The 72,089-nt window shown below is 32.4% G+C and overlaps 5 protein-coding genes and 2 pseudogenes across 6 annotated transcripts; 3 read left to right on the top strand and 4 right to left on the bottom strand.

The window, feature by feature from the left end:
• Positions 1 to 26,179: 26,179 nt before the first annotated feature.
• On the bottom strand, positions 26,180 to 29,857 carry LOC129903762 (uncharacterized; annotated as a pseudogene).
• A 1,779-nt stretch (positions 29,858 to 31,636) lies between these two features.
• On the bottom strand, positions 31,637 to 32,836 carry LOC129904022 (dirigent protein 25-like). Its single transcript, XM_055979552.1, has one exon. It carries the CDS (start codon positions 32,770 to 32,772, stop codon positions 31,726 to 31,728), a length of 1,047 nt encoding a protein of 348 aa, XP_055835527.1. The 5' UTR covers positions 32,773 to 32,836; the 3' UTR covers positions 31,637 to 31,725.
• Positions 32,837 to 36,302: 3,466 nt separating this feature from the next.
• Positions 36,303 to 41,422, top strand: LOC129904429 (NADH dehydrogenase [ubiquinone] 1 alpha subcomplex subunit 2-like). The gene is made up of 3 exons (XM_055979996.1): positions 36,303 to 36,438; positions 36,538 to 36,644; positions 41,072 to 41,422. Exons 1-3 carry the CDS (start codon positions 36,353 to 36,355, stop codon positions 41,173 to 41,175), a joined length of 297 nt encoding a protein of 98 aa, XP_055835971.1. The 5' UTR covers positions 36,303 to 36,352; the 3' UTR covers positions 41,176 to 41,422.
• Positions 41,423 to 53,562: 12,140 nt separating this feature from the next.
• Positions 53,563 to 58,054, top strand: LOC129903128 (ras-related protein RABE1c). Of its 2 annotated transcripts, none has more exons than XM_055978623.1 (9): positions 53,563 to 53,660; positions 53,827 to 53,935; positions 56,025 to 56,097; positions 56,220 to 56,320; positions 56,787 to 56,852; positions 57,057 to 57,154; positions 57,294 to 57,356; positions 57,436 to 57,528; positions 57,666 to 58,054. In XM_055978623.1, exons 2-9 carry the CDS (start codon positions 53,863 to 53,865, stop codon positions 57,747 to 57,749), a joined length of 651 nt encoding a protein of 216 aa, XP_055834598.1. In that variant the 5' UTR covers positions 53,563 to 53,660; positions 53,827 to 53,862; the 3' UTR covers positions 57,750 to 58,054. The 2 variants fall into 2 exon arrangements, with proteins under 2 accessions (XP_055834598.1, XP_055834599.1); XM_055978624.1 differs by having other exon boundaries at positions 53,571 to 53,660; positions 53,833 to 53,935.
• A 3,493-nt stretch (positions 58,055 to 61,547) lies between these two features.
• On the bottom strand, positions 61,548 to 62,336 carry LOC129903086 (zinc finger protein ZAT11-like). Its single transcript, XM_055978570.1, has one exon. It carries the CDS (start codon positions 62,219 to 62,221, stop codon positions 61,724 to 61,726), a length of 498 nt encoding a protein of 165 aa, XP_055834545.1. The 5' UTR covers positions 62,222 to 62,336; the 3' UTR covers positions 61,548 to 61,723.
• A 2,522-nt stretch (positions 62,337 to 64,858) lies between these two features.
• Positions 64,859 to 65,566, bottom strand: LOC129903282 (zinc finger protein ZAT11-like). The gene has a single exon (XM_055978793.1). It carries the CDS (start codon positions 65,473 to 65,475, stop codon positions 64,987 to 64,989), a length of 489 nt encoding a protein of 162 aa, XP_055834768.1. The 5' UTR covers positions 65,476 to 65,566; the 3' UTR covers positions 64,859 to 64,986.
• Positions 65,567 to 68,709: 3,143 nt separating this feature from the next.
• On the top strand, positions 68,710 to 69,537 carry LOC129904612 (zinc finger protein ZAT11-like; annotated as a pseudogene).
• Positions 69,538 to 72,089: the final 2,552 nt, after the last annotated feature.

Here is a 72,089-nt window from a genome sequence, read left to right as displayed (position 1 = left end):
GTTAAGGCCCGCGGATGACCCACATGAATTTATCTGACAGATGCAGCGTACTTTGAGGATAATTAGGTCTTTTAAGACTGAGTCTATTGAGTTGTCTTTATATCGGTTGTGTGATGTAGCCGTTAATTGGTATGAATATTGGGAGTTATTTAGGGGCGAGGGTGCTCCTCCAGGGGTATGGGATGAATTTTTGGAGGCCTTCTTTGGCCACTTTCTACCTCCAGAGATAAGACGAGCCAGAGTTGATAGATTTTTACATTTGAGGCAGAATAGTAGGAGTGTTCGAGATTATAGCCTTGAGTTTGATTCATTGGCGAGATATGCACCTACTATTATAGCTGATATGGCTGATAGAGTGCATCATTATGTGATGGGGTTGGATCATTATTTGATTAACAGCTATATGGCTATGGCTTCTCAGCCAGGTATGGATATTGCTCGGGTATAGGTATATACACAGGGGGTAGAGGATCAGTACAGGGGGTGTCGACCCGATAGAGATTATAACAGAGACCAGTGTAAGAGAGCTAGATCGGCTGGTTATTCTGGTGGATTTTGATGTGGGCGACCTCAGTAGTATATTAGATATCCTTCTCAGCCATTTTGGGGAATGTCGTTTTGCCATAGGTGCTTGCTTTACATATGGCCGTCAACTCCATATGATAAGGGAGTGTTCATTCGGGGGTAGTTTAGGTGATGCCGCTCAACCTACTGGGTCAGTTGCTAGTTCTTCTTCTTCGGTGGCTATGCGCCCTATGGGGCAAGGTATTCATACATCAGCAGGCCATGGTAGAGGTCGTGGTGGAGCTTTTAGTTCTAGCGGTCCCTCGAACCGCATATATGCTTTAACCAGTAGACAGGATCAGGAGGCTTCACTAAATGTGGCTACAGGTATATTATCAATTTTCTCTCAGGACGTATATGCATTGATAAATCCAGGCTCCACCTTATTATATATCTCTCCTTTTATTGCTAATAGAATTGGAATAAAATATGAATTGATAGAACTATTTATGGTAGCTATTTTGGTAGGAGATTCTGCTATAGACAAGCTAGTATATAGAGATTTTTCGGTAATTATATATAGTTGTCACACCAAGGTAGATTTGATAAAGTTAGATATGACCGAGTTTGATGTTATTATGGGTATAGATTATTAGATTCTTGTTATGCTAACGTTGATTGTAGAGAAAAAATAGTTCGGTTTCAATTCCCAGGGGAATTAACTATAGAATGGTTGGGGAATACAACATTGCCAAAAGGTAAGTTTATTTTATACCTCAAGGCAAGGAAGATGGTTAGAAAAGGGTATATTTTCATCTGGTTCGTGTGCATAACTTGGAAGCAGAAGTACCGACTCTTCAGTCAGTTCCGGTAGTTAATAAATTTCGAGATGAACTTCTAGGTCTTCCTCCTGAGCGGGAAATAGAGTTCACCATATATATATTGACAAATACTCAGCCTATATCTATTCCTCCCTACAGAATGGCACCCACAAAACGGAAAGAATTGAAAGAGAAACTGAGAGACTTGTTAGAAAAGGGCTTTATTAGGTCCAACACATCACCTTGGGGAGCACTGGTACTATTCGTGAGAAAGAAAGATGGGTCGCTGTGAATGTGTATTGATTATAGACAGCTGAACAAGGTAACAATAAAGAATAGATATCCCCTCCATAGGATTGATGATTTATTTGACCAGTTACAAGGTGCTAAATATTTCTCAAAGATAGACCTGCGGTCAGGCTATCATCAGGTATGGGTGAAGGAAGAAGATATCCTAATGACGACATTCAAGACCTAATACGGGCATTATGAGTTTAGGGTGATGTCTTTTGGGCTGACCAATACTCCGGCAGTATTTATGGATCTAATGAACCGAGTATTTAGTCTATTCCTAGACCTGTTCGTAATTGTATTTATTGATGATATTTTGGTCTACTCATGATCGAAAGAAGAGCATACAGATCATTTGAGGGCGGTACTTGGTGTGCTCCAGCACCAGAAGTTGTATGCTAAGTTCTCTAAATATGAATTCTAGTTGACTTCAGTAGCATTCTCGGGGCATATTATTGGAGCGGATGGTATTCAAGTAGATACACAAAATATTGAAGCCGTAAAGACTTAGCCTAGACCTACGACACCTACTGAGGTACATAGTTTTTGGGGCTATCAGGATACTACAGGAGATTCGTAGAGAAGTTTGCTTTAATTTTAGTGCCTTTAACAAGGCTAACTTAGAAAGTAGTTAAGTTCCAGTGGACCAATGCTTGTGAATGAAGATTTCAGTTGCTCAAATATAAGTTGAGTACAGGCCCAATTCTTACTCTTTCTGAGGGACTAGAGGGCTATGTCATTTATTGTGATGCTTTCGGTGTTGGGCTAGGTTGTGTATTAATGCAACATGGCAGATTTATAGCCTATGCCTCCCAGAAACTCAAAAAGCACGAAAGAAATTATCCTACTCATGATTTAGAGTTAGCAGCAGTAATTCATGCTTTGAAAATATGGAGGCATTATCTATATGGCATGCATGTTGATATATACACGGATCACAAAAGTCTCCAATACATCTTTAAGCAGAAGGAGTTGAATTTACAGCAGATAAGGTGGCTAGAGTTACTAAAAGATTATGATGTTTACATTGTATACCACCCAAGAAAAGTAAATGTTATAGCAGATGCACTCAGCCGTAAATATATGGGTAGCTTGGCAGATGTACAACCAGAATGGAAGAAGATAGTCCGTGAGATTTGCCAGTTAGCTAACCTTAGAGTCCGTTTGGCTGATTCTAATGATGATAGAGTTTCTATTTGAGGAGTAATCCTCTATCATGGAAGAGGTCAAGCAACTCCAGTATGAGGACCCTATTCTGGCATAGAATAGGGATGCATTCCTTCAAAAGGAAAAGACCTCATTCGAGATTACACATGACAGAATGCTAAGATATAAGGGCAGACTATGTGTACCTGAGATTGCTGGGCTATGGCAACAGGTTATGGGAGAGGCACACTATACCTATATTCTGTTCATCCAGGGTCAACAAAGATGTACCATGACCTTAGATGTTTATACTGGTGGAATGGCATGAAGAAGGACATAGCAGAGTTCATAGCTCAGTGCCCAAATTGCCAACAGGTTAAGATTGAGCATTGGAAGCCTGACGGACTATTACAGGAGATGGCAATCCCAACTTGAAAATGAAAAGCAATTAATATAGACTTTATTACAGGCTTACCACGCACTCCATGGAAGTATGATTCCATATGGGTTATTGTAGATAGACAGACAAAATCAGCCCATTTTCTTTTAGTTAGGACTACATATTCAGCTGAGGACTATGCGAGGTTATATATCAAGGAGATAGTAAGACTCCACAGGGTTCCTACATCTATTATCTTAGACAGAGGAGCTCAATTTACAGCTAACTTTTGGAGATCATTCCAGAAGGGATTGGGAACACAGTTGAATCTTAGTACAATATTTCACCCTCAGACTGATAGACAGGCTGAACGTACTATCCAGACGCTAGAAGATATATTGCAGGCCTGTATTATTGACTTCAGAGGTAGTTGGGATAATCATTTTCCACTTATTGAGTTGGCTTATAATAATAGCTATCATTTTAGTATCTAGATGGCACCGTACAAGGCTTTGTATGGCAGAAAATATAGGTCACCTATTGGTTGGTTTGATATTGGCAAGACTAAGCTAATAGGCCCAGACATGATTCAGCAAGCTGTGGATAAACTGAAACTCATTCAGGATAGATTATTAGTAGCCCAAAGTCGACAGAAATCATATGTAGATAATCGGCGTCGACCTTTAGAGTTTCAGGTTGATTATTGGGTGTTCTTAAATGTGTCACCCTTGAAGGAGGCAATGAGATTCAGCAAGAAAAGGGAAGCTTAGCCCTAGATACATTGACCCTTATCAAATCATTCGTAGGGTAGGTAAGGTTGCCTATGAGTTGGACCTACCATCTGATTTAGAAGCAGTACATCTAGTTTTTTACGTGTCAATGCTTCGCAAATGTATAGGCTACCCTTCTGGAATATTTTCCATAAATGATGTCCAGATAACAGAGGAATTTTCCTATGAGGAGCAACCTCTCGCCATCCTAGATCGATAGATTAGAAGGTTGCGAACTAAAGATGTGGCTTCCATCAAAGTATTGTGGCGAAACAAGAATAGATAGGAGATGACCTTTGAAGCCGAAGAGGAGATGAAGAATAAGTATCCTCACTTGTTCCCTATGCCTACAGGTAATCTAAACCTCTCAATTGATTATATTGATTGATAGATGAAACTATATGTTGTAAAAATAAAAGAGATTCTCTCAAATTCCTTATAAACTTTATGAGGCTAGTTTAACATTCGAGGGCGAATATTCTAAAAGGGGAAAGAATGTTATATTCCATATTTTTGCACATTAAACTATTCGTGAGCTAATGGACATAAATTCAAGGATTTTTAATTCCAAATTTTAAAATAGCATGATTCATTTGTAAATGACAAGTTATATGGATAATATATGTGAAGTTAAATACAACTCAAGAAGGACCCTTGAGTCAAATAAAAGTGGAAGCATCAAAAATAATTTTTTGTAAGATACATTTTCGGGTGAGCTAACTTCGGAAGGCCATAACCCTTTTATAACTTGGGAATTTGGAAAAAATCTAAGAATCAAAGTTATATACAATTGAAATAGCGTTCTAAACATAGGTAGTAGGTATGGATATGACATCAGGATAGAAAGATATGGATATTTTAAGGAAGAAAGGTCAAGCTAAACAGTTGATTCGGCCCAACTCGATTTCAACTCAGATCATCCCAATACTCACACCATTTAAGGGATATTTTCAGCCTTATTCTTTGTTTTCTAGACCAAGAAATATCCAGAATATTTTAGAAAGAGAAGAAGAGAACTCCTAGACGAAGAAAATTCATTTTGACCAAAATCTGAGTCCTAAATCCTGAAGCTCATTAAGAGAAAAGTGTTGTACATCGCGTTTCCTTCAATTTGAGCTAAAAATAAGCCAAGAAACAAAGTTTTGATGTGTTTTCTTCATACTTAAGGTAATATTAAAGTCATTTTTTCATAACAAGTTTATTTAGAGTTTTAACGGATTAGAATGGAGAAAATAATGTTATAAATTCGTTTGTTGTTTTGTGGAGATTTATGGATTAAGAGGCTATTTTAGATAGGTTAAATGGATGAAATTAGCTGAATTATGATGTATAAAAACTGTTGATATTGTTTTGATGTTGTTGATGAGTTGTTGTTCTTGAATTTGGAAGAATAAAGCGTAGAAAGATATTATATATATTTTGGAGCTATTTGATATGATATTTGTGGCTATTTTGCAATGATATTTTGGAGACTGTTTCGTGGTTGTTATGAACGGTTTTGTGGGTTGGAATGTCGGGGGATTGGCTGTAGTTGTTGTGGTTGTTATACTATGTGTATACGAGAATAAAGAGGTGAATACAAATATTGACATACGAATGTTTATTGGGCTGTTTTGGAAGTAACTTAAGATTGGATTTAATTTTATATTGATATGGAATTATTGTTGTTGATATTTTAATTGGTGTTTGGAAAAATTAGAATTTCGAGGATTATTACGTTTGCAGGGGAAATGCTATCCGAATTTTGTTAAGATTCATTTGTACCTGGCTTAGTTAGTAAGTGTTGTGGATATCTAAATGTATGTTATCTTAATTTTAGACCCACAAGCTCGAGAAGTAGACGTTGGACATTTAGATAGAGTTCAAGGTATGCAAAGTTGTCCCTTCTTTCTTTTGGCATATCTTAGATTTAAGTAATGGATGATATGAGCTTGGGATAATTCTATTCATAGATTCCGAGTGTAATTCACGATTCTTATTTATTTCCTGATATGATTGAGCTATTGCCCCTCGAATCCTCTATACATTGGATAGTTGCTAGTGTATAAGAGTCTCTATTCTTACAGGCTTTATCATGATTAGTGTCCTTAACTTACAAAGTGCCTCGCAGATTAAATTCAAGCTTCAATTTTGGTCACTACATGTCACAGGTTCGCGACACAGACTTGTCTCAGAGCATACTGCCTCGCACTTGAATTCTTAATTTCGCTTGGTTTATTCTTAATGGCTATGTCCACGACACGGACCTATCGCGGACTATACTGTCTTGGCCAATAGATTCCATACTTTAAGCATTCGATTGTTAGTTATTCCACTCATTATATTGAGTCTCAGATAATGATCTAGTTGTACATGGTTGCTCATGATATTCCACTCGTGCATACTATTATTATATTCTTTACCGAGTCCTGAGCCAGATATGTTTTCATGCATAATTTTACCATATTATTTACCGAGTCCCTTACTAGAGGGCTGAGTATGGTATATATATATATGATGATATGATAATGACACCGAGTCCCATAATGGATCAAGTATGGTATACATGTACACAACTTTATTCACCAAGTTCCTTACTAGAGGGTTGGATATGGTGTGTGTATATATATATATATATATATATATAACAATATAATGATATAATTATGACACTTATTCCCATAATAGGTCGGATATGGTATATGATGATGATATGCATGACTTCATTTCATAAGACAAAGGTACAGTGATTTATGGATTATTATACTTGTCTACTGAATCTTTATTTCAGATGTGATTTCCTTTATGATATTTTATGCTTTGTATACTTAGTACGTATCCTATGTTGACCCCCTCTATTCGGGGGCTGTGTTTCATGCCCGCAGGTATAAATACTCATTTCAAGAATCCGTCAGCTTAGGGTTTCCACTCAGCTATTTTGGAAGTGCTCCATTATCGCCTAGATTTTTTGTACTGATCTTTTTGATGTATATATTTATTTATCTAGGAGTACGACGGGACCCGGTCCCATCATATGATATTATTGATACTCTTATAGGTCTGTAGACATATGTGTGTATTGTGTATAAGTTGTTCAGCTGTGTCTATACAATGTGCTGCAGATATTGATATATAATAACAGCCTTATCAGCTTGCATGTCCTTTCATGATATGATTAGTGATGGCTCCTTGGGAGACAAATGATAGGAATATATTCACACGAAGATGTTTTGAACCATTGGAGTTCTTATGTAAATTATCATATTATTCGTAGTTCAGCTTGACTACACCTGATGGGTATGTATATGAGGGTCCAGGTCGGACCCTAGTCATGGCCTATGGGGATAGGTTATGACAAATTAAGACTTAAAAGAGTGGTAAATGGATGTGGAGGAGCCAGAAATTCTATGAAAAGGATTCAAAGTATAAAAAAGTAAATACATGAAAATCACAAGATAAAAAAATTATCACGATCCAACCTATCGAGCCGTGCGGGCATCTACTCTAACAGAAAGATAGGAGAACCCTTATAGAAATAACATGCAAAAATTTAATAATTATCAAATACCAGCCTAAAAAATCAGGAATATACTATAACTGAATTTTTAAAACTTTAAGATTTATTATCATAAACATACTAACACCCCAAGGATAATAGTCTAAATAGGTACAAGAGCTTTTGAAGATACAGAGTATAAATAAAGTAATGACACAACTTCCACCATAAGGAAGAAAAAGTAGAAGCTGTTGGAGAATCATCTTCGTTTTCACATAAGAAACATCACTGACCTTATAAGCAGACTATGTCAAGTGGCATAGCAAGAGTATTATCAGTACAAACAACACGTACTGCTAAGCATTATCGGTCAACTCGATACCCACCGCATAATATAAAGAAATCAACAAGAAGAAAACATGCTCTTAAGGAAATACCACCAAACCTTTATGTACAACTCTTACCATTTCCAATAACCTCATTAAATTTGTTCAAGCCTAACTCTCATTTCTTCTAGTTGGTTCGCTTCCAACTCTTATACAAATCAAGACCTAGCCATTCTATCACATAGAGGAGTTTCAAAACTATGAGCCACTATTAACGTTGTCTAACAGGTCTACTACTTTTAGCTTTCACACCAACACCTGACCCTAAAATAATTAATATCTCACTAGAAAGAGGTAAATATTTAAGGGACCTAGGCTCCTTACTGGTCTGTACTGGCCTGTTGTGGAAGCCTCGCCACAACAGGATTTCTGCCGTCAGAGCAGCCTGGCCGGAGATACTAACTCTGACTTCTCCCCCAATTCTCCTTTTTCACATATACCGACAGAACACCATCACTATCTAACTCTAAGTCACCAATCTTACTAAACCACACATCAACTGCTCTCTACTTGTTTACCACGGCCTCATATCTATGATACAGATGCATCTAACAACCATTACATAATCTGAACAGGCATATATATAGAAGCACATTACCAATTTATCATTTTAAGAGCAATATACAATTTCAAGGTGTAAATCTCAAATACAACAATCAATATAATAACACTCAGACCTTCAGTCCTTTATATCAATTATTACATAGAATGGGCATGCCTAATTATAATACGGTCAGTTTCTCTATCATCACACATATAGTCAAGATCAATTCACAAATGATAGTCACATAATGGTTCTCTCATGAAATTCATACCCAAACTGTTAGTGTGTCAGAATGTGACACCCGATCCAATATATGTGTCGGAACGTGATACCCGATCTAATATCACAATCACAAACACAATCACAACCCACAACGAATAGTTTACATACTTGCATAATCAAGTAACGGGTTTATTGATGCGATTGTTCATAATTAGTCATTTCATTAGTTTTATTCTACCTTTCCTTTTCTTCAACAATATTTCATCAAGCCTTCCTTATTCAAGGCATCACTTTAGGTAGAGCAAGTTCAAGATTATGGATTTCATGGTCTTGGGATTGTAAACTAATCACACAACCACGATAATTAAATGCATAAAAAACTTCACAATATTACTCAATCACTATCATGCACTATTAAGAGTATTTTTTATAATATAGACTAAATCATAACCTACACCCATATGTAATCAAATAGGTTTATGGCATGAGATTTATCAATTAGTTCACATACGCCCTTTATTTCATGATACACATCGCTCAAGTATTTCACAGGGATTAGCAAGCATAAACACACACAATTATTTGCATAAACATATCCTTATATATACATCAATAGCCATAACCCACAAGTCTTAAGATCTCTTAATAACCCAGCAATTGTCTACATTTAATTCCATAAGGGTCATTGACATTATAAATATTTTTTACCAAGGTTAATATTCAAAGATTGGATCTTTATCTCTAGATACATAATAATCATGACCCACATCATATATTTCCACTCTAAACAACAATTGACAACCATTTATCCATCCAAACTCTGTCCCGAAGGTCTAGACATAAAATCCCCTGTCAATCTACATTATATTAAGCAATGGAAATGAATTTATAACTACTCAATTGAGCAAACCTAGCCTACCTGAGCGCTAAGCAATTATAGAAGGATTATAGCATAATCCTTAACTTTCGGAAGGAAAAACTATGAAGACGGGCCTGAAATCCATGGGTTGTAGCTTTCCTTGTGCTAGAATTCCCTTTCTCCCTTCTCTCCAAGCCTTAAGCGACTTTTTGGGGGTTTCTAGAATAACTCTCATTTATTTTGTCACTTAGGGGAAGAAAAAGATAATAAAAATATGCTCTTAATGAATTATGGCCCATCGTATCCCACTACAGCGGCCTAGATCCTGCTCTAGCGGCTCAGTCCGGACAGTGTTTAGTAAAATAGTCATAACTTTTTACTCCGAACTTCAAATGACGCAAACTTAGTGGCGTTGGAAAGAACTCAAAGACCTTTAATTTGATAGGTCATGGGCCACCTAATTCATTATAGGCTGAGAGATATGATCATTTGAAGTTAACCTTAGTTTAAACTCAAGTCCAAAACTAAATCGAAAAGACACTTTCAACTAAACGTTGAGATAAGAGCATAGTACGACCTTAATTCACAACTAATGCACTCACATACCAAGAAATTGATTCTAGTCTTATGACGAAAGAGATTCATATACCTTTACCGTAGGTGTTTTTAGTAACGACGGGCTAGGTCGTTACAAAAATTGAGCAAGATGAGAGGAAAATAGTAATCTTAACCCGCTAAATTTAACTTGCCTTGTCAATTGTCATACCTTGTTTAGGTTCTTCCTACTTTTACCTTGCTCCATCGAGCTTTTATATATATATATTACCTTTGGTAAGTCTACTTCATTTTAAACTTTTTTAAAATTCTGAATTACTGCCAATTAAATTATATGTTACTTTAAATATCACCAAAATTCTTTAAAAAGGTGTAAGAATTGAGTTACTAGTATTATAAATTTATAATGTATATTCAGAAGATACATGAATGACATAGTCGATTTTTTAATTCATTTAATTCAATTTACTAGATTAGTCATTTGTAAAGACAAATGATGAATAAATCAAATAAGTTTAATCTAATTTTCATCTTTTTAGAATCGAATGAAAAAAATAAGAAAGAAATACAACAAAATTAAGAAAAAAAATCAATTAAATAGATTTTGCTAAAAGAATATTGAGGCCTTTTAAATTTCTTCATTCGATTAATTTTAATTTACTTTATATATATATATATATATATATATATATATATATATATGAGCGGGTCAAAATCAAGTTAAGTAAAAAAATGGATAAATTATTTTACTCGCTTATATTTAATATGGATAAAAAAAAAGTTAATCAACAGATATTCATATTATTCATAGTCAGATGAAATTATACGCTAAAAGTGAAAACAAGTTTAGATTCTCAAAAAGAAAAAATTGTAAAAAAGTACGTGGGTGATTAAGGGAATTTGAGATGACTTATATATTGGGTGTGCAAATAAAATTCTACATTCATTACTAAAAAAAATAGATGTTATATATAAGGTGTACAATAATAATATACTTTATTTATTTTAATTTATTTATCTGATTTTAATTTGATATGGAAATTAAGAAAGTAAATAAGACTTTTAAATCTTATAATCGTAAACTAAGATACGTAAAAGGAAAATAGTCCGAAAAATATTCGAACTTTGACGAGATTTGTTGTTACGATATCAAACTTTGGACGGACCCTATTACCCCCCTGAACTATTTAATAGTGCATTTTAAAAATATATTCGTGGTTGAGTTAATTCAATTTTTTGTGGGTTTGATAATTATTGACATTATTGTTGATTTTGAAGTCAAAATTTTAGATTTTTCATTGACTTCAAACATATCACATTCAACACAAAATCAAGTTCATTGACTTCAACCATACAAACTAGCAAACATAAACACTTTTAAACTTACATCAACACAAAAAATGCTTCAACTAGATATTTTGATCCAAACAACAACACTTTCAAATTTAACTCAACCATGAATATACTTTTAAAATGCACTATTAAATAGTTAATGGGGTAATAGGGCCCGTCCAAAGTCTGGTATCATAACAACAAATTTCGTCAAAGTTCGAATATTTTTTGGACTATTATCCGATACGTAAATGTAGCAAATATCCTTTAATTTTATGGTTTTAAACATAACATGTGAAAAACTAAAATTAAAGAATTGCTAAAAAAATGAAAGAGATCTAGAAGACATTCTTTTTTAAACATGCTACAAAAGAAATTAAGAAAAACGAATTAAACAAAATGAGTAATAATTTTTGAAAAAAAACATCATCATATTAATAATATTTTTGAATTATTTTACCTCAATACTTTAACCTATAAATTCTGAGAAGAAAGTAGAAGATTCCAGAGATTCAACATACCAAACAACTCCATTGATTACAAATTGACAATACAGAAGCTCAGAAAATTGAAAGGATCCATCAAAATAATAATTAATAAATATATATATATTTTATATATTGATATATGATATACATAAAATATATATTTTATATATTTAACTAAGAAATGTAATTATTTTTAATCGATGAGCCAAATATATAATTTGTCTTATCTTTACATTTCCTTCATAATAAATAAGAGTAGGCCAATATTCAACTCTTAAATCCACTAAGAACTTGCCAACCGTTCCTCTATGGCCTACTCCTCTTGTTGCTTGAGCACCACGTATCCTTAACTAATTAATTTTGTATGATACTCTTTATATTTTGAGATTTTCCAAAATATTGATACTATATTTGATTTATTGATTAATCACTTCCATAACTTTCAAGAAATCACGTACGTGCAAAATTAGGACAACAAAAAATGTCGTATTGACTAATGAATGTCACGATTGTTTTTTGAGAACTGTTGCAATAAGATTGTGACGGATGAGATTCTAGAGTTCTTTTTAGGAAAAATAATCAAGTTACACACCTTATATTCTTATATTTTTAATTATTTTTTATCATTTGTAAAAATTTCAAAAATTCCTCTTTTGATACATAGGAATGATATTGATATATCACGATTTGATACATAAGTCATTTTCATGATACATCGCTAGTTGATACAAACCAAACACAAAATGTATCAATAAAACATAAGTTTTATTATTATTTTTGTTGTGTTCATGATATATTACGTGTTATAAGTTGATTCACAAGTTTTATTGATATTACAATATTTGGTTTGTATAAACTAGCGATGTATCATAAAAAGGACTTATGTATCAAATCGCGATGTATCAGTGTTATTCGTATGTATCAGAAATCTGGAAAAAAAAAAGGAAATTCGGATAATTATCAAAAAAATTGAGATAAATTGTAATTGAACTTTTTTACTATGAAATTTAAGTAAAATACCCTTTTTTTAAGACACCTGAAAAAACGTCTCTCAACATTCTAAGGAATCTAAGCTATGAAATGGTTGGCATAAATTCCACACCATCACCTCCTCATCGAATCATATGAGCTACAGGAATTTCGAGACATTTTCTTCAAAGAATTATAGAAGAAGTTGATGAAAATTATTGGAAACCAAATGCCTTAATCTAGCCATAATTTGAATTAAGTCAGATTTAATAACGAAATTGAAAAAAAAATGGAATAAAAGGAAGAGGTTAGCCGTTGGTTTTCATGAGTAACGAAGGCTACCATGTATGATTTATATAAGGCGAATGATGTACAATAGAATTTCAATACAAAACAAAAGTTATCCTAATTACAGAGAATAAAAGACTTTGAGTTTACATATGAGACTTATTAATATCTACGGAGTAATCCTATATCTTTGTAAATACGGGATCTTTATCATCTAACACGCCCTGGCAAGCGCATGTCAGGTTTGGAGACAATGAGCTTGGACCGCAGATGAGCAAATCAAGAGGCGCTTAGAGCTTTAGTAAACACATCAACTATTTGATCAATGGAAGGAATGTACTGAACACAAAGTTAGCCCCAAGCAACCTTTTCTCAAACAAAATGATAGTTTTCAATATGCTTCGACCTTTGATGAGAGACGAGATTGGTAGTGAGATAAATGACACTTATGTTATCACAGAATATCATGGAAAGACGAGGACAGGGCAAGCAAAGTTCCTTAAGCAAACTGGTTATCCAAGATACTTCTGATGCGGCAAATGCAATGGCACGATATTCAACTTCAGTGCTGGACCGAGCTACCACTTTTTGCTTATGTGAGGACCAACTAATGAGATTAGGACCATAATATATGGCTAAGCCATGATGAGAACGACAATTATCAGGATCAGCAGCCCACCCTGCATCACAGTAGACACTAACAGTAGAGGAAGTGGATGGAGTGATCGATATTCCATGTGTAAGAGAGCCTTTGAGATAGCGAAGAATTCGTTTCACGGCTTTCCAATGATCCAAGATAGGATTTTGCATGTACTGACAAAAAAGACTCACCGAAAAGGAGATCTCTGGTCGTGTAATGGTCGCATATTGAAGAGCCCCAATAATGCTCCTGTATAATGATGGATCATCAAAGGTTTCACCATGTTTGGACAATTGGAATGTGTTGTCCGCTGGAGAAGGAGAAGGTTTGCAGTCTGTCATTTTTGTTTTAGTGAGTAAGTCTCAGATGTATCTAGCTTGAGAGAGATTTAAACCACATCCCACATGAGTAACTTCAACACCTAAGAAAAATGAGAGATCACCAAGGTTTTTTAAATAGAACCAAAGATCAAGGGATTTGGCAATTGAGGAGATATAAGAGAGATCACTACCCGTTATGATGATGTCATCCATATAGAATAAAAGGTAGGTGGTAGAGGAGGGAGTATGATGAATAAATAAGGATGAGTCAGAGTAACAACAAGTATAGCTATGCGAGAGGAGAAATTTTTTAAGCTTGAGAAACCAAGTACAAGGAGCTTGCTTTAGGTCGTATAAAGCCTTCGACAAGCGACACACAAAATGTGGATGAGACTTGTCAATGAATTCTGGTGGTTGAGACATGTAAAAAAAACCTCCAAAAGGTCACCATTAAGGAACACATTATTAACATCTAACTTCTTAAGAGCCCAACCTTTAGACACTGCATGAGATAAGGCAAGTCTAATCGTTGACGGTTTGACAACTAGACTGAATGTATCATGGAAATCCACCTCATCTTCTTGATGAAAACCTTTGACAACTAAACCAGCTTTGTACCTTTCAATTGACCCATCTTATCGATGCTTAATATGGTGCACCTATTTACAACCCACCACATTTTCATTGAGAGGACAAGGAGCAAGTGTCCAGGTGCAGTTACGAAGCAATGCTTGATACTTAATTTCTATGGCGCACAACCACTCAGGAGAGAATGCATCTTGCTTATAGGTTATTGGTTCACTGTCCATGGATTAAGGGAATTTGTTTAAGCTCTCATGGTCATAGAATGATTGGAAGAGGGAGCAGGCCAAAAATATATGGGAGCATTTTGATATGAGCTTGATGTAGAGGATGTGACGGTAGATGGACATGTATTTTGTGGTGGAGAGGTTGTATCAGAATATATGGATAGAGAAGATACTGGTAGGGGTTGAGTGGGCAGTAAAGATGAGGAAGGAGGGTCTTCCCCATGAATAAAATGAAGGTGAGCCAACAACAGAGGGGAATAGAGTTCGAAATTGATTATAGAGAAGTTAAGAAGGAGGGTGGTGAATTGTCACTGGAGTAAGAAGAAGAAGTTTTGTAATGAGGATAAGGAAATTTATCTTTGTCGAATGTCACATGACGAGCAATTTACATCCAATTGGTGAGGGGATAATGGCATAGATAACATTTATGCTTCAAACTATAACCCAAGAAGACACAAGAAAGAGAGAGAAAATCAATTTTATGATTATTGTAAGGATGGAGAAAAGGGTAGCATAAACACCCAAATTTTTGAAGAAGTTGGTAGTCTGGTGGACGATGATATAGATCTTGATATGGTGATTTGAAGGACAATATGGGAGTGATGGTGTAGTTATGTAGGTATATGGCTGTAGAAAACGCATGTTCCCAATATTGATATGGAAGGCATGCATGAGCAAGTACAGTTAGTCCTTTTTCTACAATGGTGTGATTATGTCTTTCTGGAGCCCCATTTTGTTCGTGAGTGTGAGGACAAGAGATATGATGAGTTATACCAATGGATTGGGCAGAGGAAGACACAATACGATACTCCCTACCCCAATCAATTTGCAACATTTTGATTTTCTTGCCAAATTATGTGTCAACTATCTTATGAAAGTATTAAAAAACATCAAGTACTTGAGATTTTGTTGCTAGGAAAAATATCCAAACAAATTTAGTAGAATCATCAAGAAACTGAACAAAATACTTATTTCCATTAATAGAAAGATGTGGAGAAGGTCCCCAAACATCAGAATACACCAAATCGAAAGAGAATAAGCTATGACTTGAAGAAGAAGATAAAGGGAGCCTATGGCTCTTTCCTAAAAGACATGATCCACAAACTATAGACATTTTATTGGACGACACTAAAAGATTAAAACTAGAGACTAGACGATGCAAAAGTTGCTCATAAGGATAACCAAGGCGTTCATGCCATACTTGGAGTGATGCTTGAGAGCAGAAAAATGCGCGAGGAGTTGAGGATGAGGTAACAGGAAGCCCACCACCATTCAAACTATATAAGCCATCATCAAGTGACCCTCAAAGTAGCATTTTTTCTTAAGGATTCTTCACAAAACAACAAGAGGGGTAAAATTCCATAAAGATACTATTATCTTTAGTAAATTGAGAAACACTCAGTAAACTCTTGGTGATGGAAGGAATATGAAGAACCTTATTAAGATGAAGAGGGTGAGTAGTACAAGAAAGCTTAGATAAACCAGTGTGATGAATAGGGAGTTTTTGACCATTACCTACATCAAGCTGATCCTCACCATTATAGTCTGTGTGAATGGATAATTGGGATAAGTCGGATGTAACATGATTAGTGGCACAGGAGTCTGCAAACCATAAATTATCAACAATAGTCAAAGGAGACATCATATTAGTCGAGGGAGTGACCATATTGGCTTGTGGACAGTTAGAGGATCGATTAGGTGGATAAGTATCCATATTGTTGCAATTGTAGCAATTACGAGCATGGTGGTTGGGTTTCTCACATATTTGACAAATAATGCGAGAAGACGATCTACTAGAAGAACGAGGGGGATTGTTGTTATTTGAGCGACTAAAGAATTTTTTAGAGGTGGTGAAACTTTGTTGATTAGGATGTCCAGTGATTGGGGAGTGGTTGGAGTACTGGCAAGATATGACATTGGCTTGAAGTTGGAGGGCTTTGGTTTCATCAACAATTTTCTCCCCTTCTTGGAGAAGTAAACCAAGAAGTGAGTCAGTAATGAGGTTCTCAAGATGAGGGTTAATGGCAGAGCGAAAAGAGTCATACAAAGAGTCTAGCCCGAACAAAATAGCGCTCATAAGTTCTTTGTCCATTATGGGACGGGCAGCAAGAGCTAGACTATGGGATATAGTACGTTTCTTGTCAACATAGTCCATAATGGTGGAAGAGCCCTTAGTGGTGGTTTGGAGTTAGTGGCGAAGTTTCATGACTCGAGCTTTAGGTTGAGATTGATATAGGTTGGAAAGATATGACCAAGCTTCACGAGCTGTACGGATGTGCATTATGTAGGGTAGGATAGAATGGCTCATGGTAGTTTTTAGCCTAAGAAAAAGGATTTTGTCCCTCTTTTCCCAAGCAATGAAGGCTGGATTTGGTGTGGATTCAGATGTGTCCTGAGTAGTGGTTTAGATAGTGGCAGATGGAACATTAGATCCATTAAGATGATCCTCCAAATCAAAAGCTTCAAAGGCAGAGTATACAGTAGATTGCCAAAGAAAATAATTTTCGCGATCAAGTTTTATCAGAAGGTCGGGAAGGGAAATTGTTTGGGAGTTGGAATCAATAATGGATGTATGTGTTGAAGGAGAAGAATGTGGCTGCATCATAGTAGTAACAAACTGGTTGGAACTATCCGTGGTGGTGAAAAAAAAAGGAGAACTTGGCTCTTGATACCAAATTAGAATAAAAAAAAGAGGTCAGCCGAGGCTGCCATGTATGATTTATATAAGGCTAATGATGTACAATAGAGTTTGAATACAAAACAAAAGCTATCCTAATTACAGAAAATAAAAGACTTTGAGTTTACATATGAGACTTATTAATATCTACGGAGGAATCTCATATTCTTGCAAATACGGGATCTTTATCATCTAACAAAAAACCTACCTAAAAATATTGGAGCTAATGAAAAACCTAACATATGAAGTTCTTCATTTATAGATGGCATAACCTTTTTTTTTGGTTTTAAGAAAAAAAGATTGTAATTTTTTTTAGAAATTGAGGTTCATTAGCCAATAATGACAAATATGAATCACTTGGTTAACTATAGTGTTACAAATTAGATCATTTTGAAACGGAGGGTAAGATTGCTATACACAAATACATTAGGTGCATCTTTGACCTTTTGCCCTTAAAAATATTAAAAAATTTAAAATTTCGGTTCAATATTATTTTAATCAATATCTTTTCTATTACGTTAAAATTACATCTCACACCTTTTGATCCATATAAAATATATATACTAACAACATAATGTAAATACTTATATAAAATTAAAATATATAAATAGTAAATATTTCGTCCATGCTTAATAAAGGCCCATTTGGTGGGATTATACTGAACTTGTTGTTGCTTAATAAAGGCCCATTTACTTAAATAATACAATATATAATATTAATTATAAATTTTAGTACATGTTTTAGCTTTACTAAAAATTAATAGTACTTTTTTTTATCCGAAATAATAATAATTTTTTTATTATTATTATTTCTTATTTTCTCTCCTTTCTCTCTCTTTTTCTCTTTCTTCCCCTCTCTCTCCTTTTTGTCTTTTTTCTATATTGGTCCTTTTTACTTTTTCTCTTTCTCTTTCTCTTTCTTCCTCTTTTAAAAATAATAATTAATTATTTTATTTTAAAATTTAATTTTGGATTAGATATTACGAAAATGATAATTTTACTAACTTTAAATTAAATATTTTTATAATTTTTATGTAAATACATATATAATGTATTTCTAACCCAATAAAAGAAATAAATATAAACAATAATTGTAATAAATTTTTAATTCAATATATTATACATATTATAGATATATTTCAATGCACGTAGTGAATACATAACTAAAATATTTTTAATACAATAATATATTCCGTTAATAAGAGAAAAAAATAAAAAATAATTATAATAGACTTTGAATTCAATATATTATATTATAGTCATGTTTCAATGCACATTGTGAATATATAACTAAAACATTTTTAATATAATAATATGTTTTAGCATCATTAAGAAGAGAAAAAATTAAAAATAATTATAATTTTTTTAATTCAATATATTATACATATTATAGGCATATTTCAATGCACGTGATAAATATATAACTAAAATATTTTTAATACAAATGTATTATAAGTATTATGTGTGAATTTCAAATATTCTAATACTATTCAAATTATTTTACGTTGTTAGAAATATATTGTATTTGTTGAAATAACAACAATTGAATTCATAACAATGTATAATATTGAATTCGAATTGTAATATATTTTGAATTCAATATATTATACATATTATAGGTATGTTTCAATGCAAGTGAATATTTTTAATGAAATAATACTATCCGTTAATAAGAGAAAAAATAAAAAAAAATAATTATAATAGATTTTGAATTCAATATCTTATAATTAAAATGTGGTGAATATATAATTAAAATATTTTTAATACAAATATATTATAAGTATTATGTGTGAATTTTAAATATTTTGATACTATTTAAATTAGTTTTAAATTAGGATAATTAATTATTATTATTAAAAGAGAGAGAAAGAGAAAGAGAAAAAAATGGAAAAAAAGAAAGAGAAAGACAAAAAAGAAATGACGCAGAAAGAGAGAAAGGGTGAGAGAGGGAGAAGAGAGGGAGGAAGAGAGGGGTTAATGGGTGATTTTAGTTATTAATTAAGATAAATATAATATAAATCGTAATAAAAAGAAAGTACCCTAAAAAAAGAAATTCATTTAATAAACTAGATAGACGAAAGGTCCATGTACATAAGTTTCCCATGATTGTTTTTGAGTTTTGGGCAATATTAGTGAAAGCCCACGGACAACCCATCTAAATTCTTAAGCAGCTTTTCTAGGGTCATTTACACGAAGCCCTTTATTTTGGGTAGTTTTTAATTGTTGTTTTTTAAATTGTTACTTTGTACTTTTTTGGGTAAATTACCCTTTTACACATACTAAGATGTCATATTTACTTTTATTCCCTATTACACCAAAAAATTTCTAAAATTCCTCTTTTTCCTTTAACTCTCTCTCCCTCACTGATACATCACGCCTCCTCCTACATCCTCGCCCTAATTTGCTCGCCTTAATTCGCTCCTCTTCAACAATTTTTGAGATTTTGAATTTATTAGTACATCTGTTACTCAATTTCAAGGTTCTAACTAAAGTATATTTTAATCTTTCCTTATATGGAATTTCACTTCATCCTCATTCAATCTGATTTCTCCTAAAATTTATATCGTTTGATTTCTTCTGTAAATCTTTGAAAAATCTTCTAAAATTGATATCATTTACTTTCTTCTATAAATCTTTCTGTTTTGTATCTCATACCTTTAATGATACATATAAAATCCGTTCATGGTCTCAAACAGTCCAATAAAAATCAAGAAATTCTTATTTCACCTGATTCTGATTCATCTTGGGAAGGTTACGATGAGGTTAGATCCAAACATCGTAATGATCCAGTAGTGATGGATAAGCTACGTGAGAAATTGAAGTCAAAATCTATAGTTAAACATGCACCCAAAGAAATAGATAACAAGATTGAAGGGGTTACAACACGCCCTAATCTCCCAAAGGTATAGGTTCAATTAAGGTTTTTTTTAATGAAAATTTTGTGATGGTTTTTTGATTCTGATACATATCGTTTATGTATCATCTTATCATGTATCAAGTGCTATCTCTTCTGATACATAGTGTCTTTTTTTAAATGCAATTTTTTTTGGAGATTTACTATTTCTGATACATCGTGTTTAAGTGTCAGTTTCTATTGTATCAAGTTTTAATGATTCTGATACATCTATATTTATGTATCAGATTATAATTTATAAAGCCTTACTGCTTCTGATACATCTTCTGTATGTATCAGAATCTCATCTCATGTATCAGATATTTTAATGCATATGATACATAGTATTTATGTATAAAGTTCAAGTTGTATTTAACCATTTTCATGTAAATGCAGGGAATGAAATACGTCATCAAGAAGATCTCTTCCCACCCATTGAGATTAGGTACGGCATATAGGGCCAATTTTCTTGATGATTTTAAATCATTAATAGGTGAAGAAGGTATAAAGTTATTTAGTCAATCCATATTTGGTCACTACTTAGATATGCCAAACTGCAATTTTCAAGGGCAAATCATCAAATGCCTGTTACTTCTTGAGGTAGAGCAAAAAAACAAAGAAGAATTGCACATTCGTCACGTGCAGGATAATATACTATGATTTACAATAAATGATTTTGTTATCATTACTGATTTGCGATGTACCGGTAATATCAATGACTTTCGATACTCTGATAACTCAACAAGTAGATTATTGTCTTTATATTTTCTTGGTGCCGAAAATGGGGTCAACAAAGCTTGTTTCATTGAGCGTTTTCTGATTGGAGGATGGAAAACAAAATGAAGACGCTTTTCAGATGGCCATTCTATACTTCATTCACACTTTTGTTTTTTCTCAACTAGGTGATGCACCTATATCTGTTGATGAATTTAAGATGGTAGAAGATGGTAGGTATGAGAAATACCCATGGGGAAAAATAGCATTTTCTAAATTGATAAAAGAAATGCGGCAGGAGTTTTCAAATGCCAAACAAATGTATCACCTAGGCGGCATGCCATACGCTCTGAATGCATAGATATATGAATATGCATCTCAAGTGCCCTCTGAAATTGCTGTAAGAGTGGATAATAAAATTTCCAGAATTCTTAACTAGCGTGTTGTTGCCGTGAAGCCAAAATTTGAGACCTTCATGTCTACCATCTTCAGTGAGGTACATGCATTGAAGATTATTCATTTATGCACTGATTCATTATACATAACATCTAAGATAAATTATATATTCATGACCTTGATATAGTATAATTTGATTTATAAAGTAGATGTATCAGCTCCTATATTTATGTATCAGATTATAAATATATCAAGATATAATGAATCTGATACATCTACTTTATGTATCAAATGAAAATGTATCAAGCTATAACCTTTTTGATATATATAATTGTATGTAGCAGAAACTCATTTATCAGTATTTACAGCTCATGAAAACTCTATCTTATGTATCAAATTATAATGTATCAAGAATTACATCTCATGATACATCTGCATTTATATATCAAATTCTACTACTTCAGATAATGTTGTTTTTCTATCATTTTCTCAAGTATCAAGGATTAATGTTTCTGATACATCATGTTTATGTATCAGAATTAACATATATCAATTATTCAATGGTTTTCTGACAAGCAATCAATATTTTTTGCAGTATCGATGCTCCAACATTGTCTAATCTCAACATGAAATGGAATCTATTATCATTAATGGCAGTCAATAGAAACCTGAAGCTTCAACATCAGCTGCCAAGGTCAATTTTAGAAAACCTCATGAAGTCCCCGGATTTGAGGACTTTTCAACAATATCACCCACAAAATTATTAAAAAGATCTAGTCATGTCGTTGATACATCTTTTCCACCTCCTTCCAAAAGAATGAAGACTTCCCCTACTAAAGAGCCAATTCAAGTAGAAACAGCCAACATGCATAAGGATTTCATACCATCAAATAAATCGAAAAAACCTGTTTCTCCTGACAATGTACCAGCGGCGAAGTCAGCGATAGGAGGTGAATCTTCTGGTCATTCAGATCAAATTGTTCATATGCAATTCAAATCATTGAAAAAGTCCATAAAGAAGTCTCTAAAGATATACGTAAGTTATTACTTTAAGATGTATCACATATAATATACTTTTAATTAGGTGATACATTCTAATTTTTCATATACCTGTATCAAGGTTGACCGGAAGTTCAAGCGTTTGGAGAATAAAATTGATTTAAATCATATTGATCTTTTGAAAGCCATCGACAGTATAGCGAACCGAATGACTGGCACATCATCTCAACTTAAAACAGATGATTTTGATCAAACATTCCATGTGGTTGAACAACAACAAGTACCTACTGGATTGGAGGTGCACAAATTTGCAAATAAATCTAACCCACCCCAACAAAATGACCAATCTAATGTCCAGGAAGATATTAAGGTACATACATCACGTAATATTTAATATTTATGCTTTTAAACTTCTGGATACTTTTTATTGTCATGTATCATATGTAAATATTATTATATTTTCAGGGACCTGAGCCATCCACCATGATAAAATAGGTGGACAATATATCAGAACAAAACATTTCATCAGATGTTCCAGAATCATTTGATAAGCAGGTTTCTTCTGATACATTAAAGGTAATGTATCAGAAACAAATTGATGACCAATCTGATGCTATATATATATATATATATTGTATAAGCTCAACCTCATTAAATATATAGATATATAGACATTTAGTACATATATATCATAAGTAAATGTTATTATGTTTCCAGGAAAATGAACCATCCATCAAGATACAAAAGGTGGATGATGTATCAGAACATAATATTGTAGCAGATGATGTATGATATCAACAGTTTTTTTATTAAATAATTGTTTTTTTAAGATAATGTATGATATCAGCAGTTTTTTAATTAAGTAATTATTTTTTTAACATTTGTAGGAATCGGAAACATTAATTTTTACACCACAATTGAAGGATGTATCAGCACACCAAATGAAACCACAAAGAGCAGATACTGATTAGCTTATTGCTGATTCTAATATATTACATGTAATGTATCAGATACATTATTGAGATAAAGTCAACATTAATAAGTTTTGTAATGACGTTATACATTACATGTAGAACACTGCAAAGAAAGATGGAAAAGTAGTCGTTGATAAAACTGACAAAGTAGAAGAGCAAGTTGAGGAGATTAAAAAAGAAAAAATCAAACCAAGCACATTGGAATCCAATACTTCAGCACCGTTTTTGACCGAAACTCTGAATGTAATAGATGCTCTAATATACGGACTTTCATTATCAGCCATGTCATTGACCGTTGTTAGTCATGAGCAAGTAGTTCAGGATGAATATCTATTACGCGATAGCCAGCTACCAACCACTCTTCCATCAAAATCCAATGTATTGTCTGACAATGCGAAGACACCATTTTGAAGAAGAAGGATTCCTTCGAAGATCTTACAATCGCCGTATCTTTCAAACTTTGGGGCGAGTGAAAAGGGTAAGAAAAAATTGTCATTTATTATGCATCAGACACACCCTTTTGAAGGTTTTGGTATATTCTATCATTCCCCATCCGAGTTTTTCACAGACTACTCTCAATGGATAGATAAAGGACTACTAAAATCGCATGGCAACAAGTAAGTATGATATATACAACTTATATCCATACAAGTTGTGTATTATATTTGTTATGTTATTTAACTACAAGCTTCCATTCAGGAAACCGAAGGAGGATCATTACAGATCTAAGTGCTCTTCATTCGGATTTGAAAAAATAGACTTTGTAGTGGCATTTCCTAAATATAAGAACTGGTTCTACCTAATGTCACAACCGAACAGATGCTGGAATAATGAGGTAAAAATTTCATCATAAAGAATATGATACAAGTCATACTTATTATTTGATACATACAAATTAATGTATCTGATACATGATGTTTGTTGTTATATAACTAATACTTTATTAAAATGTACAGAACCCAATATTTGTTGTTATTCTAATATCTGATACATCGAAGATGCAGTTGAGCAATCAGTATCGATACACAACGACAAGCTGCATTCTCAAAATTTACATCGAATATGCATACATAAGCTACGATCACATTCTACCTGACATTTCTACCCAAGAAGATATGGCAAGGGCCACTGTTATAGCTCATCACGAGAGATCCGTGAAGAACATAATAAGAGGTTTCTCAATACCAGCCGGGTTGCCCTGGCATTTGATAGATGAGGTATACATTCTAGTAAATTGCGACAGGGATTTTTATTGGGTTCTTGCGATAGTTGTGTTGAAAAAGAGGTTGATACGTGTGTATGATTCATCGCCTAGATGAAGAAGTAGAAACCCTTCCCTAGAGATCCAAAAGATAGCAGCAATGCTACCGACATACCTACAAGATAGTGGTTTCTTTGACAACAACGAACATACTGATTGGTCGTCGCTTGATTCATACAAGGACAAATCAACCGGTAATATGCTTGAACTACATCACCCATTTGCAGTTGAATACGTTGAAGGAATTGCGCAATAGGAAAGTGACAGCTTGTGAGTATTAACAATTATGTATACCTAAATCATTAATATGTCAATTTTACTTTTTTTAAACTTGTGTATTCCTTTCTTTACAGGAATTGTGGAGTTTTCCTGGCTATTTTTGCTGAATATCTTAGTAATAAAATTTCTATTCCAAATACTGGACTAAACGTCGAATTCTTCCGTTCAAGATATGCCGCACTCTTGTGGAGATATGATTGTCAGAAGGCCATGGATGATTATGTTAGCGATAACGATGATTCAAAAAAACCTAGGAGAGATATCTCTCCAAGCCAAGGAGAACTGATTGATGTCCAATAGTTTTTTTTGTGATAGTAAACATTTTAAATGTATCTGCTACTTTTAATGTATCTGATACATTAACTGTAATGTATTAGAATCAGTAAGCAACTGAAATGTTATAATCTTTCCATATATCAATTGAAAAGATTTGTATGTTTTTATCAGGTGTCAAACTCGAATATAAAATCAAAGTTTATGTATCATATTCTACTATATCAAACTTGTATCAAGTATAATATTCATAAGTATCACATTTTGCAAATTCTGATACATATTGTCTGTGTATGAGATTTTCATGCATCAAGATTTATTGTTTCTGATACATCATGTACATGTATCAGATTCTCATTTCTCAACATTTAGTAATTCCGATACAGTTATTTTTTACATAAGAATTCTATGTCTCAAGATTTAATACTTATGATACATCTTGCTTATGTATCAGATTCGCATATATCAAGATTTACTGCATATGGTACATCTACAACCTATATCAAATAAGATCTTATGTATCACCCACAACTCTTGTGGAATTATGGTTGTCAAAAAGACAAGAATGTTTATGTTTGGGAAAATAACGATCCAAAACAAACCCATGTGAGATTTTATTTTTCCTAGTCAAGGAGAACCGATGGACGTCGTGTATTTTTTTTAAAAACAATTATAGCAATAGAATGTACAATTTTGTTTTTCACCAATTGTAAATATTTTAAATGTAACTGCTGATTTAAGTATCCCGATACATTATATTTAATGTATCAGAATCGAATGTACTAATCTTGATATATATCAACTGAAAAAGATTTGTATGTTTATGTCATGTGTCAAACTCAAATACAAAATATAAAAATAGATGTAATTATATGATTCAAATAAAATATATACCGAGATACCATAAACAACATATCTATTTAGGAATGAAATTACAAGTCTTTCTGTTGTGGCCTTCGTGGCCACAACGTCCACAAGAATTTGTGTTACTTGTTATCTTCTCACTAGCAAACTTTTTTCTCCCTTTTTTTGGTCTTCCTGGCATCCTTTTGTATATTGGTGGCAAGACAAATTCTTCCAAAATTTCTTTCGGAGCAGACCGGTCTTTCTTATTTGGCAGAACCATTGGTAATTCATAAGTATTTGCCAACGCCTCTGGTTTGTAGTAATCAGAACTGTATGGGTGTAGGTCAGTAATGTTCTTGCTCTTCAACACTGCAATTACATGTGCACATGGTATCTCGTCTAGTTGAAATCTACCACAAGTGCATGTTTTTCTTTCTAGACACACAATGTATCTTATACCTAATTCGTAAACAGAATAAAGATAGTCTGATGAAGAAACAACCTACAGGAATTAAATTTCAAATATATGTATCAGTATTTATGCATCACATACACAACTATGTATCAGAACTGATGTAAAAGGGTAATAATTATCACAAGATATACATAACTGATGAAGCAACAAACTGCAGAAAATAAACTTCACATATATGTATCAAAACTCATGTATCAAATACAGATTTGATATATCAGAACAGATGTGTCAGTATATAATCATCACAGGATATACCTGAATGATAATGCAATAAACTACAGGAATCAAGTTTCACATATATGTATCAGTACTTATGTATCAACTACACATTTGATGTATCCGAATTGATATATCAGTATATAATTAGCACAGGCTATACCTAAATGATGAAGCAACAAACTGCAATAAATAAACTTCACATATATCTATTAGTACTTATGTATCATCTACACAAATAATGTATCTATACTGATGTATCAGTATATATTTAGAACATGTTATGCATAACTGATTAATCTACAAATTGAAGGAAATAAACTTCACATATATATCAGAACTTATGTATCAACTATAGAACTTATGTATCATAATTGATGTTTCATTAGTTAATTAGCACATGGTATACATAGCTGATGAATCAACAACCAGCAGGAAATAAATTTCACATATATGTATCAGAAAGTATGTACCAATTACAGAAATAATGTATCAGAACTGATGTTTCAGTATTTAAGTAGCATAGGTTATACCTAACTAATGTATCAAAAAACTGCATGAAACAAACTTCACGCATATGATGTATTAGAATTTATGTATCAGTGTTTAATTAGCACAGTTTATACATAACTGATGTATCAAAAACTTGCAGGAAATAAACTTCATACATATGTATCACAGTTGATGTATCAACAACAGAACTGATGTATAAGAAATGATGTATCAGTATATAATTAGCAAAGGTTATACCTAACTAATGTATCAAATAACTATGTATCAAGTACTTATCTACTTAAAAATAACTGTCGTGTACCTTCATTCTCGAACACTTGATCGTGTTTGAAACTAGGATATCTTCGAATTTTTTACCCAAAGTATGTTTTGTATAAGATGCTATTTCCCTATTTTTGCAGTCCAAGCACCAAATAACATTCTTGTTTGCTCCAAAAAGTCAATTATAGGCAGCTCTCGTGCTTCAACAAGACATTCATTGATACATTTTGCAATGTTATAAGTCATCATTCTACCCCTGTTGACAGTGGCATGAACCCTTGACCACTTTTCGTATCCTGTATTTTTTAAATATTATGCCACCCGTTGATCGATTCTTTCAACTTTGGCCATTAATTTATCGACTTCATCTTTTTGGTATGCCTTGGCCATTGAATAGAAGATGTCACTTAGTACATCTTTGCTCCTTCTGTATTTAGTACACACATTTTTCCATATATGCCATATGCATGCAAAATGAGGAACATTGGGAAATACCATGCTTATACTCTTGATTATGCTTTCGTTCCTATCTGATACAACACACATATTGTCCCTCTCTCCAAATGCATTCTTGAAATTCTGAAAAAACCACGTCCATGATGCATCATTTTCTGTATCAACAACACCATACTCCAACGGTAATATGCAACCTAAAAAATCAATAATAGCGATACAATAATTATTAGAATTCATCAGATTCACAACAAATGTGACAAATGAGACAACACACTATTATTCAATAAGCAACAGTATCAAGAAGTAATACCTGCCCCATCAAGTGTGCTAGCTGATACAAACGTCCCTTTATAAGGTCCATCAAGATGCACACCGTTAACAACAACTACTGGTCGACAAAACTGAAACCCCTTCATCAAGGGCCTTAACGCTATGGACAAATACATGAACTCATCAGTTGATGACTTGTGCATACTTATGTATGAATTTGGATATACGGTTTTTAGCATATATATGTATACAGGCAGCTGTCTATATCCATCAGTAGGGTTTCCCCTTAACATCTCCAAAGCATGCTCTTTTGAATGCCATGCCTGTTGATAGGTAATATCAATTCCATACGCTGATTTAATATCCTCTCGTATATCATTAGGGGTGAGAATTCTCTTATAATTAACCAATTTAGGTGTTGTGAATGCACTAACAAAAGCCTTTGTAGCATGAACTTTGTTGAAAATCCTATCTCTTAGTGCACATGAATGTTCACTATTGAAATATCTAACTTTGAATATATCGGGTTTTTTCCAACATGAAGCTTTCATTCTCCAACAACAGCTATCTGAAAAGCATATTAACACATAACTGCATTTTTATAAAAAAAATGGCATGTATCATACCAACATTTTTTCATATATAATATCACCAAACAAAGTGACATTCTGATAGAAAGTGTGTCAACGCATGTACTTGATACATGCTTCTTAGTATGTATCATGAACAAAAAATAAAAATGCATCTGATACATAGAGTCATATGAATCTGATACATACTGACAACAATATTTTTTAACAGTATAACTATCATTATTTTTTAATTGAATTACAGAAATAGAGTTTTTGATGTATCATGACAGGAAAAAATAATTTTTTAAGCATGTATCAGATACACACATTCATATGTATCTGATACATACTGTTTGATAATATCCAAAACAAAAATTTCCAAATGCAGAATATGCGCATACCTTTTACTGTCGGATCTTTTAACCTTGAAATTAAATTTATTATTGATTTTGTATTTGGCCATTACGTCAACTAGAGTTGCTTTGTCCTTATAGAATTGATTCTCCTTCACTTCTGCACCATTTGTATCAGCTATGTAGTTCGTCAAATCCAATTCTGTTATATAATAATTTACGACATTACCAGATTCTTCTAAACCAAAAATTTGGGACTCATTCGCGTTTGATTCGGCACAAACGATTGCTCCAGATGTACTGTCGAATGATTTTATCTCACATTTTTTTATATCAGAGCTTGAGATGCACAGGGGATAATTTACGAAATCAGGCTCTTTCTTCTTCAACTATATGTGAAGATTAACACCCATATCATTACGAATATATATTGGTGACGAGTTACCTTCAACTATGTATCGGATTTCAATATATTTCTCTGATTCATCCACACTCAATTCAGCAGCGATTGCTGCTTTTAGATTTGAGTAAGATACATTGTCACCGACAACGATTCCATCACTTTTGTATTGTTCATAACTAACATCGGATTGTCAAACTCCAGAATGTCTTAGTAGTATTGGGATATTCATATCGATTAATTGATGAAATGCGAAGTTTGTTTTGAATTGATGCTCTGTTGTTTTCCTTGGAGTCGATGGTCTGATTTTTGGCTTCAAAATTCATGTACATAACTGTCGTCTTCTTTAACCAATTAATCTCATTAATTAGATCAGTAATTGATATAAAGAGTCAATCATACCTTATCTCAATCTACTATCCATAAATAGCTGATGTGCATTAACTATCCTATAGCTAAAGTTGATGTATCAGATACATAACTTATGTATCAGCAAAACTGAAAAAATAATTGAAATCGACTTCGATTTGAATTGATGCTCTGTTTTTTTCATTCGAGACGATGCTCTGGTTTTTGGCTTGACTCTTCATGAACATAACAATTGCTTTTTTTAATAAATTAATCCCACTAATTAGATCAGTGATTCAATTAAATAACCAATTATAACTTACATTAAGATACTAACCATAAATAGCTGATATGCATTAAGTATTCTACATCTAAAGTTGATGTATCAGATACATAACTTATGTATCAGCAAAACTAGAAAAAAAATTGAAATCGAATTTGGTTCGAATTTATGCTCTGTTTTTTGGCTTGAATCTTCATGTACATAACCGTTATTTTTTTAACCAAATTAATCTCATTAATTAGATCAGTAATTGATTTAAAGAACCAATCATACCTTATATTAAGATATTATCCATAAATAGATGATCTACATTAATTATTCTACAGATAAATTGATGTATCAGATACATCACTAATGTATCAGAAAAATTGAAAAAAAAAGGGGAAATCGGATAATTTTGGTACAATGAGGGATGTATAGTAATTAGACTTTTCCATTATGGGATTTAAGTAAAGTTTACTATTTTTTTGGCCTTCAAACATTTTAAGTAATAAAAATGAGAGCTAAAATACTTTTTACATAAAAATTTTTTTGTAAGGCATAAGTTATGTTTTATAAGATATAAGTTTGGCGTCAGAATATTATGCCTTAAGAAATTTATAACCCTCAAGTTATGTCTTGCAAGACATATGTTCAGTTGGAGAATCCACAAATGTCGGACAAAACAAAAATTTTCTAAACTTATACCTTTAATTTAGCAACTAATCAACTTATGCCATATAAGACAAAAGTTCTCTAAACCTTAGCCTTGCAATATAGATCATAGTTAAAAATACTTTGATATGTAAAATTTTCATTAAATGAGAAATAAGGACAAGCTAAAAATCCTAATTTACATGGCAAAAATTAAAGACCACCTCGAAATAGTGGCAATCCGTGTGAAAACTTGACTTTTGTAAGACAAGTTGTTGACATTGGACTCTGAATAGTTTTAAATGTGTCAGTGGAAGATCCAGAATTTCCAGTAAGGGGGTTCGAAAAAAAAATATAATGTTTAAGATTTGAACTTGAAACCTCAAGGTTAATTTTTAACCCCTCAATTATTAAGCCAGCCTCTAATTTTCTATTCAAGAGGTTCAAAATTAATATATACACATAAGAATTCTTAAAAATACCTTATATGTGCAATGAAATTTTTTGACGAGGGGGGTTCAGATGTACCCATGGATTACCTCTAGGTCCGCCCCTGCAAGGTGGTACCTAGTGAATTTTCTTAAAGCAAATATAGATTTTGAACCAAAATTACTAATTTCGACCGACCAATAACATACAGACTAGCTTCCCCTCCTGCCATCATGCTCAGTCTCATTGCTGATTAGTGAACGAAATATAACAAAATTCATGCTTAATTAAGTTCAATAAAATTTTCAAAGAACTAATTACCTTCAAACATCTAATACAAACATGTAAACAAATTTAACACAACAAATACAAGCAATAAATTATTACAACAACACACTAGCTAATTATTAATAAGCAAGATACACAGTAATATGTAACAGAGTCTCCACACCATCTGTCTGTTGATTTGCAGCCGGAAAAGTCTTGACAGTAGCAAATCCCTTAGCATTTACATACTTTCCTGTACCACCCATAATAGCAAGATGTGATTCAGAGACTCTAACTCTGTGAACCCCAAAGAAGCTTAAACTATCACTATAACTTCCACTATGAAACATTACTGTAAATGCCATAGTTTGGCTAGTTCCATCTTCTGAGCTAGAAATGTAAAATCCTTGAGATTTTCCAACTAAGCCCGAGTTGAGGTCATGACCTTCTGTTAACTCGTCGTCAAATACTGTCATTGTACCGAACATGAGTTTTTGGAAAGTGACTCCGGATCCTAATTGAGCCATGTTAATGGCAGGGTAACCGTTACCTCCACCGATTATGTTGTTGTTGTTTCCGTTGTTTTGGATTACGTTTGGAGTTGTTCCACTGAGGCCTGTGAGGAAAGGGATGTTGTTGTTGCTGATGATTCCGCTGTTCCCGTTATTGACAGGAACACCGTTGTCTACTGCTAGAACTGCGCCGTTTGGCTTTGCGAATGGAACTTGACCGCTGAGTGAAGGGTTGGTTGCTATACCCGTTACGGCTATAGCTGAAGGGTTTGATCCTCCTAGAATATCGTGCATGAAGAATGAAAAGACATGATCATCTTCACCTGCTATAGCTGGTGCAGCTGTAGCAGGATGGTCAGCACCTGCTCCAGCTGTAACAGGCTGGTCAGCACCTGCACGTGTAGTAGGTGCTGGAACACTTGAAGCTCCTGCAACACCAGATGCTGGAATACCCGCACCTGTACCAACAGGAGTTGCAACACCATTAGTTGTAGATACCCCTGAAGTTGGGGTACTCTCGTCAGCATCATGAGGAGCTTCTGGTGCAACGGTGGGAGTGGAGAGCACCTCATCGAGGATTCTACGTGAGGTGGCGGAGGTGATTGTGAGAGCTAGAATGACAAGGAACGTGAATAGGGATTTGAGTTGAAAAGGATTGGAATTGGAGGTTGCCATTTGTTGTAAGAAGATTAATAATATGGAAGAGAGATGTTTTTGGCGTTTGATTCTTCAAAAATGATTCTTTTGAATTTCATGCAAACAATGAATTGATTGTGATCTATATATAAATACAAAAAATTAACAAAATGGAGGATATTTGAACACTTTTAGTATGATTAGGATAAATGGAGTTGATCAATGATCATAAGGATTAGGTATTAACCATTCCACACTTTCCAGCGCATTTGTTGAAGATCACAAAACTAATTTTCGTGCCACAAATTAAAAGTGGATTAGGTGTAGCACTTTTTTTTTAGGGTGTATTTGGGGCTTAAGCCTGAAAATCAGTACATTAGGATGACCAAAAATCTCATTATGTGATATAATGTGTATGTAATCCGTGCGTATAAATTACATACTTGAGTATACACCGATGGCCGACCATAGCTATTAGCCTACTAATTGTTATATGATTTGACAGGGAAATTTTTGGGTGATTTGCAAAAATGATTTTCATAAGAGGTGGTCTTGAATTTGTTTCTGGCTCTTACATGACAAAAATTATTGTCTGTCAAGCATAAGTTGTAGACACAAATTAGTTTTGCAAGAGTCGGGGGACATTTTAATACAATAAATCTACTCAATTGGCCATGAATTCTACAAAAGTTGTTTGTATTGATCAATTGTTCATAAATCAATAAAATAGAAAATCTTGTTGGTACACATCGCACTCTCTTCATTATTTATAACTTCTTGAAATATCCAAAAAAAATAATTATCTTTTTGCTTAAAAACGGAAGAATTTTTTAATTAGCAGAAGATTCATCCATACAAGTTGGAAATAATCTAAAGGAAATAGTTCGCATCTCTTTCAAAAGCATTTGTTATAAGAGAAGGAGATGTTTAAAAAACATGGAGCTTGTTACTGGCCATATGTGGATACTTCATTTTTCTTCCATATTTTCCTAATAAATCTGTTACTATATTAGCCTCCCTCGGAATGTGCTTCAGAGATGGTCCTTTCAACTGTAGGAGTAGAGATCTGTGAGTCAGTGTTACGATCCAAACGGGGTCATGAGTAGCACCCATACTTAACCTCCTAGGTGGGAGAACCAACGATACAAACTCTAACTTACATTAACGATTCAACTTATAAACCACGACAATAATGCGGAAGCTCAATCTTATTAAAGTAAAAAATAACAAAAATCACTAAAATCTATTACATAACGTTCCCCAAAATCTGAAAGTCATCACATTAGGACCTCTAAATTCTAAAACTAAGTCTGAAAATGTCAAACACCAGAATAAATAAATAACAAAATGTGTCTGAAAACTAAAGACACCATGCCATGACCGAGAGAATCCATCACGAGATAGAAGGATAGCTCACCCTGAAATCTTATGAACTGGAGACTGACTAGAGCTGAGGTCGAGTCGAAGTTGGTGGAACACTCGATGCACTCCACAAAACAAAATAAAGAAAAATACAAATAGGGGTCAGTACAGGACAACATGTACTGAGTAGATATCATCGGCCGACTCAAAATAGAAATCAATATGCATAAAGTAGTAGCGGAAAATCAACCATAGCACTTAACAGGTGACAACCAATAAGTTCAAGATCAAGTGACAACACAATGAACAATTATATAACCAATCAATAATATTAAGATCACAATGAGGACTCAGGCCTCCACATCATGCTCTTTTGGGAAATGAGTTTTTGGAGATTGGGTAGCATTAAGTCATTTTAATTTATTTTCCTTTAATATTACCATGCCGGAATGTGACATCGATCCAAATATATCGTGTCAGCTCGTGACACCCGATCCAATATACCGTATCAGAATGTGACATCCGATCCAAATATATCGTGTCAGAATGTGACACCCGATCCAAATATAATTAATTTATCATTCTTTATTATTACATTCCAATTCATTAACAATATTCATCAAGTCTTCTTTATTCCAGACACCATTTTTGATAGGGCAAGTTTAAGATTTTAGATTTCACGGTCTCGGGATTTCAGACCAATCACAACAACATATCAACCATCCAAACCACAATAATTAAATGCATCGTGAACTTCACACATTACTCAATGACTATCAATCGCTATTAATAGTCTATCCATGATATAGAATAAACCATAACCTACTTCAACCGAAGAACCGAAGTAAAGCAAGCTAATCCACCAATGTCCTTCCTTTCTTCAATGCCTCAGATCGTTTTCAATCTATCAAATATATAATATTTATAAGTAAACTAGTCCGTAGACACCAATATTATTTATATGTTTAACCTAGACCCAACAACACACTCAAACCTATAATTAATTTTCTCAATCTTAAACTTAGGGTTAAGCCTCAATTTCTTCAAACCACACAAATCTAATAATATTCATATAATACAATACGCCTAATATTTAATTATCTACCTTAATATATCAAACCATGAATTAAAAGTGATAATCTAAGAAAGATAATTAAAGGTCGAGAATCTGTAAAAAAAAAAATATAGTGACGGCGCATATGCATGTTCTCAATTCATACTCCTCCAATAATCCTAGATTGTTCATACTCCTTCATCCTCCGTTAACATCTTATCTTTTCTATCCCTAATAATTTAATAATTGGCATCTATACAATAAACAAAATACTCAACTCAACATTAAACTTTGGGCATTACCTCAAGGAACAGGCGGATGCTCTCTTCTGTAGGTATTTTCTGTCATTCTTTTCTTATAAATTAGGTATTAAAAGTTACAACCCCACTAACTTATTTTAATAAATATGGAATAAGTGGTACAAGGTATTAAATATATTACCACTTTAGCCCATTAATTAAATAAGTTATCTAAATTAACCCCTCAATTAAAATAACCATAGTTATCGAATAGTCCAAAATATCCATTAAAAATCTACGGAATGAGTCTTTTATGAAATAAAAAGCTCTAGTACTCAAAACGACCTTATGGGTCATTACAGTCAGTTTCCAAAACTATTGAATCTTAGGCAAAATTAAGGAAACTTACATAAATATGCTATATTAAGAAAAATATTTACCATTTATAGCAATAACATTTTTTGGGTTGGACACTTATAATACATTTTTAATATATATTATCGAGAATAATTTATAAAACACATATAATACAATTTTTATTCATGAATAGTACATTTATCACACACTTTAATTCAATTATAATATATTGTGTCAATTTCTTAACAAACAAGCATAATATATTTTAAAACACTTATAATATATTTATATTGAATGCATAATTACTTTTAATACATATCATATTTATCGTAGTATTTTTATGTATTACTATAAATAATAATAATAAAAAAACTAAAATTAATAATTATTTATTAAAAAATAGTCACCCACGTAATTTTTCCCAAAAATTCCTTACACCAAATGAGCAACAAAGTTTCTTTTGTTATATTATGTGGTCATTTATGTAATGAAAAGGCCCATGATAAATTGGCCCAAAAAAGTAAAATGTACACACAACATTTTAATTAAGAATACAAAATACAAGAAGTGGGTTATAGTTGAAGGGAAAGCTAAAATTAAGAAGAAAATGGCGTGGAGAGCTAATCTATCTCGTAATCTGAAGGAGCTTCGTCTCCTTTTTTCTCCAACATCTGCTGAAAGTGCTGCAACTAGGTTTCTTACTTCTTCTTTTTTTGAAAAAAAAAAAATCTTTCTTGTTTTTCCTTGTTTTTATTTGATTTTCTGGAATATAATTTGTTTAATATTCAACAGGTCGTTTATTGAGAAAAACTACAGAGATCTCAAGACCCATAACCCCAAATTGCCTATTTTGATTCGTGAGGCTACTTCCATCGAACCGCAGCTTTGGGCCAGATATGGTAATTCTCCTCCCTCTGTTTCAATGTGTTTATCTGATTTTAATTTGATACAAATTTGAGAAACTAGAGAATACTTTTAAATAAAGATATCGTAGAATGTACGTCAAATGGTCTGTCTTAAATATAACAGGTGGAAAATTGAAGGTAGAGAGTATCCAAAAAGGAGAGACATTTTTGAAATGGTCAAATGGAGGGAGTAATATTACTTAGTTATTGTTTTTCCTTTTCGTATTTAGGCCTTGGATGCGGTAATTGAAGCAGGTCTTTGAGTTCTTGTTTAAAAAAAAAAAACGAGTCTTTGATTTATTGTATATGATGGTACTAGACATTTTCTGCTTGTTACATTTTTTACGTTCAATTAATATATTTATGCTAAGTTGCGTGGCTCTTCACTTTCAATGCCGCACCCGTGTTGGATTCTCTGAAAATATACTACTTTTAGAGAATCCAACACGCACATGCTGACACTTTCGAAGAGTAGAGTCCGAGCAACATAGTATTTATGAGGAAAATTCTCCTATTTTATGCATTTCTACATCTCAGTAAGTTGTTGTTTTACTTAAAACTCATAACTGTATCTGGATAAGTACTTGGCTTACAGCCTAACATATGATCTGGTAAGGACATTGATGTTAAATTCCACACATGAAAAGTGTAAGGGAAAATACATAGGCTGCCCCCTAAACTTGTCCGGAAAAGTCATTTGCACACGCAAACTTTATGTATGACCTATCACCTCTCTATTCTTGTTTGAAGTGGATATAGCATCCCTTGAAATGTCACAACCAGAATTTGTCTTGGTTGTCTGTACACACGCTGACCCGTTTCATTTACTCATTTGCACATTATTTGAGCCGAGGGTCTTTTGAAAATAGTCTCTCTACCTCCACGAGGTAGTAGTAAGGTCTGCGTACACTCTACTCTCCCCAGACTCCACTTATGGGATCTCACTGCGTATGTTGTTGTTGTTGTTTCTTTTTTTTCCCTAGACAATTCGACGATACAATTCACCTTCCCCTCCCCCCATAATGAACAAAAAAATCCAAAAAAACCATTCTACCATCTAAAAAATCTACAAACTCCATGGTATAATCTCAGGGACAAAAAATGACACTTCATTCCACCGTACTCTCACACCCTTCACAATTTTCGTCCAATATCTACAACCCCTACAACAAGCCACACCAGTTTGTTCAACCATTTTCTCTGTTGGAGACCTCTGGATTGGCTTAAAAAATGTTGTGATCATGGATAACTCAGATAATGCTTATAAGTCAGTTATTTGGATAGAGGCTGGCCAAGTTATTGGGCTAAGTGCTAAACCACAAAGAGGCCAAAGAATCAGACAGCCCAACAAGAGATTTGCTTGGAATCCAGGTTAAGTAGGGAAGCACGTGACAACAGAGTAAAAGGGTTGTCGTTTGCGGTTTGAAAACTATGTGTATTATCATTATGCTTAGGCAAAGTCTGTGCTTCTCATCCTCAATTCCATCTGTGTCTTCTTATCCCTCTTCTTCTCCAACCAGTTACTCTGTCATCTTCAATTTCTGTCTATTCCCTCTTCCCATTCATCTCTTATCAGTTATCAATCAGTGTTTCTTAGTTATTGCTATTTTCCCTATTTCAGTCATTTATTGCAATTAATATTCGCTGTTGTTAGTATTTGGAGTTTGTGTTTACTAAAAAAAAAATCAACAACACAATCTCCTCATTTTCAGATCTCAATCATCTTCTCACTTTCTTTCATTATGCATTCTCTCCTCAAAAAGTCCCAGGCAAAATTATGACTTTTTTCCTTTAGGAGAAGAAGATGATTTTTTTGGAGTTTCTCAGGCTAAGTCAAATTTGCAGACACAGTCACCAATTTGGAGACTTTTTTCTTGGAAAAAGCGGCAGATTCATAGCTAAATTTTGGAAAACATTTCAGTTGGGCTTCAAAAAGTCGGTATTTAGCGGTGAAGTGGTGGCCATTGTGGAAGAGAGAAAGAAAGGAGAAAGTAGTGGAAATGGAGTGGAAGGTAGTTAGGGTGGAAGGTTGGAGTGGAGGTGATGGTGGAAGGAGGAGTAAAAGGTGGCGGCAATATAGAGTAGGCCCTGGTAGAGAAGAAATGGAAAACATGAAAGAGAAAGGTAAAGACATGTTTCATTGAATGAAGGAAGATTAAGAATAAAAAAAGAAAAAAGAAAGAAAAGGGAATTAATGAAGAAAAAAAAATGTAAGTAAAAAAAAGCTTATATAATGTCCAATGGGAAAGTGAAATCTGGATAATCAAAATTGTTTTAAGCAACTTTTATGCGCTTCAAAGAAAGTAACTACAGTTTCTTGATCATGTCATCATTTTAGGGGGGATATTAGTTCCATTTAAACAAGAACAGGGCGGTGATGGGTCGCACTTAAAGTTTCAGTCTGTAAATGACTTTTTTGGACTAGTTTAAGCAGCAACGTATGTATTTTCCCGAAGTTTAACCTAGAAGATAAATGACTTTAGGACATTTTGGCATAATAAGTTACTCAAACTGGTAAAATACAAAATTCATGTGACTGCAAAAACTATTTGGAAAATTATGGGAGTTTGATGGGTTTAGATATACACAACTAGGTCTCAATCCCAAGTAAGTTGGGTCAGCTATTTTAATCCTTATTGACCATGTCACTCCATTTAGGCTTGTATCAGACCAATATTATACAAAATAAAATTAAAAAGTACTAGGAGCTCTGCATAATATTTTATATGCCTGATAGGCTAAAAGGCTCATAGAGAACATATGAGTTAAAAGTAATCGTACTAACATGCCTAACTCATAATTCTAATTAATTGGTATTTAATTAGTATTACCTATCTCCATGGTGTCCTACTGTCGTTAGGTCTGCATGGATTCCAAGAGATTGAAGTGTTTGATATAATGATCAAAGTTTGAGTATAGTTTATAAAATTCGCTAGTGGTTTGGTCTTTTAGGTGTTAGCCACTAATCCTTTCGGTAATACTTTAAAATTTAAATTGTAGTCCTTTGAAGGCAAACCTGATGAAGTTTAGATTTGGCCAAATACATAGACAACTCCTTCGGAAACAATCCCTCTACCCCACAAAGGTAGGTATCTTATTGTTGTACATACACAACCCCTTAAAGTAGTCACATATTTTCATTTAGACACTTTAACTGGATAGTTACCTATTAAGCACCTTAAGTATGTTTAAAATGTGTCTATTGAATACCTTATGCTGATGTGGCACAAGAGGGTTTTCACTCGGAGTCTAGCACTCAAATAGGTGAAATGCATTTTTCTTTCTTCTTTTCTCTTATTTGGGTTGCTTACCAGAACTCCATTAACGGATGCGGAACCAGTAAAATACAAAGCAGTGTTGTCAGTTTAGATTACGTAACAAATTTTTTAATCGGTCTAAATTCAATTAGTTCTCATTAGTTAGTTTCTGGTCTCCGGGCTCACTATATTTAGCCAGAGTTTAAAGTGCACAAATAGAAACACAAAAGTCAGCAAGCCCACCAACATGAATCTTGCTTGCAACTTCGCGAAACAAACTTTATAAACATAACTTGATCCTAGAATCACCGTTAATTACTTTTGAACCAAGGAACAAAAAGTAGGTTCTGCTTATTGATAAAGTACACCAAGTCATCATTGCATACCTCTAAATTCTAATGGTTCCCCACTATAGACACAAACAACCCATTTGCAGTGACTTAGGTTCTTCTCCCCCCACCTTAAACTGATTATATCACAATAAGCAAAATGACCTACATCTGCACACATTTTTTTTTGAAAAAAGGAAGCAAAATTGGTGTATTTTTACACTGTATACACATGTAGATGAAAATTTAGAAACTCATTTTTGTCTTGAGGTGAAGAGTGACAATGAAAAAGAAATTGAAGAAAGACCAGATTTATTTTGAAGAAAAAGAAAATTTGTGAAGAAGTAGAAGATAAAGAAGAGGTTGGACCGTCGGAGTTTGTAAGGAGTTTGAAATTGAAAAATGACAAAGAAAACGGAAGAGTGTTAAGTGGAGGAGAAAGAAAAAGAGGCGAAAAAAAGAAAAAGTAAAATGAAAATAGTCACGTGTTGTCTATTAATTGGGTGTTTTGCCACATCATTTGTGTGTTTCTTTTTGGTAAGAACCATCATTGAGGTGTTTAATAGTCTACCTTTTCGATATACGTAGGTGTCTAATAGGTAATAATCATAATTAAAATGTCTAAATGAAAAAGAAAAAAAAAAAGGTGACAACTTTAGGAGGCTATCTATGTATCTATTTGGCCTTTAGATTTCATATTTTTGACAAAGTTGATGAAGTTTAGGTTTCGACTTTCCTAATACAAACTTTATTTCGCCTTCAAATTCCTTTGTTATCCAAAGTGATGTCTCTTCCCATTTTTTTTTTTACTCATCGACCTTCTGATATGTAACAGACCTCGGAGTTGAAAGGGGCATCCGACTGGAGGGCTTGACAGAGGAGCAGATCTCGAAGGCACTTGAGGACCTCGTGAAAGTAGGGGCGTCACTTAAATCATGATGACATGAAATCTGTAAAGCAGTCTCAAGTATCCTCAGCATAGTGCTTTCAAAATAATCTTAGTTCACTCTGTTATTATGAGTTAACTATAATATGCATTAGCATTTACCAACTTGATCATCGTTGCTGTCCAAACTCCAAAACCCATAATATGCATAAACATGCAACATCAGATATTTGGATTTTGTATACTGTGGTTTTACTATTTGGAAAGCAAAGCGTTTGAAATTCTCTGCTTTCGGCATCATTTCTTGTGTTGTTATGCATTTGACCCAATGATTGAGATTCAATCAGTTGCGCGTACTTAGTCACTGTTTGCTGTCCATGACATGGAAATCTTGCTCCAAAAACTAACTCTGTTGCAATTGCTCGTAAACATAACATATTGGCAAGTGGACAAGTGCTAGCAATATATACACTTGCTTTCCCGGCCAAGGAAAATTTCGAACGTAACTGTGTGTAACTGGAATTAAGTTCTTCTATGGAACTTGATTTGATGCATTGTTGTAGAGCGTCATAATTGTTTGACACAAAGGAAAACTAGGACTTGCACACTAGGTTAAAGCGTAATCAATCAGAGATGGAAGGCAACTTTCGAAAAATCACACTGTTAGGAAAAAAGTGGAGGCCCAAAACAATTAAGCTACTTTAATGTCTTATTTTCAAGCCAACCCTATAGATATAGATAGATAGAGACCTCAACGTGGCAATCCACCCCAATTCCCTTATAAACAATAGGGGAAGTTATAAATAAAAGAAACTTTGTGAACACTGGACATGGACATATATAACAGAGTGAAGATAACAATAACAATTAATAATAAAGAAAGTTGAAATCACAATACATGAGAAAGTGTTGTTGGTTACTTGAACTAATTATGGTGACTAGTGAATTTGCATAACTCCCTCTGAAAATAATTATTTCAAATTATTTAGCATTTTAAAAATTTAGGATTTTTTTTTCCATTTCATCTTTGATACTAATTATTTTTTAAGACTACAAACACCTCAATGATATAAATATTTAATAAAGAAATATTATATCTTAAAACATAAATAAAAATGAAATAGTTAATATCTTTCCTAATTAATATTTTTTAAAAAAGCGTATAAAAGAGAAACACCACAATTAATTTTGAGATGGAAAGAGTATATCCTTAAGATACTTCTCATGAAAGATAAATCTATCTAAAAATTATGAGAGATTTAGGTAGTGAGACTTGAGACTTGGATTAATTTCCTTTTATTACTAGTCTATTGTAATGATACATCAAACAAGATACATAAAAAAACACAAGGAAAAGAACTAAAGATGTACACCTTAGAGAATAGTATTTGAATAACATAAACCCCTTGATGTGCATTTATATTTGGATCGGAGAACTTCAAGAAAAGGAAACAAAAATTCCTCTTAACAAAAAACACACTCATATCTCTCTAAATAAATAAATAGTCTTGAATCTTGCCAAAGGATATGTAGTTGCCCAAAAGAAATTGTCACTTCATGAAGATATGTCACACCAAAGAAGAAAGATCATCAACATCTTCATCATCATTGTGATCCTCCATTTTTGAAAGAAAATAGAAGGATTAAGGGGGAAAGAAGAAGAGTGATATTCAAAGAAAAAGGATGATTGGTAGGAGGGTTTAATTTAACTATAGAAAAAGGTTGGTGGAGGGAGGATCTTCTAAGCATATGCTTCAACCATTAACTTGTCTTTCCATATCTTTTTCTTTCCTTTTATTATTTATTTTCATTCAGTGTCTCTAATATTCTTATTGGACTTAAATTAATTCAAATTCGTGTCATGCAATGCCCATTTAAAGAAAAATACTTTTTAATAGGTTTTTTTTATTCAAAACTCAAACTTAAAACTTTTAATTAAAAATGAAAGAATCTTATTATTGATCCCCTACCATCTTTAGTGGTATTTTTTTCTTAATTCTTATATAACAAAAGTTGTCGTGCATCCAACCAAAGTTTTTTGTTATATATCCCATGCTTTGTTACCTCAAACTTCTTTCTTTTTTATATTGCTTCTATGCTTTTTTTGTTTTTTGGTCATCTATTTGTTGAACCACTATTCCTGCTTAGCTATGCATTTTATTAATTTACTATGCTTAATGTGCTTATTTGTGCTACACTGATTAATTAGTTCCCTTTTCTATTATGATAAATTTAAATTCAGCACATAAAACACATTTTGGACACTACTAGATGATATCCTACTTGAGCCAATGTGATACACTTTAGTTAACTCCCCATTTGGTAAGACGACATATTTTGAGACTTGATGAACTTTGGTCCTTCATCCTTTTGATATTGCATTAGTTGTTGACTGCCCTTGTAGTTGACTAGCACAATTCTCATGGATTTACTCCATACAATATAGTTCTCATTGCTTTTCAATTAAATAAAGATTATAGCAACTCCACTTACATCGGTGGATTGCATATACAAAGGATGATTGTAATCGAGTGTTTGTACAAAGTTATAGATCGATCTAGTTGTAGCACTGCTTGATTTTGAGATTTCTAATTGAATTGATTAATCATCGGTTCTTTCGATTTCAAATTTTAACACATGCAATTGAATTTAACAATTGCTTATTGACCATTCTTCAATGGTTGTTTTTCAATTGTCGCAAGTCGCCTTCTCTGATATCATGAATTGATTGACCTTGAACTCAAGATTGTCAAAGAAAGAAGAAGAAAAAACATACAAGAGAGAAGTAAAAAACATCATGTGGAGTAATATATAGGGACAATTTTAAATATATACAATAAATTAATTAGATTACAACAAATATAATCATATTTTATTTACATGAAAAATAGACAAAAATCATAGGAAATATAAAGTAACTATACAATATAGTTTGCCAAAAAGTCATAAAAAGTATACACTGACTATACAATATAGATTACTTATATATGAGCTATACACTTAATATACATTATGATACATTCTATACATGAAATATATACTGAATATACATCGAATGGTCATTTACTGTAATTATCCCTAATATATTTTACTAACTTAACTAACTAGTTAATTATCTACTTAGTAGCTAACGACTGGATTGGGTAGTTGGGCCTTGTTAGTCTTGGGCTTATCAGCCTTGGGCCTGTCTTATCAGTCTTGTTCAACATTCTCAAAATTAATTAGTTGTGAAATTATAATAAATATATTTTTATATTTTTTTTGGTCATAACAATAATGAAAGCACCAATTCGATGTACTTTAATTTGCCAATAATAGCACAGACTAATTGATATATCAACCCCCAACATGGAATTTGCTGGCAACTAGCTTTACATGTTTTTTTCCTTTGGCAGAAAACGTCAAAAGCAAGAAGGGTTCCAAGTGTGTTTTGTCAAAAGCTGTCTTTTTATAATTGGAAACATATTTCATTTTGCCCCTTCCAGTCGTTGAATCACGCAAATGGTTGAATGTGTCCATTATTTAGTACTATTGTAGCGGCGGGGTCAGAATATTAATTAAAGGGTTTAAAATTTAAAAAAGGGTTAAATATACTTATGTATTATTAAAATAGTTTAAAATAATTAGATGATGAATATGGCGAGATGTATTCGTTAAAAAAAACGAGATGGAAAAAAATCTACAGTTATGACGTATCGTGATATGTATAATAGCGGAGGATTATGGGACAAAAAATAAATTCACTTGGTTTCAGATTGGGTACAACCCAAGGTCATCATTCCCTTTGGTTTTCACAACCCAAAAATTATTCTGAAGGTTTACAAGAAGATAAAAAAATAAGATATTGTATCAAGAATTATGTACAAAAGAATATGAGAACGTCCTCTGGTATCGAGGAAATTGCACGTATAGAGATTCAAAAAAAGAATCGATCTGATCCAGGTCATAATCTTTATGGGATTCCCAAAATTATTAATAGAAAGTCGACCGCGCGGAATCGAAGAATTGCAAATGACCTTACAAAAAGAATTTAATTGTGTAAACCGAAAACTGAATATTGTTGTTACAAGAATTGCAAAACCTTACGAAAACCCTAATATTCTTGCAGAATTTATATCTGGACAATTAAAGAATAGACTACCGATTTCGAAGGAACTGGAGTTATTCAAATATACCCCTTCTATTATACTTTGGCACAAATATATCCCTAATTTTAACAAAGAGACGTGTCATCTTAGCAATCAAATAACCGTCACGGTCCAAACTAGGCCTAGGCGTGACACGACAATTAGAATCCTGAAGGACTCTAACCAAACCTCTTGGCATATCATACACGAGCATACATAAGGTAAATAAGAACAATAAGACTAAATCACAAGTGCGGTATAAAAGTCTAAATATGAATGTCTCGATAAATGAGAAATCAAACTCCAACTCCGAAAGAACATGACAACATAGACATAGCCAAAATCTAACATGCCTCTACTAGTCTAGATGGGGCATAAGACAAGATCTTAGCTCACCAACACAAGAAATAAAAGTCATAAGAACAAAAGATATCATAAATGTCTCGTCCTCGAATTATGAGGACTCACCAATAAGAGGAAGTAAGCTCAAAATCTAGCCACGAGCGGAGTGCGTAGAGTGATCGTCGGATCCTACATTATGATACAATGTAGGTAAAAAATGTGTTATTACCTGAAATGCACTAAGTATGTGAGAAACATGCATAACAATGATAATCAGACATAGTCAATATGAGCATGTGATGCATGACCATTATCTTGAAAACATGAGTAAAATTTAAAAACAGTTAAAAATCATAATCATGTGGTCAATGCATCATAAAACATCGTAAGAGCTTATAGAACATAACATATATATGGGATATTAACCTTAACCGACATGTAAGACCATGTGAGCTATAATGTGGAATCTGATGTAACTTCCACACCGAGAAGAGAGAGGCTATTTGCCAAAGTAGACTCCGTATCATAAATATAAACATGAGTTATATGTATCCACTAGCTAAACCATTAAAGCAAACCTAGCATGGCACGTAGTTTTGAAACTAAGGGTTGCTACTAGTATTTCCTTGTAGATCCCCACTACAAAGTTCGCTCGGTGCTAAGTTATTCCTAACGGAATACATCAAACATAGTCTTTAGGAAATGTAAATCAATCAATCCAACATCATGAAAATACATCATAAGAATAGCTCCTTGAAAATCATGATCATAACTTGAACTTGTGGATACTTACCTTTTTAAGCATTCAAATCATGAGATCTTGCATATTGTGAGATAACCTTTCACAATTTATGATTTTATACTTGAAAATGTACTTGAATCACAATACATAACTTTCATAAATCATACATGATAATTCATAGACTTCATGATTATAGATCCATAATCCATACTTAAAATTTATAGCATAATGTATGGGCAGAACCAATTGGTGACCCCCTAAAATTGGCATCAACTTTGACTTAGACACCTTAACTAGGATTTGTTCATTTTAAACACCTTATGTAGGGCTGGATTGTACCATTTTAATACTTTTTTCTAACTCAGCATAGTGTGTGTGCAAAACGAATATTAAGCGTGTTTGAGAAAAAAAAATTGTAAATATTTTTTTTCTCTTTCTTCTTTTTCCTCACTCTTTCTCTCTGCAACCTTACACCACCCTCCATTCAAATGTTTTTCCTCCTTTGTCTTCCTGCTCACTCTTTCTCTTTGCCAACATAGACCACCTCTTATCACCACACAAATTTTGAGAAAACTTATAATTTTCGTTAGGTTTGTACACTAATTTTTTTTTCTTTCTTGAAAATCAAATTTAATTTTTTATCCATCATTCAATACTAATATCTTTCGCTGCAATTATACTGACTTTTCGTAAAAATGAAAAGAAAGGACAAAAAAATATACAATAGAAGAAGAAAGAAGAAAATGGGTTGGGAGAAGAGGAGATTTATATAGAAAATGGAGAAGAAGAGAAAATAAAAAATAATTAAAAAAGAAATGAAATTACAGAGAGGGAAAAAATAATAATTTCAAGGAATAAAATAAGAAAAAGATGAAGAACGAAAACTGAAAATGAATTTGCTGGAGATTCTCATGTTTTTGTTGGAGTTTGGGAAGATGAAGATGAAGAAAGGGAGTGTGGGTCCATGTGATTGGAGATCTGGCAAAAAAAATTTAAAGTGAAGTTTTTCTTTTTCTTTTTTAAAAATCCACATGTCATATACGGATTGGTCTATTTTTTCACGAGAGTCGTTTGTCAATACGCGCTTAACTAGATTTGAGAATATATAAAAGAGTGTCGAAATGACTCACTGCGGCCCTACATAAGGTGTTTAAAATGAAAAAATCCTGATTAAGGTTCCTAAACGAAATTTGGTGTCCACTTTAGGGGGCTATCGATGGGTTAAGCCTATGTATGGGTCCTTGTAAAATACATTGAAAACATGTAATTGAATTAAAATCATGCATGAATAGACCATTGGAATTAAGTAAAAACATAATTGAATTGACCCAATGCAATTTGATCAAAATCCTATAATCATTGAATTGAATTTGATAGAAATAGAAAGAAATCTTTGGAACTCCATGGATGGAAAGGATCCATGGATAAATTCTCACATACCTTGACAATCAAAGCCTTACAATAGTGGAGCTTGAAGAACTTGAAAATTAAAACCCTAGCTTTTCTTCCTTGAACTTGAGAGAAGACTTAGAGAAGGTGAGTTGAGAAAATTTGAGAGAATGAGGAAATAGGGTATATTTCAAGGTCCAAAACAGTTGTGGGGGTAGTTATAGGTTCAAAAAGACGTAGTTTAGGAATTAAATGAGTGGGAAACCTCCAAAATACCCCCACTTAAAAATCTATTGGAGGGACCTACAAATCGTAGGTCGGTCGACGGATCGTCGAATGAGTGCACAGAATTTCAAGCTACTGAAATTGTAACTTTGACTTTACGAGTCAAGTCTACGGGTCGTCGACTTTTCTATGGATCGTAGAGATGGTTCATAGAACCTACCAAAACACTTAGCCAAATTTTCCAACCTCAAGACCCAACTTACGAACCCCATCTACGGTCTGTCAAAAGTTTTATGGGTCATAGACCCTTCTCCTCCTGCTAATTTTTCCAAGACCTAAAGCATTGAGTTTCTGAACCTCACCTACGGGTCCTTCCTATGGATCGTAGGAACTCGTGTGTTTCGTAGGAAATCCTCGTAGAGTAAGTCCATACTTAGTAAATTTTTCATTTCTTGGAATCCTTCCTATGAGCCTATTTTATGGCTCGTCAATTTTTCTACGGATCGTTAAAGTGACTCGTCTCAGATTCAAGATTTTCTCAAATGTCTGGACTTCCTATGATTGCCTTTCTACAATTTTTCTGCAACATTTTTCCTTTGTTTGGCCTTCTAACTTTCGGGATCTTATAATAACCCGTACCAAATTTAAATATCCTATTTTTAAAAAAAATCCATCCATTTAACTCATCCCACCCATTTCTGTGGTCCCCAATTTGAATCTAACCTTATGACTTTTATGAATGAGTTAAGAATTGATATATTTCAGGTATGTCGTCTGTCTTGGCTTAAGTTAGGATGTTGGGAATTTTGTAAAAAAAAAAATCGCTTTTCAGTTTCATTCCAATTACTTAGGAATCAACATATTATTTGTTGGTTACATATATGGCTACAACTTTGCTTACTTGCATAGAAGTGCCTTTGTGTGGGAAAAATTTGAAAAATATTTGAAAATTTGTGTTTGTTCATATAATTTGTTATTACTTGGCATATATATTTGGCAAAATCTTCAAGTTTCCAAGTTCTAAAAAATACTAGAACTTGGGAATTTGGAAAATTTTAAAATTTTAAAAATAACTCCAAACTTTTATATTTTATAAAAACATCAATCATTTATTAATTTCAACTAAATATTTATTTACCAACTTACTACATTAATATGATCAACCAAAATTTTATAAAAGAATAATTTTGTATTACCTCCTTCGGAAAAGAATAGTTTGAGTAACAAGATTGGAAAAAAATAATAATTTATTTTTAATTCGATTAATGTATTGCTCTTGCCTATAATGTTATTTTGTTGATTGTTGATTGTTATCAATTATGTTATAAGGTTTTTTTAATGGAACATGTTCATTATAAAATGATAACACAAATTGATGGGTATTTTTAATAACTTTTAGAACTTACAAATACAAAATAATATTTTTGAAATTTCACCAAAACTTAAGAAAATTTATGGCCGTTTGCAAGGTAAAACTTCATCAAATTTTCTCCCAAAATAACTTACCAAAAATATTTGGGAACTTGGAGTCAAACCGCACCATAAGTTGTTAAAGTCAGATGTGATACTTTTGGCCAATCCATTTGCTCCATGGTAATTGATTAGGGAGGAATCAGAGAATTCATTGATGAAATTCATCAACTCATTGAGGATAAATTGAACCGCACAATATCAATTGTTGCACCTTATCTGGTAGGGATCATTTCACGGATCAAAATGGTTGCGGCTGTGCCAGAATTTTTAATACGAGGGTTTAAAAAATTTTAAAAAATAGACACATAAACTAGCCGAAGTAGATTCGACATCTACTATTTATACATAAAAAATTATTTTAATTATATATAAATAATATAATTTTTCGTCGAAGAAAGTTCGAATGAACCTCTGTCCACAATGTGGCTCCACCCGTGATTGCTACAAATACTTAAGGTGGAGAAAAAAATGTGGTCCTAGAGTTTCCGTGCTAATTGAGTGTTGAATTTAATGAAAATTTTGGGTAGAGAAGATGACGGTATGAAAATGGGTTGGGAATGAGTGAAATGGGTGGGTTTTTAAAGGAAATTAGATATTTTAAATTGTGTGTGGGTCATTTGATTTCTAAGCTAACATGTGTTCTTCCATTAAAATTAGGAATATATATATATGACAAAATATAATGGGAGGGATATATTTAGATTAAAAGTATAATAAGAGTATATTTAAATTACGAAAAAGGTTCAAAAATGTCCTTAACATATTAAAAATGATTTTAAAATGTCCTCCTTCCACCTATTGGATCAAAAATTATAGAAATGATTCAAAAATGTCATCCTCTCACCTATTGGATCAAAAATGTCATTAACCTATTAGAAATGATTCAAATTTGTCCTCCTTATATCTAAAAGTATGTTTATCAACTATTAAATATTATTTAATATGCCCGCATGTCGTGCAATTTTAATATATTTTATCAATAAATATAATATTTTTATAACATCAAAATATTTTTAAAAAATATTTTTTAAACTTCAAATTTGAATAAATTAAAACTCAACTTTTTAATTCACTTTACTTCTATTAGCATCTTGGTCATATATTTTTTCCATTGTCTAACAATTTTAGTCATTTAAAACTACTGAATTTGTGTATAAATTATGTTAAATGATGTTGTATTTACACTCAAAAAGAAATTCAACAAAAATTATATTTTTATGGGCATACATAATGAAATTCCTCTTCTTCATGACTAAGACAATATTTTTATAAAACATACATTCGGGTTAATGCACACGTTAGTTCATATATTTTATTTAAAGCAAATACTTCTATTAGGAAAGACAAACAAACAAGATTTTTTTTAAAAAAAATATACAAATAATTTTTTTTGTCAAAGTACTGTTAAAAAAATTATTGACATATATAATTAGAATTAGTAAAATTTTTAGTCATTTTTAATATGTTAAGGGAATTTTTTATCTAATAGGTAGAAGGAAGGGCAAACTTGAACTATTTTTAATAGGTTAGGGACATTTTTGATCCAATAAGTGAAAAAATAATATTTTTGAACCATTTTTAATACGTTAAGGGCATTTTTGACCTAATAGGTGAAAAGAAATTTGATCTAATAGGTGGAAGGATGACATTGCTGAACCGTTTCTAATACGTTAAGGGCGTTTTTGAACATTTTTTCTTGAAACTATTTTCAATAGTACAGGGGTATATTTGTCTCTTTTTCATTAAAAATTTGAAGAAGTAGACATATAAACTTATTGAGTGGAGTTCGACATCTAATATATATATATATACATAATAATTTATTTTAATCATATATAAATAGTATAATTTTTTGTCAAATGAGATTCAGATGAACCCTCTGACCATTACGTGGCTCCGCCCTTGACTACTAGCATTATTTTTTGAAGAAATAATTTAAATAGTTATTCACGTAATTGCTTAAATTAAAAATTGTGGACATATATATATAATTTATACACCAGATTTAATTTTTTAAAAAGTATATATAGTAATGTGTATCCCTTGACTTTTTCGAATATTTACTTCTTTAAATTTTGAACTCCTTAGTAAAAAATTGAATCTATCACTAATATATGCACAAATCAACAAATCATGTATAATATGTTAAGAATACATAAACAATCAATTCAATCGATATAAGTATAAAAATCTTTTTTTTAAAGTATACATCATACATAAGAAACTTTTTTAACTACGCAAAGAACATTATTTAAATAACAAAAGATTGATAGATCTAAAAAGAAAAAGAAGAAAAGAGTACAGGTCATAGTTCATACTAGGGTGTAACAATAATAAATACATTTAGGAGCAATAGATAATTACATCAACAAGATCCACCCAATCTAATTAATTTGTATTAGTGATCCATTAATTACCCAAGTTAATTAATAACATTTGACTTTTCACACAAAACTCGTAATACAAAAGTCAACTACTTTAATTAATTATTGCAACCAATTATAGTAATAAGGACGTAACTATATTGGTCTGAAATTAAATTTCTTTAACTTCCGCATATATATATTTTTTCATATTTAAATCCCCTAATGAAAACTAGCTTACCACTAAGATTAATATTATATTATTAAATACAATGGAATGATAGAAAAGATCGGTATAGGTGATTATAGATTCATTAAAGCATTCTTTTAGCTTTTTAAACTTTGTAGACTGCGTCATTGCTAAATCTTTTTCAAATATTTGTAGGTGGGGTTACAAAAATGCTTCTTGATTTAATTTGTTATAATTAACAGCTAAATATGTTTGTGAATTAATGAAAGTATTAAACAAAAATAACTAAGCAAGTAAGTAAAGTTGTATGGAACAGTACATCTCCGATGATGAGTGTTTGCATTGGATTCGACAACGTTAATGTGATGTTAATCTCAAATGCGGGATCATTTAAATTAGTAAACATTATGAAGTAAAGACTTAATCAAATATGGAAGGTTTGGAGCACAATAATAATAGTATATTGCTTTTGTATTGTCCAGAAAATGATTCGATTATAATTGTGTTAAAATAACTATTTGTATTAAAATAACTATTTGTATAAGTTTATAGATAATACAGGAAAATTTCATTCGAAATCTAAAGCACTATGAGTAATGACTATTGTTCCCGTGATAATTTTGTTAGTAATGCCAACTAATATTCCTTTATTACGGGCAGAATATTGTACGATCATATCTAGTGTATTCATCCTTTTTACCACGTTATCAAAACACGAGTTCTTTTTATATCTAGGTCATGATTTTTGATCTTTTTTTTCCTATAACGATTATTATGTGACTTCAGAGACTTAATTGAGATCGATCTGCATTGAATACGTCTTCGAGACCAGATTATTTAGTTGATCCAATTTCCTTGAGCATCCTTTGTTGGTGCAGCATGTCCACCTCTTGTTCTCTCATGTGTACAAACTACTTTTTATTTTGTGGTATTCTTAAATATTTATTACGTAGATAAATTAATCATTTAAAATATATCATATTTTGTGCATATTCTCAAAATATTCATTACATAAATAAGTTAATCATTTAAAAATTAATAAATAAAAGATTAATAATTTAAGTAAGAATATTCGAATTTAAAACAAGAGTAGTTTAAAAGCAAATCATGTGAAAGATAGTTTGTATTTGATGGAACCGACTATTCCTTGCATCGCTGCTAAAACTATGTAACAGTTGTACCTCATATCTTTGTAGATTTTTTACTTTATTAAACACCTTCCACCTATAACACACAACGCACACATCCATTGTCGTTTTATTAACTTTTCGAATATCCAATCAAAACGTACCACGCCAAACTCCTTCCATTTTTCATAGGCATGAATGTCTTTTAACTTATCTTCCATCGATATTTATGTCATTTAATTTAAATATGTATAAATAAATATATGTTTTATGTGAAATAATATACGTAAAATATCATGTTTGGACAAAAATTATTAGGTAGGAGGACAAATATATAAAGAATACGATTATATATTATTTCTAAATTAAATTAAATATACGTCGAGTACATCAAAATACCAAAAAAGTACTATTTTTTCAAACGGGTCAGAAAGGAAAAATACATAATAAAGGAAGCGCGTGATCACTCGCCCAACTCTCTTCGGTTGGAACAATTTGGTAGGCGCACGCAGCACAAAGTGCGCATATTAGCCACCCTCATCGCATCCTGAAACTAATTGGTAATCCTTCTCTCTCTGAAAAAAAATCATTGATTAGATTCGTTGGGTAGATTTTGATCTGATTTTCATTGCAGTATTTTTTTTTCATTATAAATTTGAATAATTTTCTGAATCCAGAAGGGTATAATTTTTTGTGTGTATGATTTCATATACGAATTTATTTAAGGAATAGACTTTTGTTGATCGTGAAATTGATTCATCAATGGCCGCACCACCGGCAAGGGCTAGAGCGGACTATGATTATCTCATAAAGCTTCTTTTGATCGGCGATAGTGGTCAGTAATCTAACACATTTCTTCATCATTTTGCTTTTTAATCCTTTTTCACAGATCACAAATTTGTATTCTCATTTTTTTTTTAAAATTTACTTTTTTTTCTGGATCTATGGCTGAGTTTTTCGGATCGGTGATTTGACTTAGGTTGAGATCTAGCGTCTGCTTTGAAAATGCATCTTGGTTTCGATGTATCCCATTTTTTCTTTCTAGATTTGGTTTATTTTCCTGCAAATGATCTTCTGGCAATGACTGTGAGAGTCTGAGTCAATCTCGTTGCACCGGAATTGCCTAGTACGGGTTGCATCTCGTGCGTGGTTCACGAACTATTGCACAGGAGTGGGTTTAGGAATTTCCAAAAAAAATGAAGAAGATTTTTCGGTAATGACTTTGCGTGTTAATTAATTAGCAGGTTTGTTATATTTGTACGTGTGACATGACTAGGAATTTAGAACAGTATTTGAAGTGTTATTTTCAAGCTCACACGAATAATTACTGGAGAAACAGTGGTTACAGTAGATTATTACTGAATGGAATTTGTTGTTTTACATGTCAAAGTTAGCTGGATTGTCATATTGCATAACTGGTCCCAAATTCAGGAGGGTTGTGCTCAACTGGAGAGTGGGGAAGTTTAACAAGGGCATTCAAAAAATTTGTATGTGTGGTGGCCTAAAGCAATTTTTAAACTACCTTTGCCACTACAAGGAGATTCAAGAATTAATAATGTATATTCACGGGAAAAAATGTTTTTGCTATATTTGTCACTACAAGGAGATCCCAGCTAATTAGATGTAGTTGATCGATTGCCGATTTTATCAGGGTCTATCACTCCAATGGATGTGACGAGGGATATAATTTACTTGGTAGTTTTTTCCTTCATTGCTTGTTATCAAGAATGTCAAGCAATGGTTGGGATCATTCATGTTTTAAAGAGTCTCAGGATGAGCTTCTCTCTTTAGCTTTTGCCATCTTATAAATTTTCACAGACTGACTAAGCAACCGGATTTGATTAGCCAAAGGAATTTACTTGTGGTTACATCTCACTCCTTCATCTTTGTCTTTATCTAGGTCTCTCTTGTACCATAGATGCAAATAACACTATGAACAGATTAACAATGTCTTTGAGGAGGATTGGGCTGTCAGCAGCCTGCATAATAAAAACAGGAACAACAGCGCTGGCTTTTGTTTGCATCAGTTACTGTGTCTCTGATTAATGGAGAAAATGTGGCATCCTATGCTTATATTGTCAGTGTGTATACTTGTAATGTTAAGTTAGTTGCTATAATCTTTAATAACACTAGCTATTGTGGTTGTTTCTGAAGTCAATTGATAAGTGGACCTTTGAGTTAGAGGAGATGTACTTTAGCTATTTACTAACCATCTTTTACTTGAAAAAAGTTATTTCGTAAGAATCTAAACAAATTCTGATTAGCTCAATTGCTTGAAGATGATCAGCATTACCAGCAAATATCTTCTGTTGAAGTATCAGACATTACCATATTGCTTTCTCTGTTGCATTGATGAATTTATATTCCTTCAAATTAAACCCTAAATATGAGCTTTAAAACTTTATATTGGTAGAACATGATTTTGAAGAATGACAGAATCACAGAATGCTGTAGCCAAATTTATCTGTTGGATGTCCTGTTGTTCTGTAAATAACTGGTAACGTCTTTTTGGGTTTGGCCCTTGTTCCATATAACATTTCTATTTTTTCTTCTGTATTGTGGTGTGTGAGGTGGGGGTTATTGTGATGACTGTTTAGCGGCTTAAGTTTAGGCGAATGGGAACACTTCCATACTGTTCTTTTTACCTTTTTCTTTAGTGTATTAGGTAGGATGAAAACTTCTGTGTGGTATTTATTTTCCTTTTCTTTAGTGTATAGCCTAAAGGTTAGTTAAGAACATGGAACTTGTCTTATACCTTTCAGCAAACTTATTTTCGGTTACCTTTTCTTTGGAAGTTTTGAGCTTCTTATTCTGCATCTTCTTCATTACACTTGAAGGTTATGTAATGTCTTTACATGGCTTTATAGAGAATGATTGTGAATTGTTTTTGATAACCAAATGTTTCTTTGATGTTCGCATTGCAGGTGTTGGTAAGAGTTGCCTTCTTTTACGTTTCTCTGATGGTTCCTTCACTACAAGCTTCATCACGACTATCGGGTGAGTTCTCTCCCTTAGTTATGCTTCTGTGGTTATTGCTTCAGAATGCCCTTGAGAATTATGTGCCTGGTTTTTCTGTATACAATTACTTCTTAATGCTTACTTCTATTTTATTTTGTCAGAATCGATTTTAAAATTCGGACCATTGAGCTTGATGGAAAAAGAATCAAGCTTCAGATATGGGATACAGCTGGTCAGGAACGTTTTCGGACCATCACTACTGGTATGTTGTTATGGTTGTTCATTGGTAAAAGTTCTGATGGTGGTATATCAAGGTTGTTATGATGTAGTCTGGTATAAGTGGTTAATAAGTAGTCTGTATAAGAGGTTATAAAGGAGTCTGGTATAAGAGGTCATTATGACTGCAAGAAGTTTTCTCCATTTTTGTTTTCTTAATTGAATCTTATTTAGAGAAGTTAGGTTTGTGATGTTTTTCTCTCCCTTTTGTTCTTCCCTACATTTCCATGTGACCGTTTATACCCTTGCCCCCCCTATGAAGAGAGTCAATTGGTCTTCTCTATCATATTACTTTTTCAAAGTTGATGAGACGTTATCCTTGTGCCTGTTTCTCATCTTCATGAATAAATTTCTTTCGTATTAAAAAAGAAAATATGATCTTCCTTAGATCCTTGTGTTCTGTTTGCCTGTGTACTTTTTGTTTCTCTTTTTCTGATTACAAATTTCTCCAGCTTACTATCGTGGAGCCATGGGTATATTGTTGGTGTATGATGTTACTGACGAATCCTCCTTTAACAGTAAGGTTCTTTATCCTGATTCTCCTATAATCCAAGGTGTAGTTCATATGCGAATGCTCGCCCTTTTTAAGATTTCGGTGAATGATTGCATCATTCCATAAATCTGTTTGCTGTCTTTTGTGCAGTATACTGATGACTCCCTGGCTCAAGTTTTTCTTTTGTCCTCTATTGTGATGGTTTCTAATTAATTTATCCTACCTGCAGACATTAGGAACTGGATTCGTAACATTGAGCAGCATGCCTCAGACAATGTCAACAAAATTCTTGTAGGGAACAAGGCTGACATGGATGAAAGCAAGAGGGTAGATTGTTGTTTGGACTGATTTTTTATCTATAACTTTTCCTCCCCTCATCCCCGTCCCCATCTGTGGGCAAATAAAAGTTTGAAGGTCTGTGTTTTACTTTAAATCTAATATTTGGCCAATATGAACCTTTTTGTAGGCTGTCCCTACGGCAAAGGGTCAAGCACTTGCAGATGAGTACGGAATTAAGTTTTTCGAAACTGTAAGTATGGGTCAACAACCTAGTAAAGAAATGCTGGTAGGTTTGTCTGTACTAAATATAACTCTATTATACCCTGCAGAGTGCAAAGACAAATCTTAACGTGGAACAAGTTTTCTTTTCAATAGCAAGAGATATAAAGCAAAGGCTTGCAGACACAGACTCCAAGGCTGAGGTGAATAACTTGATCTAGTTTTGGTAAATTCTTTGAAGTTACTTAAGAAGGGGTAGGGAGAAAGAATGAAGAAGAAAATCACACAATATCCTTGTTTTTTTTTTCCTAATATTGAATGCTCATGGTTGACGTTGCAGCCCTCAACGCTCAAGATTAATCAACCAGAAGCAGGAGCTGGAGGTGGTCAATCTGCCCAGAAATCAGCTTGCTGTGGTTCATAAAAATGGTTTGAATATCATAAGGTGCAGTTGCACTTACTAGGGCTCTAAACCATCAAGAAAATCAAAAGCTAAAGTTGGAGGCGATATCGTTGGCGCTTGTAATATCTTTATTGGTCATTCTTTTGAAATTTAACGTGTGAAATTTAGGTTTGACTATTATTTGAGAAGGCAAATTTGTTGCTAACACCTTTCTAGTTTCCTTCTTCATTAGCTCTCAAAGACCTGTAACCTAGCTGTTTATGAATCTTAATGTGTACGCAAATACAACTTTTAATGATGGGTACCTGGATAAGATTTTAGTGTAATCCAAATCCTAAATACATTATAACACTAAGATAAAGGCACAAAACTAAGCTAAGGTAGGACTCTACTAATTAATTTCCTAGATAGTGTCTAAGTCAAATACTAATTCGAGTGAATTTCTAATATTCTATTCAAACAATGACAATTAAGATAAGAGTATTATATATATACCTACAGACTGTAACACACATGTATCTTCTCTAATTGACAAAAGTAAATTGAGTATATATATATTTATACATATAATATGAGGTTAGGGGAATTATCAGTAGAATATGGTGGTGCGTATAGGGCGGAACTGTGCGAATGCCGTAAGTGTGTGATGCTGTGCTATTTAGAGAAACGTCAACATGAAATATCCTATTCCGATTCCCATACCTATTATACACCTTTGAAGAATTCTCCAAATTTTTTATCTTTTCTTCAAGTCGATAATTCTTTCTTTACGCCTTGGAATTGGAACCCAAACCCTTTTAACTATGAGAGAAGTTATAGTCCGAAGAAGTACATGAGTTTCGAAGGTGGTGGCAGTTCTTTTTTTGAAAATTTCGACGGCTTCAAATATGTATAAGAGAAATTGTTCATACGTTTTAAAAAAAAAAAGAAGAGAAATCTCTTTTAGTTTGTTTAGTTTTGTGTAAAACATTGTTATGCGTTGTTAGAGAAATCTCTTTTAGTTTGTTTAATTTTATTGTGCTCTTTTTCCTAGTATAACTTTTTGTAATCATCTACCTAGCTCTTATAGTCGTGTCACAAAATTAAACGTTTAAGTTGCACTTCAGGAAGTTCTATCCTTTGTAATAACATGTTTTAATCAACAACGGAGTCAGAATATTTATTAAGGGGTTCAAAATATGTAGAAGCAAACACACAAAGAAATTAAAAGAGTTCAAACATCTATTATATATAAAAAAAATAGGAAAAAGGTCAAAATTACCCTCGAACTATTCGAAATAGCTCACATATACCGTTCAACTATTTTTGAGATCAAATATACCCTCGCTGTTACCAAAGGAGACCACAAATATCCTTCCACTTAACGGTTGACTGTTTAAGCTAACGTGGCAGTGCCACATGAAAAAATATATCCACATGGATGACTACGTCAAGCTCTCTCCCTCTTTTTCTTTAGTTCAGGGAGATTTTTGACCCTTTTTTTTATAATTTTAATTTTTTTTTCTAAATTTCCTATACCACCACATACCCCCCCCTTCCACTTAACGGTTGACTGTTTAAGCTGACGTGACAGTTTCACATGGAAAAATATATCCACATGGACGGCCATGTCAGGCTCTCTCCCTCTTTTTCTTTAGTTCATGGGAATTTTTGACCTTTTTTTTATAATTTTAATTTTTTTTCTAAATTTTCTATACCACCACATACCCCCTCCTTCCACAACCCCACCCACTTTTTTTTTAATTATTATTTTTAAAATTTTCTACAACACCACATATTCCCCCCTTCCCCCTCGCCACCCTCAACCCCCCCCCCCCCCCCCCCCCCCCCCCCCAAAAAAAAAAAAAAAAAAAAACAACTGTTTTTTAAAGTTTTACATTTTTTTAGGAAGTGGGCATACAGAATCAAAAATAAAAACTTTTCAACATTTTTTTTTGGAGGGGTGGTGGAGTATCGATCGTGGAGAAAGGAAGTCGTGGGGTAAGAAATAAAATAAAAATTCAATTTACTTCATATTTAATTTACCTTTTATAAAAGAAATTATCAAAATTAAAAGTTTGAGTGGTTAAAAATTTAAAATTTTGGAGGGGATGGTGGGGTGTGGGAGGGGGACGGGGTTCATGGGGGTGGGTGGTGTAAAAATCCCCAAAAATAACTTTTAAAACTTTTTTAAAGATTTTTTTTGTGGGGTGAGGGGCTGGGTATGTGGTGGTGTAGAAAATTCAGAAAAAATTTAAAAACTTTAAAAAAAATCGGGGGGAGGGGTTAGGGATATGTGGTGTTGTAGAAAATTTTAAAAAATAATAATTAATAATTAAAAAAAAGTGGGTGGGGTTATGGAGGGATGTGGTATGTGGCAGTGTAGAAAATTTAGAAAAAAATTTAAAATTATAAAAAAAGGAGTAAAAAATATCCCTGAAATAAAGAGGAAGAGGAAGAGAGGCTTACGTGGCCGTCCATGTAGATATTGTTTTCCATGTGGCATTGCCACTTCGGCTTAAACGGCCAATCGTTAAGTGGAAGGGTATTTGTGGTCTCATTTGGTAACGGCGAGGGTATATTTGATCCCAAAAATAGTTGAACGGTATATGTGAGCTATTTCGAATAGTTCGAGGGTAATTTTGACCCTTTTCCGTATAAAAAATAATAATCTTAATCATATATAAACAATGTAATTTTTTACCAAAGGAATTTCGAATGAACCCCTAGATCCTAATTCTTACCTAGTTCCGCCCTTAATTTCAATATACTAAATAAGAGAAGAGGTTTGTATGAGATCCATCCATGCACTTTTTCATTGGCACAATAACACTCGTCGAAATTATTTTTTATTGGCATAATAACACTCGCCGAAACCATTTTTTCATATATATCTTAAACTCTCAAACTTTTGTTAGATCCAAAGTTTCACTTATTAATTTTGATGATAACCAACCAACGCAAATTCGCAATTTAATAAAAAATATTTATTTGTGGTAATTATTTATGGTACTAGTTTATTTGATGAAAAAGGATTTTGTGATAATCTGCACAAATATAGAAAAGAAGATATGGAAGAAAAAAGATATTATGGGAGAAATACTATGGAAGAAAAATATTCTACAAAAGGAAAAGACCATGATCGATTTTTTACCAAGAATATTTACTTGGATCCTATGAAAAGGAAATATTGATCACAAGTTACATAATGAGTTATGGTTTTTGGTCTTTCTAAAGAACTCTTTGCGTGAGATATGGAAAAATCATTTGTTGATTATTTTCATTCCTTTGGTTGCAAATGTCTAAAGTCATGGTAAGGATGATATTGATAAGATTCAAGGTATATTCCTTAAATATAAAAATCTTTATGCACGTTGTGGTTTAGACTAATGTTTCGTGAAGTGAAATTGAGCATGAATAGTATATCCTGAACAACAAGCAAAAAAATAATATGAATACGTACGTACAAGCAGAAAAAGGGCAGCCCGGTGCACTAAAGTTCCCGCTATGCGCGGGGTCCGGGGAAGGACCTGACCACAAGGGTCTATTGTACGTAGCCTTGCCTTGCATTTCTGCCAGAGGCTGTTTCCAAGGACTCTAGCTCTGCAAGACGTTTTGATGCAAATGAAAGAGATAACATATTCGAACTTATCGTCAAGACAAATGAGCTGCAATTATGGACGAGAATTCTCTCCACCTTAACCAAAGATTTGATTATTTTTTTTATAGGAAGGGACACAAATCTAGATTAGTAAACAAATGATAAAAAAAAAAGAATTCATATGTATCACAATAATTGATCCATGACATATTAATGTGATTAATCTGAAGATCCAATAGTCTGATTTAACCTGATCTATTCATGATAAAATCAAATCATATCATATTACGAACATAAATTACCTAATTCATCGTAGATAAACAGAATCAATGGAATTTTGGAAGAATACAAAAAGAATTAACAAATTGGTAACAATTTTCCTAATTCTAAAAGGAAAGCATTGGAAAGGGACTTATTAAAAGCATCGCAAAACAGGCGATGCAATTGGTGTTGTTGGCCATAACTTGAAATCAACATTATCATCACGAGGGGTTAAGTTTAAGTCCAAACAAAAAATCCTCTTGCTGCTATTTGACTTCTTCAACATTGGTATCATCGTCGATGTTTTATTAATTTCATTGCGGTGACGTCTCATATGTCCGCCTAATGCTTGACCCAAAGAGAACTCCATACCACAAACAGAGCATTTATGCATCTTATTCTTTTTGTTGGTTTTCACAAGAAACTCTCCGAGTAATCTTGATCGTTTATTATGACTAGCACGGTGACCACCTAAGGCTTGGAAAGACGGGAAGCGTTTATTACAAGTCTTGCATTCAAAATCATTAATGTGAAGATGATCTGATGATGTACAAGTATTGTTGAAACTGGACAAAAGCATTAAGGCGCAATTAGCCATGACCTCTGCTTCAATTTGCATATTGTCTTCTCTGCTTCTTTTCATGGTTGTCATATTATATTGATGCAATAAAGAATGAAAATTTACAAAGATTGTTTTTAATTTGTAGTGTAGTATCAAATTTAGAACTTTGGAAGAAAGGTTTGAAGTTAGAAGTTGAAGAATTTGATACACTTTGGTTGGTGACTTGGTGTTGCTTCACACATATATATATAGGTTGGAAAAAACAAGCTTTGCGTGTGTCTGAAAAACGAGACATATTAAATAATATTTGTTTGACTTTTTAAATTTATTGTTGAGTGAGTCAAAAGAAATACAATTGGTTTACAAGTGGAATCAATTTGATTTGAAATCAGCAGTTGCCAGTTGGGTGTTGCTGACGCGTTAGTCAATAATGTGAAGTGGGAATATTTTAGGTCAACAAAAAGAGTACACTCTCTCCATCTCCGTTTACTTTATACATATTCTTAAAAATAATAAAATATATTTCTTTTGATAATATTCATATTAATTGGTGTATAGATTCAATAAACTCGGAGGATGACTAGTTAATATTTAAGGTAAGCTAAGATTTTTTTTAATATACTAAATTAGACAAGTGAAAATAAAAAGTTATTTTTAGTACTCCCTCCATCCATTTTTACTTATCAAATATTAATTTAACATAATTTTTAAGAAATAATAAATAAAATAATAATTTTGCTATATTTTCCTTCAAATATAATAAATTCAATTTTTTAAAAAATACATTGAGAGATGATTATTAGTTACTAATATATAAGAGTAAACTATTCATTAATTTTTCAAACGGTATAATAGACAAATAAAGATGAAACTAAGAATATAATAGACAAATTCTTCATGAGTTTGGGTTCGTTGAGGTTTCTAGAACACTTCGCAGAGCTTTCGTGACTCGTGAGTTTCACACTTGCAAATGTAAGCCTCGATAAGGACAATTAAACGTGTTTTATAGGCTTGAAAGAACATCATTTTTATCTCATAATTAATTACTCTATTTATTTATACTTGTTTAATTTTAAAAATTAAGAAATAATTATTATTAATATAATTTATTTATATTAGTAATTATAACTTTTTTCTAGTGTATTTTCAAAAGTATTAAATTTATTATTTTCAAGAGATAATCTATTATAATTGTCATTTTATGTAAGTTATAACAAGTATTACTTCTGTGAAGAGGGGGCTATTTAGCCCATTCGCAACGTGAAGATCAGAGAGCATTATATTTTACCTAATACAAAAGATTAAGGGCTAAGTGAAATTAATAAAATATTAAGACATAAATAATGGTAGAATGGTAAAAAAATAAACTTGTTATTGAATGTTTCTAAAAGATCGTATAAAAGAAAATTAAGATAGATAATTTGAGATGGAAAGTATAATTTTCAATTAGCAGTTTTCTTAGAATATTCTTTACATATATTATATGTTTTTTTTCCTTTTGCTAATGTTTTAATATTTGTTCTTTAGCTGCCAAAAATATATTTACGGCAGGAACTAATTATATTTCATTCCTTTTCTATTTTTTGTTTGATTCCATCATCCACTTTCAATATAAAAATATTCACATTCCGTTCAAGCACTTCCAAATCATGTTATATACATATTAACATGTTCGAATCATATTTTTTTATTTCTTCGTCATAAACAATATTTTCTATATTCGTTAGCATACTTAAAGTGTTAAACTTAAATAGAAAATTTTCAGGAACGCTACATTTCTTTGTTAGTTAACTTGCCTTTCAAACTCTTTTGTAGATTAGAGGCAAGGTTCCTTGCCCCCCTCTAGGCAATGTAAGTTTTTTTCTTATAATTGCTTTTTCTCTTTGCTTTTACTTGTCATATTACCTTTGACAGATATTTGTGCTCGTAATCCTTTCGATCTTTCATACTCAGACACAGATGGATCGTCTCAGTTCGAAGATTGGCTTTGGTCTTCAAGGAAGGAAGAAAAGGCCAAGGCGTTGTCATGTTACTTAGAGAAATCAAAACTTTTTTTTTATCTGCGTAGATCTGACACTACTGGCAGGATCGAACATACTTGATAATTTGAATTTGACACACCCATTAAGAAAATAATAATTGACATGACTATTTTGCCATACTATTCTTATTAATTGATGTTTATTATTAAATCTTGGAAAATGATTTAAGAAAAAATAATTAATGCTAAGAGTAGAACGGGAAAAATTGTCTTTTTCTTACATATTGTCTCACTAATTAATAATTTCATACAAAATTTCACGTCGGATACACCTAGATACATGTACTTTTGCTACCAGATACACTGAAATAGGGAGAGAGGCAAGCGAGAGAAGGAGAGAAGCGAGCGAGATAGACTATGTATCACAGATACATGCGAACCATACTAGATAAATTTGTAAGCTAATTTATTTAAATAAAATTTGTAAGCTAATTACTAATTAGATTCATACCTTAATTAAGTGTAACCAAATGATGATTCAGTCTCCTTTGCCATATCAGAGTTTGACGCAGCAGTGCACAAGAATATTTCATTTGCATCACATTTGATTCAATTATTTGTATGTTCAATCGATGTTATTAAACCAATAATTAATATTTTCAAGGTAACAACAAAATCAAACACATGATTTGTAAATACCTATATTCTAGGTGGTAATAATATTGATAGATTAATATGCAAAAGAATCAACGAACTAATTAAGGATTTTATATATATACAACAAAAATAAATGGAAAGAATTCCACAAATAACTGCATGCAGCTACTTAATTCTCCTAATCCTAATTAAGGTTAACAACAAATTATAAGTTGACTTAAATAAATATTCGAAAGACGGGAGATGGAGCCTCTGCCATTGGCCATAACTTGAAATCAACATTATCATCATCAGGTGTTATGTTTAAGTCCAAACAAAAAATCCTCTTGCTGCTATTTGACTTCTTCAATACTGGTATCATCGTCGACGTTTTATTAATTTCATCGCGATGACGCCTCATATGTCCGCCTAATGCTTGACCCAATGAAAACTCCATACCACAAATAGAGCATTTATGTATCTTATTCTTTTTGTTGGTTTGAGCAAGAAACTCTCCGAGTAATCTTGGCCGTTTATTATTATGACTTGCACGATGTCCACCGAGGGCTTGGAAAGACGGAAAACGTTTATTACAAGTCTTACATTCAAAATCATTATTATTGTTGTTGTTGTTGTTTAAACGAGACAAAAGCATTAAGGCACAGTTAGCCATGGCTTCTGCTTCCACTTGTCCATTATCTTCTCTGCTTCTTTTCATGGCTGTCATGTTTATACGGAATCAAGAATGAAAATATAAGGATTTATTTTTGTTATAATAAACTTCTAAAGAAATGAGAGAATTTAGAAGTGGGAATTGATACTTTTGTTGGTGTTATATGTTTCACATATATATAGTTGTAGGTGGAGTTTAATATAGTACGTGTTATTCAAGATTTGTTGTTTCGTTTTCCTTGTTGGTTAAGTTAGTCACATTTTTAACGCGTTAGAGTAATAAAATAATGTGAGTGGAATATTTTTCAAGTAATTTCGTTGAGCTTTCTAAAACATAACACTTTCTTTCCGGTTCACAAAAAAGGCGCATGTGCAAACGTCTCCTCGAAAAGACATAAGTGCTTACGGACTCCTACGCTATTGATTAGCTTCTATTGTCAAAAATAAATGGAAAAATTAAGTAGATACATTATATTAAGATAATATTTATTATTTATGGTAATGATTTATTTTACTGGATACTTAAAATATATAACATAATTTTAAAATATATTGTAGAATTTTTTTTATAAAACACATATAATACAATTTTTATTGGTATATAATATATTTATTACACACTTTAATATATTTATAATATATTGTGTCATATATATATATATTGCATGCACAATTCACTTGTAATACAAGTGCAAATTTATCATAATATTGTTATATATTGTTATAAATAGTAATAAAAAAAATATTACTATAATCAGTAATCATTTATTAAAAAATATTCACTAAAGTTATTTTTCAATAAAACAATAGAAAATGGGCTTACGTTCAAATATTTGTAAAAAAAATGTAGGGAGTTTAAAATGTAGGGATTCTGAAGATTTGATGAAGAAAATAGGTTAATCGGGGCTGATTTAGGGAGTTTTGCTGAGATTCACGTGTACACACATATTTTTGTGGGATTCGTTAGTTTTTTGACAAATTCTAATAGAAAGATGAAAAATGTTAATTTTTAAATATTTGGAGAATGTTTTTTGTTATTTTAAAAAATGTAATCTAAATTTGGGGTATAATTTAGTACGGGGTGTACAAGACAAATCGTCAAGTCAAATTGAATCGACGAACCAAGTCAAATCGACATACAAAATTGTCTTGTGGTTGGGTTTGGTTTGGCGTTGAAAAAAATAAACCAATCGTTGTTGGTTTGGTTTGGTATCAACAGAAAAAAAATCAAACTGAATTCAAACCAAACCGACATAATACAATATATAATTTTAATTCTTTTATACACAAAAAATATTTATTATAATATACTTTGTAAGTATTTTTTAAATTACTTTATAACTTTTAATGTTTACATATATTATTTAATATTTGGGCTTATAATATGACTAAAAAAATTGATATGTGTTGTGTCTTTTCGTGAGTTTTTGATATGTTTTCCTAACACCTTGTTTGGATGGTTGTTACCCGTTGTATTGTATTGTATTGTTTGTTTAAATACAATATTTATTTTGATTGTTACTTAAATTCTATTGTATCGTATCGTTTAAATCCATCGTTAGGTAATGACGAAAAGACCCATTTTATGTAACGACTGATTTGGTGTGATCGCATCGTCACCTTAATATTTTCTTCTCATTTTGTCTATATTTTTTATTTAATAATTATATTTCATCTTTTACTCTCCCTTTTCATAGAAGCTCCACCCCGTACCCTACTTTTCTTGTAAGTTTATCATTCAAATCATGAATGTGTGACATTATGTAATGATAGAGAACTATAAATCTTTCCAAACACTGTATTCATTAAAATAATACAATACGATACAATACAACACAATACAATACGATATATTATGAAACATTACGTAACAACCATCCAAACAAAGTGTAAGAAAATGTCTTGAAGATGCCATTGTACATCTTCTTTTTTAATTATTCTATTTATTCAAGTGTCTTTGAGATGTCATTAAGCAATATAATCACACAATCAAGGGAACAACCTTCAATTGAGAACTTCAAGTGCAATATTAAATCACACGATCGAGGGAACAACCTCTTCAATTTGATTTTTTTTCAATCACTGTGTAATTATAAGAAAAACAAAAAAAACCAAAAAATCAAAAAAATCGAAAAGACCGACTAAAACCGAAACTGAAAAAACCGATATTAAATTAGTTTGATTTAATTTATAAATTTAATAAATCGACATAATTGATTTAATTATTTTTTAATAAAAAATCAAATTAAACCGATCTATGTATACCCCTAAATTTAAGGATGATTTTGATAAAGGAAGTCCTTGTTAATTAGTACATAACTGGTTCACTCAAACGCCAAATGTGGACTTTGGACTGAATTGGAAGAAAAAGAGAGGAAAGAATTAAAATTTTATATACTAAGAATATAAATAAATATTAATGCATTACACCAGGATATTATTATACAAATAATTATTCATAATAAAGTAGAACCTCTTTAAATTAATATTCGGTAAATTAATAAATTCTCTAAGATAATATTTTTGTTCTATCCCAACTTACGTCAATGAAAAAAATCATTGATATCGATAAGATAATAAAATAATATACTTTCATAAGACCCCTATATAAATATATGATCTTATTAATATTATAAATTAATATTTTTTTAAAATTAAAAAAAATATCTAAGACAATTTAGTGAAAAATGATTGTAGTGTTTTATGTTAAAATTTGAATCTAGTTAAAGTTTATCTCTAACTTTTCTTATTGCATTCAAAAATTTCAATGTTGTATTCTCGAGTTGCATCAAAAAATTGTGAATAGTTCTAAACGCGATAAGTGCTTCCATATGCATAACTGACTCCAAAGATATTGTACCTCTTCAACTTCATCATCGGATCATTTTTGTCTCGGGACCTTTTATTTTTTTCATCATGTGGGAGTTAGAATTAATTCCTGTTTATCTACTTCTAGCCATGTGGGGAGGAAAGAAACGTCTGTACTCAGCTACAAAATTTATTTTGTACATGCCCGGGGGTTCTGTTTTTCTCTTAATGGGAGTTTTGGGTATTGCTTTATATGATTCTAATGAACCAACATTAAATTTTGAAACATGAGTTAATCAGTCATATCCTGGCAATAGAATAACCGTGTCTACTTAGTAGTTTACTCGGATTGAGTTTCCATATTATCCCTTTTACTTCCTTTTTTGGCAAACAAATCCGAGTCCAACTTGGTTAGTAAGAGGAAAATGGACACTATATATAGTTGTAACTAAATAATCCCACTCACTACAATTGAATTCACTCCAATATTTCAATTATTATTATTTATATAGCCATAGTTCCATCCTAATAACAAGACGACTATTCTCTTATCGCAATTATTTCAGAATTCCTCAAAAGCACATATAATTTAAAACGACTAAAGTATGTGCACACCTAGCACAATCATAGACATGACGTTGAAGAAAAGCAAAGTAGAAGAAGAATCAGTGGAGAAATTCGCAATGACGAATTGTGTGGATATAGTGGGGAGGATCGAGTCATTAGGATGACCTAAACTCTTCAAGTGCAAGAAATGCAATAAACGATTTGAATCATTTCAAGCATTTGGTGGACACAGTACAAGTCATAAGGATAGGAAGAATAAGTTCATCACGATGAGTACTAAAGGTGACTCATTACCTGTTAATCCACCAATAAAACACGAATGCTCTATTTGTGGCAAAGAGTTTGCTATTGGACAAGCATTGGGAAGACACATGAGAAAACATCGCGATGAATTAAATCAAATCGACCAGAAGAAGAAGAAATTGAAGGAGAATTCGAAGAGTGGTAAAATTGAAGAAGCTCTTCACGACAAGACGGATTTGGGTAGTACAAGAAGAACTTTGTTCTTGGATTTGAATTTGACAGCATATGAGAATGAGTTAAGAATGGGGATAATTCCTTTCTAGTTTTGGTTGTAACTAATCATACAGTTAGAGATGGTAGAAATCTTGTTAGATACTTAGAAATTTCAATTTTTGTTGGTGTGGCTTGGTGTACATATACAAAGCTGCACAATTTGTTTGTTTTTCTTATGTAAGAATTTTTAATACAAATATTAATTTTATCTGCAAGGGTCTGTTAATTGACAAGTCATCTCGATAACTTATGTAATATTAATTCAATAGTTGTTGACACCTAATTTTGACTCTATATATTCAGAATTAATTTCTTCAAATTTACTAGTTATTAAATAGCATAAAATACCTTTTTTTTTAAAACACTTTTTTAACTATAAAATAATCTATTGATAATTTTCCTTACTTTTGTAAATAGTAGAATTTTTACCAATATTTCGTCTTTTTAACCAAATTCAATAACCATTATTTGGTCGTAGTCATCTGCACATAAGCAAAATATTATCGCAGATTTTTTTTTTAGAAAAAATATTATCGCAGACTTATTTTAATTAATCATCATTTTTGTTTTAATTCAAATCACATTTTTTAAACTTTATTCATGAAATTACATAAAATATGCTTTATAATATTAAATTATATTTTATTTGCATTTTATCTCTCATTATATATATCTTTTCGCCACAGTCTATTAATATATGAAATTAAGAGGAATCAATTTAAACGAATCCCGATCTCAAAAGGGTGAAAATCCTTTTTAACACATTTAACATCTAACATCTCGTCATAAACACTACAATCATAATGTCGTTATATAAGAAAATAATTAATAAGATTTTATTAATTAAAAGGGCAAGTAATGAACATAAGATAATTTGGTAGATTTTAACATTAATTGTAATTCTGGACAATCATCTAAAAATAGAAATTCACGTATTAAATTATAAAATCATTTTTAATGTCCATAAGATTCTTAAAGTTGGTCAAGAAAGGAGAGGATTTATATAATATCAATTTTATTTGAATTTGACTCTTAAATATTAGTAGGTCTTTTAACATAGCTCAAATAAAGAAGTATTTAATAATCGTGATTTAAGCTGATCTTTTAAAGTCCTAAATAGTAGAAAAATTATTAAATGACTATTTAACTATGTGAAATCTATATTTAAATTGCTCTCAATATTATTAGATATTGTGTTTGAGTTATAAAAATTAAATTAAAAAAAAGTGCAATTTTTTGAAAAGTCTAAGGTAATTAAACTATTAATTAAGACCATTTTTTCTTTAAGAAGTAAAGTAGCAACACACACACACACACGAAGGTTTGGGCATCTCAATCTCAAGAGTTTGATAACTTATTTTAGTAATTGTAGCTAGTAGGTTATGAAATTAGGGATATTTTCAAAACTATAAATGATGCGTGTTTTTATAAAATATAAAAGTTTGAGGTAATTTTTAAATTTTTAAAAGTTCTCAAATAATAGAATTTGGCTCGAATTCTAATCTTTTCTAGTATTTAAAAATTTGAATTTGTTTGTCAAATAATGACAAATACTATGGCTAAATAATGTTTATTGTCAATTTTTTTCGCAATTTTTTTTTAAAATATCTATGACCGAGAGGGTTCAAGGTAAGAAGCTACATATTTTAAGTCCCACTCTTCATCCATGAATCTTTATAAGGACCGGAATAAACAGCAACAGATCCTAAATATATTATGACACTAAGATAAAGAAAACACTATTCTAATCCTTTAATTACCAATTAGACAAACCATGTCAAGATAGGATTAGGACTCTATTAATCAATTTCCTAGTTAGTAGTCGCTAAGTTAAATACGAGTTAAATCCATATTCAATTCAAATAATACTAATTAAGACCACTATATATATATACTAATGTCTATGAACGTGCTTTGCACGTTACTTTCTATCAATTATCATACAAAAAAGAACCCCGATAACTAATTTGGAGTCCCATCCCGCACCTGACACATGAATCGGGACTCAACTTTCGAACCAAGACTCAACCCCAACTCTCGACCCAAGATCTGATCCAACACTTGTCCCAAGACTCGATCCGAGACCCGACTTCTGACTCGAGATTCGATTCAATATTCGACCCTGGACCCGATTTGAAACTCAACCCCGACATTTGACCTCGACAATGATCTAGGACCCGACTTTCGGTACCAACTCCCGATTCGAATTTCAGATTGGGACCTGACTTTCGACCTGAGATTCGACCCCTGCACCTAACTTTCGAATCGTGATCTAACCCCACCCAACCCTGACATCTAGCATGAGACCCAACCTCGACTTTCGACTCTTGACTAGACCCAACTTTCAACCCGAATATCCTACCCCGACATCAGACCCTGAACTTGACTTGCGAACCAAAATCTGAACCTGACACTCGACCCCGACTCCAACTTTCGATCTAGGATCTGATCTCAACTTCAGACTTAGGACCCGACTCCAACTCTTGATTCGGAACCCGACATCCGAATTAGGACCCGACTACGAGATTCGACTTTTGAACGGACCCACTTCAATACTTGACCTAGGACCCGACCTCGACTCTCGATTTGAAACCCAACTCTGACACCCGGCATGAAGCACCATCCTGACACCTAACTCGGCACCCAAACATGACACCCCCCCCGGAATCTTACCTCGATTTCTAACTTAGGATCCAACACTCAAATTGAGATCCGATCCGGGATCCAGAAGTTGTGTCTCGAATCATCTTGAATTTAGGAAAAAAGATTAATGACGGG

This window comes from Solanum dulcamara, chromosome 9 (genome assembly GCF_947179165.1).
Source record: "Solanum dulcamara chromosome 9, daSolDulc1.2, whole genome shotgun sequence".
In the NCBI taxonomy this organism is placed as follows: domain Eukaryota; kingdom Viridiplantae; phylum Streptophyta; class Magnoliopsida; order Solanales; family Solanaceae; genus Solanum; species Solanum dulcamara.
The sequence above is the reverse complement of the archived record's forward strand: the minus strand, read 5'-3'. Positions and strand labels throughout refer to the sequence as shown.

Excerpts from the sequence above, each read along its gene's own strand:
- LOC129903086 (XM_055978570.1), bottom strand. The coding sequence starts at position 62,221 with ATGACAACCATGAAAAGAAGCAGAGAAGACAATATGCAAATTGAAGCA.
- LOC129903128 (XM_055978623.1), top strand. The coding sequence starts at position 53,863 with ATGGCCGCACCACCGGCAAGGGCTAGAGCGGACTATGATTATCTCATA. Across the intron at positions 56,321-56,786 it reads TTTTCGGACCATCACTACTG|CTTACTATCGTGGAGCCATG; the intron begins GTATGTTGTTAT and ends AAATTTCTCCAG. Across the intron at positions 56,853-57,056 it reads TGACGAATCCTCCTTTAACA|ACATTAGGAACTGGATTCGT; the intron begins GTAAGGTTCTTT and ends TCCTACCTGCAG.
- LOC129904022 (XM_055979552.1), bottom strand. The coding sequence starts at position 32,772 with ATGGCAACCTCCAATTCCAATCCTTTTCAACTCAAATCCCTATTCACG.
- LOC129903282 (XM_055978793.1), bottom strand. The coding sequence starts at position 65,475 with ATGACAGCCATGAAAAGAAGCAGAGAAGATAATGGACAAGTGGAAGCA.
- LOC129904429 (XM_055979996.1), top strand. The coding sequence starts at position 36,353 with ATGGCGTGGAGAGCTAATCTATCTCGTAATCTGAAGGAGCTTCGTCTC. Across the intron at positions 36,439-36,537 it reads GCTGAAAGTGCTGCAACTAG|GTCGTTTATTGAGAAAAACT; the intron begins GTTTCTTACTTC and ends AATATTCAACAG. Across the intron at positions 36,645-41,071 it reads GCAGCTTTGGGCCAGATATG|ACCTCGGAGTTGAAAGGGGC; the intron begins GTAATTCTCCTC and ends GATATGTAACAG.